Here is a 72,089-nt window from a genome sequence, read left to right as displayed (position 1 = left end):
TGTTCACACAGGTTATATACAGATGATCAGGTTTTTAAATACATCAGATAGGGATTGCATACATTAGTTAGGACTGCTCTGATAAGGGTATACCGTGAAGATTGGTAGAGCAGCTTAGTATACATTTTTTGCAAAAAACGTATCAACCAAATACCCTGTTTTTTACATCTTTTACTAGCACTTGCGGATTACTGCAACATTTTTTTCAAACTGAGTGTTTTTGGTTTTACTATTCTTTTTTGTGTCTTCAGGTTTCTTGGTGGTGTGTGAACATGATCATACAGACTTGTTCACTGTGCAAGTAGCCCATGTGTTCCTGTTCTCTGAGCATAGGCCTGAGCCTATGCAATGTGATAGGACTTTGACCAGAGCTGAACGGCAAGAACACAGATGTCGGAATGGGCTGTGTTTTTACTGTGGTGAATCCACTCATGCTATCTCCGATTGTCCTAAGCGCACTAAGCGGTTTGCTAGGTCTGCCACCATTGGTACGGTACAGTCTAAATTTCTTTTGTCCGTTACTCTGATTTGCTCTCTGTCGTCCTATTCTGTTATGGCATTTGTGGATTCAGGTGCTGCCCTGAATTTGATGGACTTGGAGTTTGCCAGGCGCTGTGGTTTTTTCTTGGAGCCCTTGCAGTATCCAATTCCATTGAGAGGAATTGATGCTACGCCTTTGGCCAAGAATAAGCCTCAGTACTGGACTCAATTGACCATGTGCATGGCTCCTGCACATCAGGAGGATATTCGCTTTTTGATGTTGCATAATCTGCATGATCTGGTCGTTTTGGGGTTGCCATGGCTACAGGTCCATAATCCAGTGTTGGATTGGAAATCTGTGTCTGTGTCCGGCTGGGGTTGTCAGGGGGTACATGGTGATGTTCCATTGTTGTCAATTTCGCCTTCCACTCCTTCTGAAGTCCCTGAGTTTTTATCAGATTACCGGGATGTATTTGAAGAGCCCAAATCCGGTGCCCTACCTCCTCATAGGGATTGCGATTGTGCTATTAATTTGATTCCTGGTAGTAAGTTTCCTAAGGGCCGACTGTTTAATTTATCTGTGCCAGAGCACGCCGCTATGCGGAGTTATATAAAGGAATCCTTGGAGAAGGGTTAAATTCGCCCGTCGTCGTCACCATTGGGAGCAGGGTTCTTTTTTGTGGCCAAGAAGGATGGCTCTTTGAGACCTTGTATTGATTACCGCCTTCTTAATAAGATCACAGTCAAATTTCAGTACCCTTTGCCGCTGCTGTCTGATTTGTTTGCTCGGATTAAGGGGGCTAGTTGGTTCACCAAGATAGATCTTCGAGGGGCGTATAATCTTGTGCGAATTAAACAGGGCGATGAATGGAAAACAGCATTTAATACGCCCGAGGGCCATTTTGAGTACCTGGTAATGCCATTCGGGCTTTCTAATGCTCCATGTGTGTTTCAGTCCTTTATGCATGACATCTTCCGAGAGTACCTGGATAGATTCATTATTGTATATTTGGATGACATTTTGGTCTTTTCGGATGATTGGGAGTCTCATGTGAAGCAGGTCAGAATGGTGTTCCAGGTCCTTCGTGCAAATTCCTTGTTTGTGAAGGGGTCAAAGTGTCTCTTTGGAGTTCAGAAGGTTTCATTTTTGGGTTTCATTTTTTCCCCTTCTACTATCGAGATGGACCCTGTTAAAGTTCAGGCCATTTATGATTGGACTCAGCCGACATCTGTGAAGAGCCTGCAGAAGTTCCTGGGCTTTGCTAATTTGTACCGTCGCTTCATCGCTAATTTTTCTAGTATTGCTAAACCGTTGACTGATTTGACCAAGAAAGGTGCTGATGTGGTCAATTGGTCCTCTGCGGCTGTGGAGGCTTTTCAGGAGTTGAAGCGTCGTTTTTCTTCTGCCCCTGTGTTGTGCCAGCCAGATGTTTCACTTCTGTTTCAGGTCGAGGTTGATGCTTCTGAGATTGGAGCAGGGGCTGTTTTGTCGCAAAGAAGTTCTGATGGCTCGGTGATGAAACCATGTGCCTTCTTTTCTAGAAAATTCTCGCCTGCTGAGCGCAATTATGATGTTGGCAATCGAGAGTTGTTGGCCATGAAGTGGGCATTCGAGGAGTGGCGACATTGGCTTGAAGGAGCTAAACATCGCGTGGTGGTCTTGACGGATCACAAGAATTTGACTTATCTCGAGTCTGCCAAACGGTTGAATCCTAGACAGGCTCGATGGTCGCTCTTTTTCTCCCGTTTTGATTTTGTGGTTTCATACCTTCCGGGATCTAAGAATGTGAAGGCTGATGCCCTGTCAAGGAGTTTTGTGCCTGACTCTCCGGGTGTTCCGGAGCCGGCGGGTATTCTCAAAGAGGGGGTAATTTTGTCTGCCATCTCCCCTGATTTGCGGCGCGTGCTGCAGAAGTTTCAGGCTGATAGACCTGACCGTTGTCCAGCGGAGAAACTGTTTGTCCCTGATAGATGGACTAGTAGAGTTATCTCTGAGGTTCATTGTTCGGTGTTGGCGGGTCATCCTGGAATCTTTGGTACCAGAGATTTGGTGGCTAGATCCTTTTGGTGGCCTTCTTTGTCACGGGATGTGCGTTCTTTTGTGCAGTCCTGTGGGACTTGTGCTCGGGCTAAGCTCTGCTGTTCGCGTGCCAGTGGGTTGCTTTTGCCCTTGCCGGTCCCGAAGAGGCCCTGGACGCATATTTCCATGGATTTCATTTCTGATCTCCCTGTCTCTCAAAGGATGTTGGTCATTTGGGTGGTTTGTGATCGCTTCTCTAAGATGGTCCATTTGGTACCCTTGTCTAAATTGCCTTCCTCCTCTGATTTGGTGCCATTGTTTTTCCAGCATGTGGTTCGTTTGCATGGCATTACGGAGAACATCGTCTCGGACAGAGGTTCCCAGTTTGTTTCGAGGTTTTCGCGGTCCTTTTGTGCTAAGATGGGCATTGATTTGTCTTTTTCTTCGGCTTTCCATCCTCAGACTAATGGCCAAACCGAACGAACTAATCAGACTTTGGAAACATATCTGATATGCTTTGTTTCTGCTGATCAGGATGATTGGGTGTCCTTCTTGCCTTTGGCTGAGTTCGCCCTTAATAATCGGGCCAGCTCGGCTACTTTGGTTTCTCCTATTTTCTGTAATTCTGGTTTCCATCCTCGTTTCTCTTCAGGGCAGGTTGAGCCTTCGGACTGTCCTGGTGTGGATACTGTGGTGGACAGGTTGCAGCAGATTTGGACTCATGTGGTGGACAATTTGACATTGTCCCAGGAGAGGGCTCAACGTTTCGCTAACCGCCGGCGTTGTGTTGGTCCCCGACTTCGTGTTGGGGATTTGGTTTGGTTGCCGTCTCGTTATGTTCCTATGAAGGTTTCCTCTCCTAAGTTTAAGCCTCGTTTCATTGGTCCATATAAGATTTCTGAAGCTCTCAATCCTGTGTCATTTCGTTTGGCCCTTCCAGCTTCTTTTGCCATCCATAATGTGTTCCATAGGTCGTTATTGCGGAGATACGTGGCGCCTATGGTTCCCTCCGTTGATCCTCCTGCCCCGGTGTTGGTCGAGGGGGAGTTGGAGTATGTGGTGGAGAAGATTTTGGATTCTCGTGTTTCGAGACGGAAACTCCAGTACCTGGTCAAGTGGAAGGGTTATGGTCAGGAAGATAATTCCTGGGTTTTTGCCTCTGATGTTCATGCTGCCAATCTAGTTCATGCCTTTCATTTGGCTCATCCTGATCGGCCTGGGGGCTCTGGTGAGGGTTTGGTGACCCCTCCTCAAGGGGGGGTACTGTTGTGAATTCTGTTATCGAACTCCCTCCTGTGGTCATGAATGGTACTTCTGCGAGTTCTGTCCATGGACTCCCTCTGGTGGCTGTGAGTGGAGCTGCTGCTTCTGAGGTTCCTTCCACAGGTGACATGGTTTATCCTTTGGCTGGCTGCTCTATTTAACTCCACTCAGATCGTTGCTCCATGCCAGCTGTCAATGTTCCTGCATTGGTTCAGTTCGCTCTTGGATCTTTCTGGTGACCTGTCTACTCCAGCAGAAGCTAAGTCCCTGCTGGTTATTATTTGTTAATTGTTTCCTTGTCCAGCTGGATTTCATGATTTTGCCTTGCTAGCTGGAAGCTCAGGGATGCAGAGTGGCCTCTCCGCACCGTTAGTCGGTGCGGAGGTCTTTTTGCACACTCTGCGTGGTCTTTTGTAGTTTTTTGTGCTGACCGCAAAGATACCTTTCCTATCCTCTGTCTGTTTAGTAAGTCTGGCCTCCCTTTGCTGGAACCTGTTTCATTTCTGCGTTTGTGACTTTCATCTTTACTCACAGTCAATATCTGTGGGGGGCTGCCTTTTCCTTTGGGGAATTTCTCTGAGGCAAGGTAGGCTTTATTTTCTATCTCTAGGGCTAGTTAGCTCTTAGGCTGTGAAGAGGCATCTAGGGAGTGTCAGGAACGCTCCATGGCTATTTCTAGTTGTTGTGATAGGATTAGGGGTTGCGGTCAGCAGAGCTCCCACATCTCAGAGCTTGTCCTGTGTGAATTTAACTATCAGGTCGTTCCGGGTGCTCCTAACCACCAGGTCATAACAAAGGTAGTCATAATCCGGTTTCGGTTAATCATCAGTTTCAAATCTAAAAATTTAACCGAAATGGTGGAAAAACAAGATGTTAACTTAATGTTCCAGTCGTTATTGATGAGCCTTTCAATAAAAGTTTGTAACTTTTCAGGGGTTCCTGACCAGACTATGATGATGTCGTCAATACATCTTAGCCATTTGACCACGTGAGTGGAGAAGTCCTTGAGTTTTTGTACGTGGGTCTCCTCCCACCACCCCATGAAAAGATTCGCATATGAGGGCGCACATTTTGCCCCCATAGCTGTACCTGAGATTTGTTTGTAGAAACTCCTATCGAACACAAAATAGTTCTTCTCCAATACAAATTTAAGCAATTCTAGAACAAATGTGTCATGGGCCCTGTCTCCTGTAGATTGTTTGTTTAGGAAGTAAGATGTTGTTACCATACCTAATTCATGTCCAATATTTGTGTACAGGGCCTCCACATCCAGAGTCGCTAGAATTGCATTATTCGGGATTTCCAAAGTCTCGCAGATTTCTATAAGATATGAAGAGTCTCGCACATAGGAATCTAGGGATTTCACGAGCGGCTGTAAAAAATAATCAACATATGAGCATATGGGTGATGTCTATAGCTACCCAGGAATCTCTTTAAGAAGTATGTGACTTTATAATTTACAGGGTACCATACATCCATATGGTTTTTTCCATCAGGATATGTATGCCCAGTGGAACGAGATCTATAATGTGCTGTTCTAGAAATACGTCTGGGACGGAAATATTGGGGATCATGACCCCCTTTTTTTGTGATGTCCTATGGGCATGGGGAGGTTATATTTATGGTATTTTTTGGCACTTCTCCCATGGAATAACCTATTCCTTGGAGACCATTTGTCCTTCACATATTCCAAAATGTGTGGTAACGTGCGGATAAAACTTTACATTTAGCCTGAAGCCTGCTATATTGGATTGAGTCCATGATTTTCAATATGCCAGCAGATGACAATATAAGACCTAATAGTCTAGAGGTGCAGGCATATATGAACAAGACCCATCGCACCATCCAAATCACGTATGCAGATAGTATTGGACTCCGCACAGGCGCAAAAGGGGACAATGATTCTGCACCCTCAATGTGGGTTAGAAATTGTGCTTTTTACTTTCTGTTTATTCTCCTTTTGGTGTAATTTCTGTTGTTCTGCTTTACATATAGTGCAGTCATTCTTTAAATGTCTCTTTTTCTTACATCTGAAACATTCTTTGTCTTTGTATTATGGGGCGTCTTGTCTGTAACTTTAAGAGAATTTTCACTATCCATTTCAGTGGAATCGTTTGTTTGCTCTTTCCTTCTATGATATTCATCTTTAAGTCTGGTCTTTACAAACTCTAGTGTAATGTCTGCTTCAGGTCTTGTCTGTAGTGCATTTATCAAAGCAGTGTATGAATCTGGTAAACTGCCCAATAATATTGCTACTGTATGGCTTTCCTTAATGTCTTCACTGACTGATCTCAGCTGTGTTACCACCTCCATCATGGAGTTTATATGCTCCTGCATGTCTTACCTTGCACTTAATCTCATTTTGTAAAGTTTTCTTGGCGGAATAGTTTGTGTTTTTAGCTTTCTCAAAGCTTCCTACATTCCCTTTGCTGTATTCTCATTCTTTTTGTGGATTAACTGATTATCCTCCACTAATAAGCTGATAGTAGCTCTTACTTGTCAGTTTTCCATATCCCATGTCTGAATATTAGCATTGGGTTTGTCTGTAGTGATTACCTCCAATAAATCATCTTTAGACAATAACAGCTCCACTTTGAACTGCCATAACTGAAAGTTCTCATTGTTCAGCTTAGCTACTGTGAGTCTCAGTTCTGAGCTGCTGCTCATCTTTAACTTATTTGTCTTCCTTGTTTGGAGAGAATTGCTCTGAAGTATTCTTTTGCATTCACCAATTCTTTTTTTGTCTTCTATGTTGGGCCCATAACCTGTTGTATAGCTTGGTCGCAGAAGAAACTTGTGAGAGTACATTATATGGGATAATTCAACTTTTATCTACACAGAACATGAGGTACAGGAAATCTAAACGACCTTTTACTACAGAGAAAGTGAAACCAAAGTACAACAAGTATAAGCATTACATTCAACTAAGCATATAACAGTAACAACATCGTCATCTACTGTCATAAAAGTGTAAACTCCTCCAACAAACAAATAAGTTTGTATCTGTTGCATATCTGCCAACAAAATGTTCACGGAACATAGGTACACAATACAATAATAGGCCAAAAAAATGAAAAGCAAAGTCCCAGTTGATATGTACATAGCCAAAATAGTATGTACAAAAAGGATTGTAGAAAGAATATAGGGTTAAGATTACGAATTTTTTTTTTAAAGAATATACATGTACAAAAACTGAAAAAAGGCTGTAGCTAAAGCAGAGGTAGTTAGGTGGTGAATGTTGATGACCTGCAAGTATGGACTCAAGGATAGAGATAGAGATATAAGATAGGAGGAGACAATGTATAGGATAGTGTTTATTTGTTTGTTGCTTGATTGGGTTAGTGCTATGGTTAGTTGGAGGTAATCCCTAGTTCAAACTGGTACAAATAGATTGCTGTGAAGAGAGGGTGAGTTAGAAGTTTAACAATACAAAATAGCATAGCTGTCAACTCTAGGTAGTGGGTATGAGGTGAAGTTGGAATAAAGAGAGTGGTCAGAAAGTATGTCAGCTGTGGTATATTTAGAAGGTAGCATAGGGCACAACTGATGTACCTTTAAGTGGCGAATGCGGCGGTGCTCCTGCGCCTTGTTGCTGCTGCTAGAGTGGTAATGGGGAGCAGTGGGGGACCTAATACATTGGCGCATATTGCTGAACTGGAAGCCCATCACTGGAAGTGATGCGGTGTCTGGATGTTTGCACCTGCCTTGTTGTCATAGTAGCAATGATGCTTCTGAATAGCGATGGGTGCAGATAGGTGTACTAAAATGTTGCAGTACCAACATATTAAAAAAAATTCCATCTGAAAACGCTGGCGGCAGAGGTCACAGTTCTTTGGACAACCAAGGAGTACAGGTGAGAGAGACACAACTCCAATCTAGCAGGGGCAGGGGAACACTGGCAAAGTTCTGGGAAAGTTTTCTCAGACCCTTCCATCACCCTGGCCCAGAGGTGTGGGGTACTCTCAAAAGGAGTGCAAAGTTTGGGAAGATGCTGAGGGAGTACTTTACGGACTGTACCAATGTCCTATGTAATTCCTCTGTGCCTTTTAATTGTTGAATATCCAAGCTGGACATGTGGCATGAACTGGCTCTCTACGCCTTGGAGGTCCTGGCCTGCCCTGCCGCTAGCGTTTTGTCAGAGCGGGTTTTTAGTGCCGCTGATGGAATTATAACTGATAAGCGCATCTGCCTGTCAACTGAAAATGCTGACAGGCTGACTCTAATAAAAATGAACAAGGGCTGGATTGGGCCAGACTTCTCTATACCACCGAATGACGACAGTGAAACATAACCTCCAATACAGTGTCTTTTTTGGGGAGGTGTATTCCCATGCAGCTCTTCACACCCATACATTGGCACAAGCTTCCTGATTTTGGCTATTTGGTGTTATCCTCCTCCTTCTCCTCATCCTTATCATCCACAACCACTAGATCACCATGGTGACCATGGGCCATAATGCAACAGCCAACTTATTGTGTAAGAGGGTGTTTTTGATGCCCTTTAACAAAATGTTTATACAGTAGGTTGATGTGTACCCCCCAAGGGAAAATATTTGTCAGCCCATACACTTAGTGTATGGACATTACAACTATAGGAGACCTGCTCCTTTAAATTGGGAAAAGATTTATAGGAGAACATCCTTCGTGTCTCTTCAGACACCACCACTAGAACATGAGGGTGAACGTTTTCCATGATGCAACAGCCAAGTCATTTTTTTCAAGGATGTTTATGATGCCCATTCAAAAAATGTTTACACAGTATCTTGAGGTGTACCTCCCCAGGGGAAAATGTTTGGCAGCCCATACAGTTAGTGTATAGTCATTACAAATATAGGAGACTCGATCTTTTAAACTGGGAAAACATTTTTCAGAGGCCATCCTCCACGTCTCTTCCAACACCACCACTAGACCACCAGGGTGAACTTGTTCCGTGATGCAATAGCCAAGTAATTTTTTTCAAGGGTGTTTAGGATGCCCGTTCAAAAAATGTTTACATAGTATGCTGAGGTGTAACTCCCCAGGGGGAAATGTTTGGCAGCCCATACACTTAGTGTATGGGCATTACAAGTATAGGAGACCTACTCCTTTAAACTGGGAAAACATTTTTCGGAGGCCATCCTCCACATTTCTTCCTGGGGGGAATGGATTGGCCATGCAGTACGTGTGTTCAAAGTCTTATTAGGGTGCGTGTAACTTTGGTGCAGGGCAGGCCTTGCATTCAATGCATAAGCAAACGGAATAGGAGTACCAAATGAATATTGTTAACTTGGTTTTCCTGTGGCGATCTAGTACGTTGGTTCAAAGGCTTATTGGGGTGCATGTAACTTTGTTGCAGGGCAGGCCTTGTATTCAATGCATAAGCAGACAGTATGGGAGTACTAAATGAATAATATGCGCATGGTTTTCATGTGGCCATCCAGTAGGTGGGTACAAAGGCTTATTGGGGTGCATGTAACTTTCGTGCAGGGCAGGCCTTGTATTCAATGCATAAGCAAACAGTATGGGAGTACCAAATTAATAATGTGAACTTGGCTTTCATGTGGCCATCCAGTACTAGGTTCAAAGGCTTATTGGGGTGTATGTAACTTTGGTGCAGAGCAGGCCTTGCATTCAATGCATAAGCAAACAGTATGGGGGTACTAAATGGTATAATGTGAACTTGGTTTTCATGTGGCCATCCAGTTCATGGGTTCAAAGGCTTATTGGGGTGCATGTAACTTTGTTGCAGGGCAGGCCTTACATTCAATGCATAAGCAAACAGTATGGAAGTTCAACCAGGGATTCAAGCTTCAGGAGGCTAATTTGCACATTCCAGGTGCCTTCTGGGAGAAGCGAAGTCTCCCTAAGCTAGAAGATCGTTGGGTACAGCCGGGACCAGCTGCTTCGAAAGCATCACCAAACCAGGGATTCAAGCTTCAGGAGGCTAATTTGCATATTCCAGGTGCCTTCTGGGAGAAGCGAAGTCTCCCTAAGCTAGAAGATCGTTGGGTACAGCCGGGACCAGCTGCTTTGAAAGCATCACCAAACCAGGGATTCAAGCTTCAGGAGGCTAATTTGCATATTCCAGGTGCCTTCTGGGAGAAGCGAAGTCTCCCTAAGCTAGAAGATCGTTGGGTACAGCCGGGACCAGCTGCTTTGAAAGCATCACCAAACCAGGGATTCAAGCTTCAGGAGGCTAATTTGCATATTCCAGGTGCCTTCTGGGAGAAGCGAAGTCTCCCTAAGCTAGAAGATCGTTGGGTACAGCCGGGACCAGCTGCTTCGAAAGCATCACCAAACCAGGGATTCAAGCTTCAGGAGGCTAATTTGCATATTCCAGGTGCCTTCTGGGAGAAGCGAAGTCTCCCTAAGCTAGAAGATCGTTGGGTACAGCCGGGACCAGCTGCTTCGAAAGCATCACCAAACCAGGGATTCAAGCTTCAGGAGGCTAATTTACATATTCCAGGTGCCTTCTGGGAGAAGCGAAGTCTCCCTAAGCTAGAAGATCGTTGGGTACAGCCGGGACCAGCTGCTTCGAAAGCATCACCAAACCAGGGATTCAAGCTTCAGGAGGCTAATTTGCATATTCCAGGTGCCTTCTGGGAGAAGCGAAGTCTCCCTAAGCTAGAAGATCGTTGGGTACAGCCGGGACCAGCTGCTTCGAAAGCATCACCAAACCAGGGATTCAAGCTTCAGGAGGCTAATTTGCACATTCCAGGTGCCTTCTGGGAGAAGCGAAGTCTCCCTAAGCTAGAAGATCGTTGGGTACAGCCGGGACCAGCTGCTTCGAAAGCATCACCAAACCAGGGATTCAAGCTTCAGGAGGCTAATTTGCATATTCCAGGTGCCTTCTGGGAGAAGCGAAGTCTCCCTAAGCTAGAAGATCGTTGGGTACAGTCGGGACCAGCTGCTTCGAAAGCATCACCAAACCAGGGATTCAAGCTTCAGGAGGCTAATTTGCACATTCCAGGTGCCTTCTGGGAGAAGCGAAGTCTCCCTAAGCTAGAAGATCGTTGGGTACAGCCGGGACCAGCTGCTTCGAAAGCATCACCAAACCAGGGATTCAAGCTTCAGGAGGCTAATTTGCATATTCCAGGTGCCTTCTGGGAGAAGCGAAGTCTCCCTAAGCTAGAAGATCGTTGGGTACAGCCGGGACCAGCTGCTTCGAAAGCATCACCAAACCAGGGATTCAAGCTTCAGGAGGCTAATTTGCACATTCCAGGTGCCTTCTGGGAGAAGCGAAGTCTCCCTAAGCTAGAAGATCGTTGGGTACAGCCGGGACCAGCTGCTTCGAAAGCATCACCAAACCAGGGATTCAAGCTTCAGGAGGCTAATTTGCATATTCCAGGTGCCTTCTGGGAGAAGCGAAGTCTCCCTAAGCTAGAAGATCGTTGGGTACAGCCGGGACCAGCTGCTTCGAAAGCATCACCAAACCAGGGATTCAAGCTTCAGGAGGCTAATTAGCATATTCCAGGTGCCTTCCGGGAGAAGCGAAGTCTCCCTAAGCTAGAAGATCGTTGGGTACAGCCGGGACCAGCTGCTTCGAAAGCATCACCAAACCAGGGATTCAAGCTTCAGGAGGCTAATTTGCATATTCCAGGTGCCTTCTGGGAGAAGCGAAGTCTCCCTAAGCTAGAAGATCGTTGGGTACAGCCGGTACCAGCTGCTTCGAAAGCATCACCAAACCAGGGATTCAAGCTTCAGGAGGCTAATTTGCACATTCCAGGTGCCTTCTGGGAGAAGCGAAGTCTCCCTAAGCTAGAAGATCGTTGGGTACAGCCGGGACCAGCTGCTTCGAAAGCATCACCAAACCAGGGATTCAAGCTTCAGGAGGCTAATTTGCATATTCCAGGTGCCTTCTGGGAGAAGCGAAGTCTCCCTAAGCTAGAAGATCGTTGGGTACAGCCGGGACCAGCTGCTTCGAAAGCATCACCAAACCAGGGATTCAAGCTTCAGGAGGCTAATTTACATATTCCAGGTGCCTTCTGGGAGAAGCGAAGTCTCCCTAAGCTAGAAGATCGTTGGGTACAGCCGGGACCAGCTGCTTCGAAAGCATCACCAAACCAGGGATTCAAGCTTCAGGAGGCTAATTTGCATATTCCAGGTGCCTTCTGGGAGAAGCGAAGTCTCCCTAAGCTAGAAGATCGTTGGGTACAGCCGGGACCAGCTGCTTCGAAAGCATCACCAAACCAGGGATTCAAGCTTCAGGAGGCTAATTTACGTATTCCAGGTGCCTTCTGGGAGAAGCGAAGTCTCCCTAAGCTAGAAGATCGTTGGGTACAGCCGGGACCAGCTGCTTCGAAAGCATCACCAAACCAGGGATTCAAGCTTCAGGAGGCTAATTTGCATATTCCAGGTGCCTTCTGGGAGAAGCGAAGTCTCCCTAAGCTAGAAGATCGTTGGGTACAGCCGGGACCAGCTGCTTCGAAAGCATCACCAAACCAGGGATTCAAGCTTCAGGAGGCTAATTTACATATTCCAGGTGCCTTCTGGGAGAAGCGAAGTCTCCCTAAGCTAGAAGATCGTTGGGTACAGCCGGGACCAGCTGCTTCGAAAGCATCACCAAACCAGGGATTCAAGCTTCAGGAGGCTAATTTGCATATTCCAGGTGCCTTCTGGGAGAAGCGAAGTCTCCCTAAGCTAGAAGATCGTTGGGTACAGCCGGGACCAGCTGCTTCGAAAGCATCACCAAACCAGGGATTCAAGCTTCAGGAGGCTAATTTACATATTCCAGATGCCTTCTGGGAGAAGCGAAGTCTCCCTAAGCTAGAAGATCGTTGGGTACAGCCGGGACCAGCTGCTTCGAAAGCATCACCAAACCAGGGATTCAAGCTTCAGGAGGCTAATTTGCATATTCCAGGTGCCTTCTGGGAGAAGCGAAGTCTCCCTAAGCTAGAAGATCGTTGGGTACAGCCGGCACCAGCTGCTTCGAAAGCATCACCAAACCAGGGATTCAAGCTTCAGGAGGCTAATTTACATATTCCAGGTGCCTTCTGGGAGAAGCGAAGTCTCCCTAAGCTAGAAGATCGTTGGGTACAGCCGGGACCAGCTGCTTCGAAAGCATCACCAAACCAGGGATTCAAGCTTCAGGAGGCTAATTTGCATATTCCAGGTGCCTTCTGGGAGAAGCGAAGTCTCCCTAAGCTAGAAGATCGTTGGGTACAGCCGGGACCAGCTGCTTCGAAAGCATCACCAAACCAGGGATTCAAGCTTCAGGAGGCTAATTTACATATTCCAGGTGCCTTCTGGGAGAAGCGAAGTCTCCCTAAGCTAGAAGATCGTTGGGTACAGCCGGGACCAGCTGCTTCGAAAGCATCACCAAACCAGGGATTCAAGCTTCAGGAGGCTAATTTGCATATTCCAGGTGCCTTCTGGGAGAAGCGAAGTCTCCCTAAGCTAGAAGATCGTTGGGTACAGCCGGGACCAGCTGCTTCGAAAGCATCACCAAACCGCGCGCCGTTAGGACATTATTGCAAGAGAGCTTGGCTGAGTAGATTACACAAGAAGGAAAACACACAGCAAGTCAGCAGGATCTAGGAGCAACATGGCAGATGTGACAACCTACATGGTGAGCTGCAGCATGTGCTACATGTTCACAGATCGACCAGAAGAAGAATCCAATTTCACCTGTCAGAAGTGTAGACTAGTGGCCCTTTTAGAAGAAAAGGTGCGGGGTCTGGAAGAAAGAATAGCAACTTTGAAACTCATCAAAGAGAATGAAGACTTTCTAGACAGAACAGAAGCATCTCTACTGGTCACAGAAGGTGCAAAAAGTGTCAGAGAACCTCCAAAAGCAGATGAGTGGAAGCATGTGACCAAAAGAAGCAAGAAGACCATGGAGAAATCACCAACCACACAACTGAAGAACCGATATCAAATCTTTGTAGAGGATGAAGATGGCACACCTAAGAATGAAGCAATACCAGCAAGCAAAAAAGAAAAGGGCACACAGCAACAAGTGACAGCAAAAAGTACAGCCAAGAAGCAACGAAGAGTGGTGGTGGTGGGAGACTCACTACTGAGAGGCACAGAAGCAGCCATCTGCAGACCGGACATAACTGCAAGAGAAGTATGCTGCCTTCCAGGTGCGATGATCAAGGATGTGACCGATAGGATACCAAAGCTCTTCAGCTCCAAGGACGTCCACCCATTTCTTCTGATACATGTTGGCACCAATGACATGGCAAGGAAGGACCTACCGACAATCTGCAAGGACTTTGAAGAGTTGGGGAAGAAAGTAAAGGAACTGGATGCACAGGTAGTTTTTTCTTCTATCCTTCCAGTAGATGGGCATGGCACCAGGAGATGGAACAGGATCCTTGATGCAAACAACTGGCTAAGACGATGGTGCAGACAACAAGGATTTGGATTCCTGGACCACGGTGTGAATTACTGGTATGATGGACTCCTCGCCAGAGACGGACTACACCTCAACAAACCTGGGAAACACACATTCGCCAGAAGACTCGCTACACTCATCAGGAGGGCGTTAAACTAGAAGAAGAGGGGACGGGAAGAAAAACATTAGACTCGTACAAAGACGACCCAGGAAAACATACTCAGAAGGGAGGTAAGAACATTTCTAAAACAATCCACAGTGAGGAGATTGGAACAAAACAAAATCCTCTAAACTGCATGCTCGCAAACGCCAGAAGCCTGACAAACAAGATGGAAGAACTAGAAGCAGAAATATCTACAGGTAACTTTGACATAGTGGGAATAACCGAGACATGGTTAGATGAAAGCTATGACTGGGCAATTAACTTACAGGGTTACAGTCTGTTTAGAAAGGATCGTAAAAATCGGAGAGGAGGAGGGGTTTGTCTCTATGTAAAGTCTTGTCTAAAGTCCACTTTAAGGGAGGATATTAGCGAAGGGAATGAAGATGTCGAGTCCATATGGGTTGAAATTCATGGAGGGAAAAATGGTAACAAAATTCTCATTGGGGTCTGTTACAAACCCCCAAATATAACAGAAAGCATGGAAAGTCTACTTCTAAAGCAGATAGATGAAGCTGCAACCCATAATGAGGTCCTGGTTATGGGGGACTTTAACTACCCGGATATTAACTGGGAAACAGAAACCTGTGAAACCCATAAAGGCAACAGGTTTCTGCTAATAACCAAGAAAAATTATCTTTCACAATTGGTGCAGAATCCAACCAGAGGAGCAGCACTTTTAGACCTAATACTATCTAATAGACCTGACAGAATAACAAATCTGCAGGTGGTTGGGCATTTAGGAAATAGCGACCACAATATTGTGCAGTTTCACCTGTCTTTCACTAGGGGGACTTGTCAGGGAGTCACAAAAACATTGAACTTTAGGAAGGCAAAGTTTGAACAGCTTAGAGATGCCCTTAATCTGGTAGACTGGGACAATATCCTCAGAAATAAGAATACAGATAATAAATGGGAAATGTTTAAGAACATCCTAAATAGGCAGTGTAAGCGGTTTATACCTTGTGGGAATAAAAGGACTAGAAATAGGAAAAACCCAATGTGGCTAAACAAAGAAGTAAGACAGGCAATTAACAGTAAAAAGAAAGCATTTGCACTACTAAAGCAGGATGGCACCATTGAAGCTCTAAAAAACTATAGGGAGAAAAATACTTTATCTAAAAAACTAATTAAAGCTGCCAAAAAGGAAACAGAGAAGCACATTGCTAAGGAGAGTAAAACTAATCCCAAACTGTTCTTCAACTATATCAATAGTAAAAGAATAAAAACTGAAAATGTAGGCCCCTTAAAAAATAGTGAGGAAAGAATGGTTGTAGATGACGAGGAAAAAGCTAACATATTAAACACCTTCTTCTCCACGGTATTCACGGTGGAAAATGAAATGCTAGGTGAAATCCCAAGAAACAATGAAAACCCTATATTAAGGGTCACCAATCTAACCCAAGAAGAGGTGCGAAACCGGCTAAATAAGATTAAAATAGATAAATCTCCGGCTCCGGATGGCATACACCCACGAGTACTAAGAGAACTAAGTAATGTAATAGATAAACCATTATTTCTTATTTTTAGTGACTCTATAGCGACAGGGTCTGTTCCGCAGGACTGGCGCATAGCAAATGTGGTGCCAATATTCAAAAAGGGCTCTAAAAGTGAACCTGGAAATTATAGGCCAGTAAGTCTAACCTCTATTGTTGGTAAAATATTTGAAGGGTTTCTGAGGGATGTTATTCTGGATTATCTCAATGAGAATAACTGTTTAACTCCATATCAGCATGGGTTTATGAGAAATCGCTCCTGTCAAACCAATCTAATCAGTTTTTATGAAGAGGTAAGCTATAGACTGGACCACGGTGAGTCATTGGACGTGGTATATCTCGATTTTTCCAAAGCGTTTGATACCGTGCCGCACAAGAGGTTGGTACACAAAATGAGAATGCTTGGTCTGGGGGAAAATGTGTGTAAATGGGTTAGTAACTGGCTTAGTGATAGAAAGCAGAGGGTGGTTATAAATGGTATAGTCTCTAACTGGGTCGCTGTGACCAGTGGGGTACCGCAGGGGTCAGTATTGGGACCTGTTCTCTTCAACATATTCATTAATGATCTGGTAGAAGGTTTACACAGTAAAATATTGATATTTGCAGATGATACAAAACTATGTAAAGCAGTTAATACAAGAGAAGATAGTATTCTGCTACAGATGGATCTGGATAAGTTGGAAACTTGGGCTGAAAGGTGGCAGATGAGGTTTAACAATGATAAATGTAAGGTTATACACATGGGAAGAGGGAATCAATATCACCATTACACACTGAACGGGAAACCACTGGGTAAATCTGACAGGGAGAAGGACTTGGGGATCCTAGTTAATGATAAACTTACCTGGAGCAGCCAGTGCCAGGCAGCAGCTGCCAAGGCAAACAGGATCATGGGGTGCATTAAAAGAGGTCTGGATACACATGATGAGAGCATTATACTGCCTCTGTACAAATCCCTAGTTAGACCGCACATGGAGTACTGTGTCCAGTTTTGGGCACCGGTGCTCAGGAAGGATATAATGGAACTAGAGAGAGTACAAAGGAGGGCAACAAAATTAATAAAGGGGATGGGAGAACTACAATACCCAGATAGATTAGCGAAATTAGGATTATTTAGTCTAGAAAAAAGACGACTGAGGGGCGATCTAATAACCATGTATAAGTATATAAGGGGACAATACAAATATCTCGCTGAGGATCTGTTTATACCAAGGAAGGTGACAGGCACAAGGGGGCATTCTTTGCGTCTGGAGGAGAGAAGGTTTTTCCACCAACATAGAAGAGGATTCTTTACTGTTAGGGCAGTGAGAATCTGGAATTGCTTGCCTGAGGAGGTGGTGATGGCGAACTCAGTCGAGGGGTTCAAGAGAGGCCTGGATGTCTTCCTGGAGCAGAACAATATTGTATCATACAATTATTAGGTTCTGTAAAAGGACGTAGATCTGGGGATTTATTATGACGGAATATAGGCTGAACTGGATGGACAAATGTCTTTTTTCGGCCTTACTAACTATGTTACTATGTTACTATGTTACTATGTAACATGAATACTGGTAACTTTGGTTGCATGTTGGTATCCATGACGTCTGTTGAATGGGTTGTTGGGGTGCGTCCAAATTTTGGACAGCCCTGCCACTCACTGCATACACAATAACAGTATAAGAGTCCCACTGTTTAATAATGGGAACAACATAGCATAACTGGCTGATGGCTCTCTAAGAATAGTGAAGGCTGACTGCTGGCCCTAAAAAATAGACTGTGACTTTCAGAGGCCCTCCTTCATAAATGAAGCAGGATGTGTCTGATGATGTGTTACACACCACATGGTCAAATGAGGTTGTAAAATATTGAAATGACATTTACCAGTGAAAGCATTTGTCTTGGTTGAAAGCAATGCTAAAGTTGAAAAACGCATCAAAAACGCTACATGTGAACATAGCCCAAGTGGTGGAGGAACATTTTTGTTTTGGGGTACTTATTTTGCCTTATATACAAATCATTACCCTGGAAAGGATGTCCCTTAACATATTTCCCAGGAAAATCCATTTTGGTTTTGTTTTTGTATGTTTTATTGTGCGCCTGTAAAAGTGGCGTAAGACTCAGACAACATTGTTCACAGGTGTGAACTGGGAGTCAGAAATGCTTCCAGGGGTATTCCCCATGATGTTCCCATGTCATTTGAGCACTGTTTTCCTCAATTTCAGACATTTTAGACCCTAAAAGGACCCCGGGGTGGTCACGGCATAGACTTACATTGGGCTCGTTGCTCAGGTCGAGTACCCGAGCATTTGCTTGACACGAGCAATGAGCACTCAAGCATTTCAGTGCTCGCCTGTCACTATTTATTACCAATTGTATAGCAGATATTATTTGTTTTTCTTCTTTTTTTTCATTTGTCATACATGTTTATTCAATTTCTTTTCATAGATAAAATAGCATATATGCAAACCTAGAGATTAATCAATGAGATATCCCGAAAGAACTATAAAACTGAAAACAATTTGTTTCCTGGTTAGATCATAAATAAGACGCAAGGCGAAACGCGATGATCGCTTATTGTTCCCTTTTTGTGTGCGATAGTGCTGGATGCAATATGTTGGCTTTATTTTACCTACATGGAATAAAAGCTGTTGTGCGTGTGTGTGTATTCTGCACACGTCTCAATGGGAGTACTGTGCCAAAAAGCCGCTTTGTGTACTCTGCACCCATACCTGCAGGAGTACTGTGCCAAAAAGTCACTGTGTGTACTCTGCACCTAATTCTGTGGTGGTACTGTGCCATGAAGCCTCTGTGTGTTCTCTTCACCCCCACCTGTGGGAGTCCTGTACCAAAAAGTCTTTATGTGTACTCTGCACCCCCGAATGTGGGAGTACTGTGCCAAAAGCTGCTGCGTATACTCTGCACCCATATCTGTGGGAGTACTGTTCCAAAAAGCTGCTGTGTGTTCTCTGCAGCCATATCCATGGGAGTACTGTGCCAAAAAGCTGCTGTGGGTACTCTGCACATCTGCCTGTGGGAGTACTGTGCCAAGAAATACACCTATATTTGTCAGAGTATTGTGCCAATATAACTACTTTTGGTACTTTGCACCCTGCCTGTGGGAGTACGGGCCCAAAAAGCCACTGTGTACTTTGCAGCCCTGCCTGTGGGAGTACTGTGCCTTTCAAGCTTCTATGTGTACTCTGCACCCCTGCCTGTGAGAGTACTGATCCAAAAAGCCTCTGTGTACTCTGCAGCTGTGTCTTTACAAGTAGTGGGACTAAAAATATAATTAGACTCTACAGCTGTGTCTGTACAAGTTGTGACCGGACCAAAAAATAATTTTCCTCTACCGTTTTGTTTTTCTGAGTTTTTTCTTGGCCTAAAAATAATTTTGTCACTAGAGTGCCTAAAAATTAATTCTACTCTACCGCTGTGTCTGTACCAGATGTGGGCTTAAAAAAAATCACACTCTGCCGCCATCTCTGTTTAAGTAGTGCGCCTAAAAACCACTTCCAAAAATGAAGATACAGTAGCATCAAATAGGGGACATGGACATGGCTGTGGTAGTGGTGGTGTAGCTGCTGCAGGGAAAGGATGAGGTCATTATGTGCCTCCTATGTGCCGAAATGAAACAACTACCTTTGGTACAATGAAGCGACAGGAAGTTCTGAGTCATTTTGTAGGGCCGAGTACTATTACATGATTGGCGAGGCCAGAATATGAGGAGGTGATGGTAGATTGGATGGCTGAGAGGGCAATGAACGCTTAACCTCAGTATGGTTGCTTTTAGAGATGAATGAATACATTACAGTGGAATTAAAAAAAATTAATTTTATACAAATCTGCGTTTGTCAAAATCCAAATGTTTTATAATTGCCTTCCACTCAGATTCAGCAACTGCCATTTTTCTGAATCATAAAAGGCCATAAAATGTAAAAAAAATTCCTTACACTCACCTCACCAGCCCACTGCCACCTGTTTGGTTCCCATTGCATAATATGTTTGTTATGCTCTGAGGTCTAAAGAGACCCCTGAGCATAATATGAGACATTAAATTTGCAGAAAATATCAAATTTCTAAGAACAAAAACATGCGACTTTTAATTTGCCTGATCTGCTCATATCATAGTTAATAATAATATTCTTTATTTTTAATAATCTTTATTTTTTATATAAAGCGACCTATTCCGCAGCGCTTTACACGCATTATCATCACTGTCCCCATTGGGGCTCACAATCAAAACTCCTTATCAGTATGTCTTTGGAATGTGGGAGGAAACCCACGCAAACACAGGGAGAACTCAAAAACTCCTTGCAGATGTTATCCTTGGTGGGATTTGAACCCAGGACTCCAGCACTGCAAGGCTGCAGTGCTATCCACTGAGCCACCGTGCTGCCGAAGAAAAACTATGAGCAAAACTTTGATAGCATGTTAACACTTTTCTCGCAAGAGCCTGTTTTCCTCTTCCTAATAAGGCCAATTTTTTCATTTCGGACCACTGTCTCTTTTTGTGTTAATAACACTGGAACGTTTTAATGTATCAAAGTGATTTGAAAATAGTTTTTTCATGATATATTGTACTACATGATAGTTGTACATTTATGTTGCTATTTTTTGCTTTTATTTGTGAAAATATCAGAATTTTGGCTAAAACTTTGAACATTTCGAAATTTTCAAACTTTTAAATTTTACGCCCTAAATCCAAATAGCTATTTCACACAAAATAGTTGATGTTAGGGCTGGCGGAACGCACCAAGTAAATATAGAGATAGTATAGGTGCGTTCGCAGCCCGGGGTCCAGCGTGCAGGAGTGGAACCTGCTGCTAGTAAATGTCGGCACGATATGGTGGTACTATGCCTGAATAGACACGGGTTCCGTCACCCGGTCTGTATAGGAGCGAACTCTGTTGTTTCACAGAGTCGCCGGGGTTAAACGTAACGCTGTGCTCTGTTAACCTCACAGAGGATCAAAGCTCACTAACGGAGCAGGTAGCATACAGTGGTCATATGGTCAGCAACAGCACACAAAACAACCTCTCCGGAGGTGCCAGAATTCTACAGGCTAATCGTCAGCCCTAAATTCACACAAAAAAACTCCTCTCCAGAGGTGCTGGAATTCTAGTGGCTATACGCCAGCCCTAAATTCACACAAACAAACTCCTCTCCAGAGGTGCCGGAATTCTAGTGGCTTACAGCTGACCCCAAGCACATGCTGACACAGACTACAAAGTGGCTAAGCTCATACACTCTTGAGCATAAGTTGATACTAGCACATGGCTGTGCGGCCATGCAAACCTTTTATAGAGAAAGCTCTCCAGGACCTTCCTAGTGGTCCAATAGGAACTGCTTCAGGACCTGAGCATGTGACCACCAACCTCCAATGAGAGGTCGTCTCTTGGGCATGCTCAGTAGAAGAAAAGCAGGACTTAATCCCAGGAACGTCTGTTCGCCGCTGAACAGTGCTGGTTACAATGGCTGAGCCTGGAAGATCAGCAGTAACCAAGCGCACAGTTTCTGACTAAGCCAGACGCTGGGACCAACGTCTCTGCTGAGCAGGCTCCACTGCAGCTGAAAAAGAATTGGAGACCGCAGTGGAGGTGGCTCAAGATTCCCCCTTTTCAGTGGCGGGAACTCGACGCCTAACATTACCCCCCCTCCTTGAGCCTCGCTACGATCGAAGGCAGCAATGAGTTGCGGAGCCCAAATGTTATCAGCAGGCTCCCAGGACCTGTCCTCAGGGCCATAGTCCTTCAAATCCACCCAAAAAAATTTTTGCCACGTACCACCTTACACCCCAAGATAGTGTTCACCTCAAAATCATCCATAGAAGAACCCGATATCCAGGCAGATGACTCATGAAACCGGGACATGTGAACGGGCTTAAGAAAAGACACATGAAAGGTGTTGGTGATACCTAGGCGTGGAGGAAGGGCCAGATGGTAGACTATAGGGTTAACCTGTTCCAGGACCTTGAAGGGACCCAAGTAGCGATGTGCAAACTTAGTGGACTCAATTCGCAGCCTGATGTTATGGGTGGAGAGCCATGTTATGGTGGGGCGCCAATGTGCATCGGCAGAGACCCTGATTCTCTCCTTGGAGGCCCGGATAGCATCCTGTGTGTGGTCCCAAATGTCACGTGCCTCCACCGCCCAGTCTACCATCCTGGAGTCAGCGGAAGACACCGGCATGGGCACAGGAACCCACGGATACCTACTGTAGTTAAGGAGAAATGGGGTCTGTCCAGTGGTGTCGGCTACAGCGTTCTTTAGCGCAAACTCTGCCCACGGTAGCAATGATGCCCAGTCATCCTGCTTAGCAGAAACAAAATGTCGCAGATTTGAGACCAAGGTCTAGTTGGCCCTCTCTACCAACCCATTCATCTCGGGATGGTATGCTGAAGAGAGATTCAGCTCGATGCTGAGTAGACTACAGAGCTCTCTCTAGACACAAACTGGGGACTCCAGTCACTGACAATATTGTCCAGCATACCGTGTAGGTGGAAAATGTGTTTAATAAACAACACTGCTAAGGCCCGTGCAGAAGGTAGCCGTGGAAGAGGCACCAAGTGCACCATTTTAGAAAAATGGTCGAAGATTACCCAAATAATGGTGTAGCCACGGGACTTGGGTAAGCTCACCACAAAGTCCATCCCAACCATCTCCCAGGACCTGTCTGCCACTGGTAGGGGGTAAAGTGACCCAGTTGGCCGTTGTTGAGGAGACTTATTCTTGGCGCAGGAGACACACACCTGAATATAGAACCAGAAACACATGGGCTACTTGCACATTGAACAAGTCTGTAAGAACATGTTCACACCCGAATATAGTCTCCAACGTCACGTGCCATAGGCGGCCACCAGTACGTCCTTGCCAGAAGCTCAGATATCTTTTTGGTCCCAAAGTGTCCACCCACCCTGGACAAGTGAGCCCAAGAGAGAACCTCCGGTTGCAAATTCAATGGCCCAAAAGTCTTGCCTCGGGGCACAGACTCTAGCAAAACTGGAGCCACGGTCTCTCAGAAGAGACAATAAGCCGAGGTTCCTCCTCCGCTGATGACACTACGGAGCGGGAGAGAGCGTTGACATGAATGTTCTTCTCCCCTGAGAGAAAATGGAGGGTGAAATGGAACCGAGAGAAGAACAGGGACCATCTGGCCTGGCGAGAATTTAGCCGCTGGGCAGTCTGTATATAGACCAAATTCTTGGGGTCGGTGTAAACTTGGAAGGGAAAGCGAGCACCCTCAAGAAGGTGTCTCCCTCCGAGAAAGCCAACTTCATGGCTTCCAACTCCCTGTCCCCGATGGACTAATTCCTCTCCGCTGGTGTGAACGTCTTGGAGAAGAAGAAGCAAGGATGCTTCCGACCTTGAGCATCCTTCTGGAAGAGGACTGCTCCAGCACTGATGGAAGAGGCATCCACAATTAAAGGCCAAACCCATATGTGGCAGTATAACACTGCTTAGACCCACACGATGAGACTCTATAGAATAAACTTTGATAGAATAGTTTGTGGACTCTATATAAAGTGCCCAAAGCAGAATCTTCATTTTGAAAACTGCACCCCTTCGTTAATTTATCTACAGGTTTATTAACAAATTTTCTAGTAACAAGCAGCAATTAATGCTGTTTAGTGAAAATTAAAAATCTGCCATTTTAGTGCTCAGTATGATGTAGTTCCCAGTATGATGTAGAGCTCATACATTGTACCCACTTCTTACTTCTGGAGACATGCATCCAATAATTTAAGCAGGCTCTCATCACCACTGAAATGCCAAACATGTGGATGCTAAATTGAGTTTAGTTGCTGAGAAGGTATGGTAGCATTTGTATGTGGGAGCTTAAAATTTGCTGGATTTTATTTATTTTTTTGGGGGGTGGTGTTGGGAGGGAAGTCATAGCACTTTTCCAAAGCCTTTGTGCTATCAACAACACTCATTTCGCTACTTTTTTAATATATTTTTTTAACGATGCTGAGTGAAGGGGTTAACTAGTTTGATAGTTTTATAAATCAGATCATTTTGTACATGGCAATACCATATACCATTTTTTGCTTGTTTTTGTTTCTACATATATATATATATATATATATATATAGGTTTAATATTTTTTTCATTTTTTTGTTTTTATTTAGTAATTTATTTTAATTAGTTGAACAAAACCTTTTTTGTCTTAGTTTTTACTAAGTCTCTGTATGGAAGTTCAACTTTTATTTATCTAATTGCTTGTTTCATGCATTGCAATACATACTGTGGTGCAGTGACCCATGTTACAGCCAGGGGGCGCTGTGTGTGCGCTTCAGGATGCGCTTGGAGGCATAATTATGATGCATTATTGTGAATGGCCGATATGTGTGTCGCAGAGGAAGTTACTCTGTGCTGTCAGCTTAAAGCAATGTTGTTGTTCTGGGACCTGTATTCCGACAAATGTAGTTGTTGATATAATTATGAAGGGAGGCTGGCAGGGCTAATTATGAGAGATGGGCGGGTCAAACTAGCCATACACACCACCTATGGGAGTGGTTACAGCTTCATAATGTGACCATGGTGTTGGTCACATGTTGGAGATTGGTTGGATCTATATGGTCCATGTGCAAGGACCTGAAATAGGTCAGGTCTGTGTTGGAAGCTCCTGTGAGTGGAGGCTTCCTGGAAGCACCTAGAAAGACCGTAGACCTGGATGATCAGTGTTGGAGTCTCTTCTGAGTGGAGTCTTCCTGGAAGCACCAGGAGAGACCTTGTATCTACAGAGCCTGAGAGGGCATCTGTGTTGGCGAAGCCAGGACTAACAAGGAGTCAGCGTGAGGAGTGGAGCTCCTGAAAGGTAACCCCGGACAAGGGGACTGTAATATAAGTTTATCTGCTGCATGAACAGACTGATGGTCATGATAAGTTCATGGATGTAATGAAATGGACTTTGTTATGTGGTTTACGATATAAAATAAACCAAACAGACTGACTTAAGGGGAGAAACCATGCCTGAGTGCTTAAATCCCATGCCAAGCGAGTGTCCCCCAAAGGGCCAATACCGACCTAAAGAAACATTTTTTTACTGTGCGGACTGGTATCTGAGAGTATCATGGGGAGTCCACAGGGTGTAACCCAGGGAAGGGGTGGTGTCCCAAAAAAGGGGAGGTAACCCAAATGGGGATGGTTGCCAAAAAAGGGGCATAGTCCCAAAAGGGGGCGGTATCCCAAAAGGGAGTAGGTCCCCCAAAGGGGTGGAGTCCCTAAAGAGGTAGTGACCCTAAAGGGGGCGGTAACCCAAATAGGAGTGGTGGCAAAAAAAGAGGCGGCGGTGAATGCATCATTGAACTGTAGCCGGGAACAACGTAGTTCATGCTATGTAGGTCCATGCTGTGCGGTGGATTGCTTGACCAATAAGGAGTCCCGAGAAGTGGTAGAAACCCCAAAAGAGGCGGAGCCTCCCAAAGTTATAGGGGTACTACAGACGAATTGTTGCCAGGGACAATGGTACTATGCATGTCCAATCTGCCATAAGAACTACCCTCCTGACCAGAGGCTACGTGGGTGTGTTCTGGAGTTAAACGCAGAGGTAGAGAATGTATTTGGTCTGGTCAATTCGGAGAGCTTGGTGACCCTGGTAAAATCTGCAGAGCATCAATTTGTAAGGTCTGAAAAGATCGAGGTCACTTGCATCCATGGGGACACTAAGGTGTATTCAGTGGCCCGGGTGCACCTCGAGACGGTCAGGGGCTATACAAGTCTTGAGGCCGCCATTGTCCCAAACCTTCCCTGTCCGGTGACACTAGGCCAGGACTCTAAGTTATTTTCAGTCTTGTGGGAGGAGGGCATTCCTCTACAGCAGAATGATGGAAATCTCTCTACTGTTGCAGGGGCATACATTAAGACAGTAATACCTCACAAAATTGACAGGTCAGACATCGGGTTGACCAGTGGGAAGTGTACGTCTGCCCATCTGACATGATGTCACCTGACGTGTACCCGAGATGACTGCTAGTGACGTGATAAATAAAACCTGTGACACCCGGTTAGAAAGTAACTTGAGGGTTCACCATACTGTGGGGTGTGACACAGACTCCGGGGGTGACTGTGACAGGTCATTGCCAGTAGCAACTGCTAGAATCTGAGTAGGATGTTGTGCTGACAGAAACACTGCTCCACCAGGTGATGTCAGAATGGCGGGGGCAGCCATACCAGAAAATATGACATGTGTAAGTGGAGACTGCTGGTTCCAGGATGGCCAATCGGGTGGTGGTGACTCCCATTCAGACAGTAACAAAAACGTAAAAGAGTGCAGTAAAGCTGACTCGGGTACAAGTTGCAAGTCTTCCTCCCGTCGCCCGAGACGTAAAAGAGGCAAAAGGGCTGAACAAATTGCACCCTCTGAGAAGATTGATAAAGAGGAGTATTCGACCGCTGTCACCCGACAACTAGAGGAGGTATGTCAACAGCTGGCAAATGAGAGGGTGAAGGTGTCAAGTATGGAGGCCGCCACCTCGGCATAGTTGGATCAGGTGCATCACCTGGTGTCTGAGGTATTGGTAGTCAAAGCTCAGCTCGGAGAGAACGAAGCACAGGAGGACCAGAATCTCGCTAAAGGGTTGTCTTATGAGAAGCAAAAGGTGACAGATTTACAGGCCGAGTTAAGGCATCTGAGATAGGCAGCTGAGCACAGGGTGGATGAGCTGCAGAAGGAAGTCTCTGAGGTCAGACATCACCTGTCAACGTGGCAAAGTGTGAATAAGGCCTTAAGGTAAGATGTAGAAATGCTCAGAGAAACGTTAGGCTGCAAGAGAAGGAGATGGTGGTCGCAGAATCACAGCGGCAGTGCCAGATTGGTAACAAGGTGGAGCTGCCATTGTCCATCCTGGCCAGGGTCTGTAAAGCGGAGGAAGAATTGGTTCTAAAAGCAGAAAAAGACAGTTACCCTGTCAGGGCAGATATCTTGATGGAAAAGTGAAGAGAGTGAGAAATCGTTCTTCAAAACTGTGATAGATGTACCCGAAGAGGTGCAAGAAGCCTGTTCCAGTGAAGGTGTCCATGAGGTCTTTAAAAAAGCGATCGATGCGTGTAGGGTGCACTGGGCACCTGAGTCTCAGCAGTTGGTCGTACTGTCGACAAATGAAGTCACAGTGAAGAGGGTGGCTATCCTGAAGGATATGTACCTTCACGAAACAGATGATCCTGTTGACAAATAAGTAAGCCGCTCGATGTTTGGAGCATGCCAGGGTAGCTCAAAGTCGGCTGGGCTTTGAGGAAGACATTGCTCAAGTACCCAGAAATTTGGTGGGGAAAGTAGTTGGAAGATTTTCAAAAGTGATGCAGGACCTGGTGAATAGATCCAGTGTGGCAAGAGTGAGAATTCCGGATGATGATGAAGCACAGGTAGCTGGTGAAGATGGAATGGTTCCATTTGTCATTATTGGCTCAGTACAAAGCCTTAAAAACTTTTGAATGCTTCTTGAATATCAGGTGTCATACCTGCGAGAGATAGAGCAGCTAAGACTGGACCGGCTGAAGATTAATAAACAGCTGCAGAATATAAGATGGCGACCACGTTCAACCCAGGGTATGGAGATACGAAAATATGCCCTAAAGAATAGAAGAGATCAAAGGTAGTGACTCCTCTGTTAGCTCAGGGCTGAGTTACCCAGGCGGGAGAACCTGTAGCAGACATAATAATGAAGAGTCAGATTCAGACCAGACAGTAGGCTTGACTGGATGGTGGACCCATGACCGCAACAACACTAGGAGGCGGCCATGGAAAGAAAAGGTCACGTGAAGGGGTACACTTGGAAAGTGGATTGACTAAAAAGGATATGGTGACTTAAGGGTTGAAGCCCAAGGCCGACCAACTGACCGCTGGGGGTGGGGGAGGCCTAACAAAGGTGTAATTCTGAATGATGTCCAAAACTGATTGAGATGATTCTCTCAACAGGCAGGTGACTTGAGTACCTGGTCTCGAGACCCCTGGTTTATGTCATGTGTTCAACCCCATAAGTTTGAACAGAGGGACAGGGTATGTGGTGCAGTGACCCATGTTACAGCCAGGGGGCGCTGTGTGTGCTTCAGGATGCGCTTGGAGGCATAATTATGATGGCATTATTGTGAATAGCCGGTATGTGTGTCGCCGAGGAAGTTACTCTGTGCTGTCAGCTTAAAAGAAATGCTGTTGTTCTGGGACCTGTAGTTCCACAAGTGAAGTTGTTGGTATAATTATGAAGCGAGGCTGGCAGGGCTAGTTATGAGAGATGGGCGGGTCAAACTAGCCACACACACACCTCCCACCCATGGGAGTGCTTACAGCTTCATAATGTGACCAGGGTGTGGGTCGCATGGTGGAGAGTGGTTGAATCTATATGTTCCATGTGCAAGGTCCTGAAAGAGGTCTGGTCTGTGCGGGAAGCTCCTGTGAGTGGAGGCTTCCTGGAAGCACTTGGAGAGACCGTGGACCTGGACGATCGGTCTTGTAGACTCCTGTGAGTGGAGTCTTCCTGGAAGCACTTGAAGAGACCGTGTATCTACAGAGCCTGGGACGGCATCTGTGTTGGCGAAGCCAGGACTGACAAGGAGCCAGCGTGAGGAACGGATCTCCTGAAAGGTATCCACGGACAAGGGGACTGTAATATACGGCAGAGAAGTATATCTGCTGCATGAACAGACTGGTGGTCATGATAAGTTCATGGATGTAGTGAAATGGACATTATGTTGTTTAAGATATTTAATAAACCAAATAGACTGACTTAAGTGGAGAATCTGTGCCTGAGTGCTTAAATCCCAAGCCAAGTGACTGTCCCCCAACCCACTCAGGTAGCATTTCACCACAATACATTTTGCACTGCATTGTAACGGTCAGTTTTACACTAACAGAATGCCTGTTAGACGTTGCTGCTGGTTGAGTCTAAGAGGCTTCTAAATGACGTGATCGCTATTGATCATGGCATCTATAAAATAACATATGGTTAACATCATCGGTAGCTTAGCCAACCAGGTGTGGAATCGGCACGAGAAAAAAATAGCAGATCTGCTCTGCCGCAATAACACTGATCAGAGTGCAATACGAGATTTTCTCACAGTTCACTCCTCCATATTAGAGGCCAGTGTAAATGAGCCCTAATGAAGATAAATGTACTCTGTTCTGCCAATTGCAAGGGTTTCCAATAGTCTGATCATCACTGAACCAAGAGTTACCACCTATCCCATGGATAGTTGAAAAATATTTCCATCAAGAATATCTCTCTATTTGGAGTCTGTTGCCCAAACTGCCAGTATAAACTAAGTACTTAACCTTGCAGGTTTATAAAAAAAATGTAGGGTTCCAATTGCTGTTTCCATTTTGCAAAGTTTTAACAAATCTTCTTATTTGGATGCTTGGTGCAAATTGGATGTTCTCAAGAGGCTCAGTGCACGATTTCTCCTCTTCATTTTAATGCCTTCTTCTCCGTCTTTGGATATTGACTTCACTGGTCTGAAATTTCTCTGAAAACATTGCTCACTCCAAACAAGCCAGCGCTGACAATTACATGTGAGGAAGGCAGGTCATGTAAAACCAACAGAAAGGTGCACTAAATTTCTTGCCTACACTAAGGGTGCACCGAGCCACCTAATAATCATGTTTCATTAAGCAATAGTTTCTGCAAAACTGAGGCAGCTATTAGAACACTAAAAGTGTAATTTTTATAAGGGCTACATCCCCTAAAAGTCTGTGAATATTAGTTTATACTGTCAGATTAGGTTGACAGATTCCCTTCAGTGTACCACTTTATCTGTTCTATTGTGGAAGAATATTATAACTGACAATAATCACCTACATAATGAATAAAAGTGTAAATATATACCTATTATTTACATATTTTCATCCATCATCGGTTGGGCAATGGCTGGAGAATGACTTTCTGTACCACAGAGCTTTGGTTCTCAGCTGCCTATTCTCCTTATGCACACTTCTGCCAGATGAACACACATGGTCCAGCAGCATAAAGTGAGTAACTGAACTCTAAAAATAATTATATTTTTATTTATTTTGCCATAGGGTATAATTTCAGTACAATCCCCAATCCGATTCTGGTGAATAATAAAAAAAAAAAATCAGGTTTGATGCTGTTAATTATTAAACTTAAATAGGGGAATGTAGAACACAAGGAATGATAGATAACACTCAAACAGGAGGCCAAAGCAGGAAATAGATGCAACAAGTTAAAAGGGTTGTCCAGCCTTAGGGTACAAGTCTGCAGTCACTCCATGCCACAGCAGACTTGTGAGTCTTCACATCATGCACTCTGTGTGCTGTGAAAAACCCCTGTTGCTTGCGATGGGAAGGGGTGATCATGTATATAAGCGTTTTGCATACTTCCGCATACATACCGACTAGACGTGCCCGGTCTCAAATCTGCAAGGAAAAAAAAAGCAGCTGGTGCATGAGATTTCTGAAATCTTATTCACTTTCCTGGTACTATAAAATGCCACTTTTTTTTCTGAACCAAAACGAAGTGCATGAACAAGTCCTTAGTCAGTAATTTACATCCATATTTGTAAGGCAAAACCATTGGAAGGTACAAAAAAAACCTGTAGGTTCAACCCCTGATTTTGGCTTAAAAATACTGACCAAAACACACAAGTGTATATGGCCATGTTCACACGTTGAATTTATGGTGAGTCTTTTTTACCTCAGTATTTGTGAGCCAAAACCAGGAGTGGAACAATCAGAGGAAAAGTATAATAGAAACACGTTACCACTTCCAGATTTTTCACCCACTCTTTTGGCTTACAAATAAAGACGGAAAAACCTCACCAAATACGCAGCGTGAGAACAATGTCTAAGTGTCCTAATGCTCTTGTTGGAAACAATGCAAATGTTTAAATAAATACATACTTTTCAGACATTATTTTATTTTTTTAGGTCAGATTGATTCTTTTTTAGGCTCAGTATAGTGTCTATAATATCACACAACTAAAAGGCATGATGCAGATCTGGGATTTCCATCAACACATAGTAACAGAGTGTGCCCAAAGTTTCATTAAAACATTTTCCTCCCTGTAATCAGTCTGCCATGCTAGAAATCCCCCGGGGTGTCCAGAGTCTCAGAATGAAAAACAGAGCACAGATGCTTTTCTGGATTGTAGCTTCCAAACTCTCAATAGTCTGTGCCAAAATTTACACATGATGTAAACTGTGGCTATTTGGAGTCTTAGGTCTTATGTAAGAAATACTGCTAATATTATAGTGCTGGATTTGGATAATCATGTAATAATCCTCTCCTATAAAATGCAGGATTATCTCGTAGTTATCCAAAGTCAACTTTTTCAAGCAAGATGTTTAAGGTGTTTAACCACTTATTTGCTGAAAAAGCAGGAATTCTAGAGCAAAGCTTTTTCATTATTCCCAATTTTCAGCTGAATGGTTCAGTGACCTCTTAATCTTCTAAGTATTATAAGCCAAACATATGTTTTTTCTGATTTTTACAAATTTGATACGTTATGCATTTCTGCACACAAGTAAGATTATAATTTCTGAAGTTATGTTGTCTCTCTGTGGGGGGGACATACTGTATTTCTTACAATTTAAGCTGCATGCATTTCATTTTGTCAGCATGTAGCATTACAAAATGGGATCTTGATCCTCCTTAGAACAAAACGTAGACATTATGAGATGAGTAGATCTTTTGAAATTCAAATTCTCCAGCTTTGTCAAATTTTCAAAAAATATTTGATTTCTGGCCAATAAATTTGGGTGAATCTCAATACCGGAAAGCTTGTAATTGTTCAGAAAATGCATCTTTGGGAGAGGAGAGAGAATCCAGCTGACTATAGCTTTTACTTTATTCCACTGACCATAAGAACTTACATTCTACAGGGAAGAGGGACAGAAGACCATAACATCATATAATCTACAGGAGAGAAAGAGAGCATCCCACTGACCATAAGAGCTTACACTTAACAGAAGAGAAAGAATCCAACTTACAATTTATAGGAGAGAGAGAACCCTGCTGACCATAAAAGAGGACCCCCTGACCTTAAGAGCTTACACTCTACAGAAGAGAGGACTATGCTGAACATAAGAGCTTATACAGTACAGAGAAGAGGGACACAGGACCATACGAATTTACACACTTCAAGAAAGAGAGGACCCCACTGACCATAGGAGCTTACACTCCACAGGAGAGAGGACACTACTTGACATGAGAGAGGACCCTGCTGACCATAAGATCTTACACGGTACAGGGAAGAGGGACAGAGAGCCATAAGTGGGTGCACTCTACAGGAGAGAGAGAGAAGACCCCACTGACCACAAGAGCTTACACACTAAAGGAAAGAGAGGACCCAGCTAATCATAAGATCTTGTACTCTGTAGGAGAGAGTGAGTGAGGACCTCACTGGCCATAAGAACTTACACTCTGCAGGAGAAAGAGAGGACCTTTGCTGACCATAAGAACTTACACTCTACAGGAGAGAGAGGACCTCGCTGACCATAAGAGCTTACACTCTACAGGAGAGAGAGGACCTCACTGACCATAAGAGCTTGTGCTCTACGAAAGATAGGACATTGCTGACCATAGAAGCTTACACTCTACTGAAGAGAGAGAGGACCCCACTGACCGTAAGAGTTTGCACTCTACCGGAGAGAGTGTAATGGAGATGTGAAGCATATTCTGCTGTACAAACTGCTCCTCTTGGATCTGCTGATTTGATGGCCATGGTACTGACCACCACTGTACAATGCATGATAATCCCCTAGATGTCATAGCTGCAGGACATTACAGGAGGCCAAAACGGCTATGGAAAAATACATTAGCACTCAAATATTTCAGCAGTATGAGAAATTGTGCTAGCCAAGTTTTTTTTTTGCTAACCAAATCTTAAAGTTTTTGAACTCATATGAAACCCGATCCTCAGCGAATCGATCCACTCATCAGTACTAGCCATAAAAAGTACAATAAACAACCACAAAGAAAACCTCAGCTGAATATATATGAGAATATTGCCTGTTTAACAGTTTTAATAATAAATCATGTTAATTTTCATTATCTGCAATGGAAATAAACATTCTAGCAAAGTAACCTACGGTAATTTGTTTTTCCGTTTTTCCTTTCGGCTAAACTGGAACATAATTTGCCGGAACTTGCAGCTCTATCATATTGAAAAATCCACAGGTTTTAAACGTTAACTGAAATTCATTCTCCCATGTGCCACTAGGGGGCGCTGTAGTCTTCTTAATGGCGCATTCCTAACCTGGAAAACGGAGAATACTTTTTGTTTCTGGACTGGTGTCATTCCCTATTTAATGGCTGTCAGTGAGCAGGAGAGACAACGTAGCGACTAATTAAAACCAAATTGCAGGCAGGAGATGACTGCACATGAATGATATTGTCATTAATACTGATTTATCATGCACCTGGGTAAGGTGAGGAAGGGCGGGAGAAAAAATTTTCCAACCCTATTTAACCATTTCTCAGACAAAGACTTTTTGTTTTGGACGTACGTGAGCTAAACAGTTCTACGGTAATGAGTAATGATTGCAAAAAAAACAATAATAATAATAATTATTATTATTATTAATAATTATAATGGAAATGTATCTCCATTATTATTATTATTTGAATTTCAATGCATGCACCTTATTGGAGTCCATACACAATGGTTCAATAGCTTTTTTATATGATTAATGTTTCATGGAAACATTTTTCAATCTATGCATTGACCTAAAACAAAACAAAGAAAGTGGAGAATACATTGATGGAACCAGAATGCTTTCTTTCACATAAAAAGCTTCTGTGTCTTGTGCGGCATATTTTTATTTGATACTTTGCTTTATTCAGTTACCAGTTTACAGTTTCTATTTTTTCTGACCATAGAATATAGTAGAAAACAACATTAAAAATGCATAGTTGAAAGCTGTATTTTCTTTCCAGCTCAGCACCCGTGTACACTATAGATATTTAGGAAGAGGTTAGGCAGCAATAAGTAATAAGGAAATAAGTATTTTGATCCCTTGTTGATTTTGTAAGTTTGCCCACTGACAAAGGCATGAACAGTTTATAATTTTAAGGGTCACAATACAAAATCAGTAATTCTTTATAGGTGAAATAAGAAATCCAGTGACAATCACAAGATTTCCATCTTATTGGATCATGTACAAGGCCATATGGGGGCACATATTGTACCTCTGTGCGTCTCCTAATTTAAAGGGGTTTTTTGTGCTAAAAAAAATTTCAGCATGCTTTTTAATCCATGTTTTCTGTCCGGGTCTGCAGTGTGCATGAGACCTTAGAATAGGGTTACATGATTACGTGTCACTGGAAATGAACATCGGCAACATTGCATTGCATCTAATTATTGTCAATGGGGTCAAGTTACTACCCATTACTTACTGCAACTGAGATACAACCTTTGCCAAAAATGTAAACCAGTTGGATTTATGCTCATAGTTTGCGAGACACATGTCATTTTGTGAATTTAGGAATCATTGTAAGCCACTTGCGACTGCAACATGTCTGCTGTTTGGAGATTTTTTTACAGCCAGGCTGGAGTTCTAAAATAACTGTGGGACAGAAGTTGTGCAACTTATCAGACTCTTATTTTCATGCCTCCCATATCACTTTGTAGCCCTGATCTAATATGGTAGCCAAACAGCGCAGACATTGTGGTTGAGAATCACTGCCATATTGGCTACAGCTATATAATGTTCCTAACACCTTGCAGTATGTGCACATCACTAAGGCTGCCATCACACCATCAGTATTTGGTCAGTATTTTACATCAGTATTTTTAAGCCAAAACCAGGAGTGGAACAATTAGAGGAAAAGTATAATAGAAACATATGCACCACTTCTGCATTTATCACCCACTGCTGGTTTTGGCTTACAAATCCTGAGGTAAAATACTGACCAAATACTGATCGTGTGACGGCTGCCTAGGGCTGCGTTCCTACAATGAGTATTTAGTGTGTTTTTGATGTTGCAGATTTTCGACAGCACCTATTAGCTAAATTAGGCCACGTGCACACGTTTGGTGAGTATTTTACGTCAGCGTTTGTAAGCCAAAATTAGGAGTGAAACAATCAGAGGAAAAGTAAAATAGAAACACGTCACCACCTGAGGTAATAAACTCACGAAATACACAACGTGCGCACGTGGCCTTAGGTTATGTGCGTTTTTTTTTTCATTGTGTTTTTGAGTGTGTTTTCTACATAAGTTTTTTGCTTCTTTGGCCATTTTTCCCACAATGAGTTTTTGGTGAGGATTTGTTGTTGCAAATTTTCATTCCGTAAAACACACAGCATCTTACAGATCCATGCAAGTGGGTTGGGTGGGATTTAAACATGTCACAAGCCCACTGTGTGTGCTTTTTCTTTTTGCTGTGTAAGCTGATCTGAAGTGATTTTTTTTTACATCTGCAACATATCAATTTCTCTGAGTTTTAAGTGCAGATTTTCTCCATAAAATTGCATTAGGTGCAGAAAATTCACAAGTAATAAAGGCATATGCGATTTTTAGTGTATTTCCAATGTGAAACTTTAATCTAAATAACCTAATTTGTATATTTGCAATTAGAGATGAGCTGATCGATTTTCAAGACTTCAGTCTAGTGGCAAAGTCAGTGGTACCTGGCGACTGAACGGTAGACCAACCAATCTCTTAAATCTTATCGTTGTCTCTGGTGTGTTTTTGATTAGCCAGAGCTGGCAGTATCATCTGTGCCAGCCCTGACAAATCAAATGGCTTGCCAGGGACTCTGAAAGGCAAGAGATTCACAGGCCTCTGGTGTAGTCACCAAGTAACACTAGCCTGGCTGCTAATTGATCGACTCATTTCTGTTTGCAACTAAAAGGTCCACTTACCTTGGCAAATGCTCTAAATGTCTGAAAGAGAGGGAAGAAAAATATTAACTATTTATAAATAAAAAGCACTAAAGAGTGAAAATGACCAATGTGTAGTAATTTCATTGACATTTCAGAGAGACAATATTAATGTGAGTTTATATTTGTCACTTATGGCAGGTGTACTGGGGCTCCTCTCAGTGTTATGTCCATTTCCGAGCTAACAAATGATATCTGGATTGTTTTTGGCTTTCCTATAGTTATACTGAAAAGTCTAGTTTTTACACTTTACATAGAATATAGATAACTTTTTTATGTTTTATACCTAATGAAAATATCCCTCAATCTCAACTATGTGCAACTAAAACAAGTTAAAGTGTGAGAGCCTTCATACAGGCTAATTTTCCAGTGTTATTGGTAATAATTACATTTTTAAAAACGAGTGTATTTTATATGACAAGCATAATACTAAAAAGATGCCGCGCTATTGGATTGTTACATGCGGATAGTGTAACACAAAGCCACAATGGAAATATAGTGTATTACCTAGTTGGCACAGATTCCACCCTTCTGGTGTTGTTAAAGTTAATTTACACAAGGATTCCCATGGGTTAATGTGTAACAGCAGGGGAAGGAGGAGAGGAATGGGGGGTTACGCCTGCAGTTCACACTGTCCCCTGCAGGAATATATGTGAGTAACAGACGCAGCTGACAGCTTACCTGTAACTCCAGCATGCGATATCCCTAAGAAGGTGCTGTAATGACTGGGTGTGAAGCCTGTTGCTTGGAGCAGACACCAGGGGAATCTGGTGCCGCGTGTGTCCGATGTTGAGGCGCTTATGTAGAGCCAGGGACTCCCCGGCCGAAGGTGTCCCTGGATACAGCACAGGATAGGAAAGAAAATTATCGCTAAGCTCCGCCTACCTGTGACATCACACTAAGGAAGGAGCGCTGTAGTGCTCAAAGGAATGTGAATAGACCAACCGACGCATTTCAAAGAGCTGCGCTCTTCTTCATCAGGGTTACGGTCCCTCAAACTCCCCGTCCTTCATATATGTTCTGTGCAGGCGAAGCCTCGCCCCCAATCTCACCCCAGATATCAAGCAAGGATATAAGCCCTCAGTTACCCATACTAGGAGCAGATTAACCCTATAGTATTAAACCCAAACGCAACAGCTAATTTCAAAGGAGTGGAAGGCTGGGTGAAAATTTTATATCTATTCAAAATGCAAAGTTTGTTTAATTCATTAAATTTATTAAATATATTAAAACTAGATTGTGGCCCGATTCTAACGCATCGGGTATTCTAGAATATGCATGTCCCCGTAGTATATGGACAATGATGATTCCAGAATTCGCGGCAGACTGTGCCCGTCGCTGATTGGTCGAGGCAACCTTTATGACATCATCATCGCCATGGCAACCATTATGTCATCTACGTCGATACTGTGCCCGTCGCTGAATCAGAAACGTGAGATGTCTACGTCCTTTATGACATCATCGTCGCTGTGCCCGTTGCTGATTGGTCGAGGCCTGGCGGCCTCGACCAATCAGACGCGGGATTTCTACGTCCTTTATGACATCATCGTCGCTGTGCCCGTTGCTGATTGGTCGAGGCCTGGCGGACTCGACCAATCAGAGACGCGGGATTTCTACGTCGATGCTGTGCCGGTCTCTGATTGGTCGAGGCCTGGCGGCCTAGACCAATCAGAGAGCCGGGATTTCCAGGACAGACAGACAGATAGACAGAAAGACAGACAGACAGACGGAAAAACCCTTAGACAATTATATATATAGATTAGAGATAAAATTAGGACCCTCCTGGAAATTCTCCCCAACTGGGCGTTGTATGGTCCCTAATAGAGAAAATGTTTAAAATTGTATTTAGAAATGTGCAAAAATGTGCATAATGATATAAATAAAAGCCTAAGAGTTTTGCATATGACAAACTCATGTGGCTGGTGTTCCGAATAAAATGTATGGCTGTGAAACATAAAAACAACTAATACTGTGGCCCCCAACACCTTCTACTTGCCCCATAGACGGGTGTTCAAATATTATTATTCAGTCTAGAATGCAAATAATTCCAGTTCTTGGTTTACACCTTTTGGGGCTAAAGTGTCCAGGGTGAAGATCCACTGTGTTTCTACCCTGGACATGTTTTTAATAAAATCGCCCCCTCTTGGACTTTGATGGACCTTTTGAATGCCAGTAAACAAAATCCCTTTGGTTGACCTACTGTGTCTTTCCATGAAGTGATGCGAAAGCGAGTGGCCAGTGTACCCTTTTTGGATGTTTTTTTGGTGTTCCTTAATACGCATCATCAGACACCGTTTCGTGCATCCAACATACAATTTCCGGCAGGGGCATTGAATTAGGTAAATAACTCCCGTCGAAAAGCATGAGATATTTTCCTTTATCTTGTATTCCCTTGTTCCACTTGAATTCTTGAACGCAGACTGCTGGATTTTCTTAAAATTAGTATTAATGCAGCCATAATAACTGCCACTTGGCGTGAAATGAACTGGTCACACTAGATGAATACAACATAACACCATCCCAGAAAGAGGCTGGCGATTCAGTAGAATTCTCGGTGTACGCCGAATCCAACTCAACACAATATACACCAGTCTTGACCCGCCAAGGAAGTATCCTCCCAAATATTGATTCTTCAAACTTGATGAGTCCCAACAATACGTTTGATAATTCTTTGGATTTTAACACACCAATACATAGTGGATTTAGTCCACGGGCAGGACCTAGTGGCTATTCTAATTTTTCTATTACTACTATCAATAGGTTTTTACCCCTCTCACCACATGACAAAAGAGATGAGGGACCAGAACCTACTGGACTATTGACCTTTAAAGAAAAGGACCAATAGCATCTAATCAGAGGATACCAACTGGAAGGGAGAATCCCATTAACAACAGGGAACCCTCAACAAATGACCATACTAAATCTTGTCCCCACCCAGTCATAACTACAGGAAGACCGGCATCATCTAAAACCATGGTAACCAGATTACCCAATAAACCTCTGAATAAATCTAGAATTATTATTATTATTATACATTTTTATAGCGCCATTTATTCCATGGCGCTTTACATGTGAATACGGGGCAAATATAGACAAATACATTAAACATGAGCAGATAACAAGGCACACGAGTACATAAGGAGGGAGGACCCTGCCCGCAAGGGCTCACAGTCTGCAGGGGGTGGGTGAGGATACACTAGGAGAGGGAAAAATAGAATAGAATAGCTGTAACCTGTCCCCCTATTAATCGGGATTTTTTTGGGGTCAGAAGCATAAAACAAAAAGAGGCAGGAGGGGGGGGGGAAACACTCCAAAATTAAAATAGAGACCCTCCCAGCCAGCAATTTCTCAAAAAATATTTAATTTGAGCATGTATCAACTATCTACAAGTGAGAGTTCGCTTTTTACAAAGAGGCCTCAAATTTGCACCTACATCCTCTGCAAATCCATTTAATTTATATATTTGCATGAAGAAGTACCTACGAAACTTGGCCCTGAAAAAATACTTTCTAAAGAGGGAAAATCCCATTTTAAAGAATTCCAAACAGATATCAAATGAGTACAACTATACTACATTAACTAATCCTTCAAAATTCAATCCTGTACAGGATTATTCAAATGCATTCCATACGTTCGACACATTAGTCACACTCACTGCAGATATTAGGAGAATACATAAAAAGAAATCAATATTTAAACCCCATAATTTGACCCAACAGGAGAGAAGAGCACTAAAAGACCTACAGGTCAATAACGAGATCATAGTACAACCAGCAGATAAAGGCGGAGGAATTGTTGTACTCAATCGCTCCATGTATCAGGAGGAATCAGTTTGACTCCTCAGTGACATAATCACATACAAAAAATTAAAAAGTGACCCTACTACATATTTTATAAAGAAACTAAATATCCTATGTTCTAAAGGAAAGACTATGGGTATCTTAAACAAAAAAGAATTTGAGTTTGTAATGAACCGCACACCAAGCCTAGTGGTTTTTTACCACATTCCAAAATTACACAAAGACCCATACGCCCTCCTGGGTGACCTATTATATCAGGTATTAACAGCCTTACAGCGAATCTATCTAGTTATGTGGATATCCATTTACAAAAGTGCATGGCCTTAATTCTGGCATACCTCAAAGATGTATTAAAAAATGTATTAGAAATTTTAGAGACGGTCTCTTGGAAACCCGGGTACATCATGGGAACATTGGATATCAAATCCCTATACACTGTGATAGAGCAGACTAAAGGCTGCCAAGCAGCAAGATACTATCTTGAACTATTGGGCACTTATAAACCAACACAGGTTGAGTTCATACAGGAATGCATACAATTCATTCTGCAACATAATTATTTTGTTTATGAGGATCAATTTTTGGTGCAAATGTGGGGTACAGCCATGGGAACTCGATTTGCCCCAAGCTACGCTAATTTGTAGGTAGCCAAATGGAAGGAGTCTCACGTGTATCAAACAAAGCAACTACATATGGGCTTGGTTTTTTGGCGTCGGTTCATAGATGAAGTCTTATTTATTTGGGAAGGTACACAGAATGATCTTGATGGCTTTTATCAAATCTAAATATTAATGATTATGGCCTTGAATTCACCCCAACAATCAACACCACAAGTATCAATTTCCTAGATCTCAACATCTATGTAGAAGGTAACCAGAAACAAACGAAATGCTACCGCAAAGAAGTTGATGCAAATAGTTTTATTCACATATAGTGTTGAGCGATACCTTCCGATATCGGAAAGTATCGGTATCGGTTGGGATCGGCCGATATTCAAAAAATATCGGATATCGCCGATACCGATACCCGATCCCAATGCAAGTCAATGGGACCAAAATATCGGAATTAAAATAAACCCTTTCTTTCCTTGTAGGTTCATTCTACATCAAGGAAAACAACTAAGAATAATGTAGGATGTATTGTGGGAGGTGGCGGAGACATTAAAGGCAATGAGGTTTTGCCCAATCAAATAGAATAGTATGTTTTTTTTTTTTTTAAAGACGTTCGGAGTGAAAAAGATATTGAGTATGTAAATTTTTTTTTATTTTGTCAGATATTGATGTTTCACTATTCCACGCCCTTCCCCTTCTTTTTTTTCTTTTTTTTTTTTACTTTTCCCACACTTTCATCTTCATCATCATCAGCATCTTTGACATCAACTTCTTCTTCACCTTATTCATCTTCTTCTTCATCTTCTACCTATTTTTTTTTATTACATTCTTCATATTCATTTTATTCAACTATTATTATTCTTCCTATTCTACATATTCTTTTTATTCCACTGTTATTATTCTTCCTATTCTACTTCTTCATCATATTCTCATTTGTGACAGGCATTCCCGTAGTTGTTATCTATAAAAGTTGGAAGATTACACCTTCCGTTCTGCCAGTCACAAAAGTTACATTTGTCCGCGTTCAGTTTGGCCTGCAGCATCAGGCTTTATCCAGGGGCACCACGAGGAGGAACGGACTCACCCCCATACACTGCTTAGTCTTCTTCTGCATATAATTTAGATAATATCTTTTGCTCTGATATTAAGTCTTATGCTTAATGTTCTTCTGCTCTTTGTTCTGCAGCCTCTTGTTCTTCTGCTTCTCGGTCTTCCATGTCATCGTCTCCAGGGTCGTCGTCTCCAGTGTCGTCATCTCCGCCGTCGTCGTCTCAGCCGTCGTCGTCTCCGCCGTCGTCGTCTCCGCCGTCGTCATCGGGGTGGTCTTCCGGGTCGTCGTCGTCGTCATCGGGGTGGTCTTCCGGGTCGTCGTCATCGGGGTGGTCTTCCGGGTCGTCGACTTTAGGGTCTTAAACTTGGAAATGTAGCAGAAGGTACAAGAAGGCTGAGAAAATGCCAAGAACCAGCTGATGGAACTGGAACTCGGATGGCTACCCGAAGGTTCAAGAGCCTATGGAACTACCGAGGACCAGCTGACGTTACTGGAACCCGGTTACTAAGCAGGAGGTACCCGTGCTAAAAAGCACTACCAAGGACCGCCTGGCGTTGGCGGAACTCGGATACCCAGAAGGAGGCACCTAAGCCAAAGGCTCTGCCCGGAACCAGCTGACGTTACTGGAACCAGGATGGGGAGCAGAAGGTACAAGAGCAAAAGACACTGCCGAGAACCAGCTGACGGTACTGGAACCCGGATGGGTAGCCGAAGGTCCAAGAGCCAATGGAACTACCGAGGACCAGCTGACGTTACTGGAACCCGGTTACTAAGCAGGAGGTACCCGTGCCTGAAAGCACTACCAAGGACCACCTGACGTTGGTGGAACTTGGATACCCAGAAGGAGGCACCTAAGCCAAAGGCTCTGCCCGGAACCAGCTGACGGTACTGGAACCAGGATGGGGAGCAGAAGGTACAAGAGCAAAAGACACTGCCGAGAACCAGCTGACGGTGCTGGAACCAGGTGGTGGACCCGAAGGCCCACAGGAGAGGAGAGAACAGCTAGGCCGCGAGGCAGCCGCAGTTACCGAACCCCAACAGTCCTACAGGGGGAGCTGGGCCTACTGGCACTACAGAACCAGCCTTGACTACCAGTTCACGCAGCCCACATAGGAAGCTCCTAAACTGGAGGCACCCTGGAGTTGGCTAACCCGACTGCAACACGACGGGGCAAACATAGGCGTCTCAGCGAGTTTGACACACCCCGGAAACAGCTGATGGTGCTGAAACCAGGTTTGGCACGAGGGAGTACCTGTGACAAAAACACTGCCGAGAACCAGCTGGCGGTGCTGGAACCCAGATGCGTTGCCCCAGTGTGCAAGAGCCAATGGCACGACCGAGGACCAGCTGGCGGTGCTGGAACACGGTTACTAAGCTGTAGGTGCCCGCGCTTAAAAGCACTACCAAGGACCGCCTGACGTTGGCGGAACTCGGATACCCAGGAGGAGGCACCTAAGCCAAAGGCTCGGCCCGGAACCAGCTGACGGTTTTGGAACCAGGTGGTGGACCCCAAGGCCCACAGGAGAGGAGAGAACAGCTAGGCCGCGAGGCAGCCGCAGTTACCGAACCCCAACAGTCCTACAGGGGGAGCTGGGCCTACTGGCACTACAGAAGCAGCCTTGACTACCAGTTCACGCAGCCCACATAGGAAGCTCCTAAACTGGAGGCACCCTGGAGTTGGCTAACCCGACTGCAACACGACGGGGCAAACATAGGCGTCTCAGCGAGTTTGACACACCCCGGAAACAGCTGACGGTGCTGAAACCAGGTTTGGCACGAGGGAGTACCTGTGACAAAAACACTGCCGAGAACCAGCTGGCGGTGCTGGAACCCAGATGCGTTGCCCCAGTGTGCAAGAGCCAATGGCACGACCGAGGACCAGCTGGCGGTGCTGGAACACGGTTACTAAGCTGTAGGTGCCCGCGCTTAAAAGCACTACCAAGGACCGCCTGACGTTGGCGGAACTCGGATACCCAGGAGGAGGCACCTAAGCCAAAGGCTCGGCCCGGAACCAGCTGACGGTGCTGGAACCAGGTGGTGGACCCCAAGGCTCACAGGAGAGGAGAGAACAGCTAGGCCGCGAGGCAGCCGCAGTTACCGAACCCCAACAGTCCTACAGGGGGAGCTGGGCCTACTGGCACTACAGAACCAGCCTTGACTACCAGTTCACGCAGCCCACATAGGAAGCTCCTAAACTGGAGGCACCCTGGAGTTGGCTAACCCGACTGTAACACGACGGGGCAAACATAGGCGTCTCAGCGAGCTTGACACAACCCGGAAACAGCTGACGGTGCTGAAACCAGGCTTGGCACGAGGGAATACCTGTGACAAGAACACTGCCGAGAACCAGCTGGCGGTGCTGGAACCCAGATGCGTTGCCCCAGTGTGCAAGAGCCAATGGCTCGACCGAGGACCAGCTGGCGGTGCTGGAACCCAATTACTAAGCTGTAGGTGCCCACGCTTAAAAGCACTACCAAGGACCGCCTGACGTTGGCGGAACTCGGATACCCAGGAGGAGGCACCTAAGCCAAAGGCTCGGCCCGGAACCAGCTGACGGTGCTGGAACCAGGTGGTGGACCCCAAGGCCCACAGGAGAGGAGAGAACAGCTAGGCCGCGAGGCAGCCGCAGTTACCGAACCCCAACAGTCCTACAGGGGGAGCTGGGCCTACTGGCACTACAGAACCAGCCTTGACTACCAGTTCACGCAGCCCACATAGGAAGCTCCTAAACTGGAGGCACCCTGGAGTTGGCTAACCCGACCGCACCACGACGGGGCAAGCATAGGCGTCTCAGTGAGCTTGACACAACCCGGAAACAGCTGACGGTGCTGAAACCAGGCTTGGCATGAGGGAGTACCTGTGACAAGAACACTGCCGAGAACCAGCTGGCGGTGCTGGAACCCAGATGCGTTGCCCCAGTGTGCAAGAGCCAATGGCACGACCGAGGACCAGCTGGCGGTGCTGGAACCCAGTTACTAAGCTGTAGGTGCCCGCGCTTAAAAGCACTACCAAGGACCGCCTGACGTTGGCGGAACTCGGATACCCAGGAGGAGGCACCTAAGCCAAAGGCTCGGCCTGGAACCAGCTGACGGTGCTGGAACCAGGTGGTGGACCCCAAGGCCCACAGGAGAGGAGAGAACAGCTAGGCCGCGAGGCAGCCGCAGTTACCGAACCCCAACAGTCCTACAGGGGGAGCTGGGCCTACTGGCACTACAGAACCAGCCTTGACTACCAGTTCACGCAGCCCACATAGGAAGCTCCTAAACTGGAGGCACCCTGGAGTTGGCTAACCCGACTGCAACACGATGGGGCAAACATAGGCGTCTCAGCGAGTTTGACACACCCCGGAAACAGCTGACGGTGCTGAAACCAGGTTTGGCACGAGGGAGTAGCTGTGACAAAAACACTGCCGAGAACCAGCTGGCGGTGCTGGAACCCAGATGCGTTGCCCCAGTGTGCAAGAGCCAATGGCACGACCGAGGACCAGCTGGCGGTGCTGGAACACGGTTACTAAGCTGTAGGTGCCCGCGCTTAAAAGCACTACCAAGGACCGCCTGACGTTGGCGGAACTCGGATACCCAGGAGGAGGCACCTAAGCCAAAGGCTCGGCCCGGAACCAGCTGACGGTGCTGGAACCAGGTGGTGGACCCCAAGGCCCACAGGAGAGGAGAGAACAGCTAGGCCGCGAGGCAGCCGCAGTTACCGAACCCCAACAGTCCTACAGGGGGAGCTGGGCCTACTGGCACTACAGAACCAGCCTTGACTACCAGTTCACGCAGCCCACATAGGAAGCTCCTAAACTGGAGGCACCCTGGAGTTGGCTAACCCGACTGCAACACGACGGGGCAAACATAGGCGTCTCAGCGAGTTTGACACACCCCGGAAACAGCTGACGGTGTTGAAACCAGGTTTGGCACGAGGGAGTACCTGTGACAAAAACACTGCCGAGAACCAGCTGGCGGTGCTGGAACCCAGATGCGTTGCCCCAGTGTGCAAGAGCCAATGGCACGACCGAGGACCAGCTGGCGGTGCTGGAACACGGTTACTAAGCTGTAGGTGCCCGCGCTTAAAAGCACTACCAAGGACCGCCTGACGTTGGCGGAACTCGGATACCCAGGAGGAGGCACCTAAGCCAAAGGCTCGGCCCGGAACCAGCTGACGGTGCTGGAACCAGGTGGTGGACCCCAAGGCCCACAGGAGAGGAGAGAACAGCTAGGCCGCGAGGCAGCCGCAGTTACCGAACCCCAACAGTCCTACAGGGGGAGCTGGGCCTACTGGCACTACAGAAGCAGCCTTGACTACCAGTTCACGCAGCCCACATAGGAAGCTCCGAAACTGGAGGCACCCTGGAGTTGGCTAACCCGACCGCACCACGACGGGGCAAGCATAGGCGTCTCAGTGAGCTTGACACAACCCGGAAACAGCTGACGGTGCTGAAACCAGGCTTGGCACGAGGGAGTACCTGTGACAAGAACACTGCCGAGAACCAGCTGGCGGTGCTGGAACCCAGATGCGTTGCCTATTAAAGATTGTCTTCCTAGAGCCCCAACTAGCGGTGTTGGAGCTAAGGGTAAGCAGGGGGAGCAGAGTGTAGGCCGAAGCCTGCACTGGACGCAGCTTTGTGTCTGCGTTGCGTTTGCAGGACACTTTGCCGGCTACACAGTGGGGGAACAGCTGGCGTTGCTGAACCCCACTAACACAATGGCGTGTGTTTTTCTCTGTGCAGCTAGCACTTGCGGTCAAAAACTAGCGATGTTAGAGCCCGTGTTGAAGCAGGAGGAGGAGGAGAGGAGCAGAGTGTAGGCCGAAGCCTATTTGAACCAATTTCAAAGGAAACCTTTAACCCCCCCTCAGGTGTTACAAAGTACAAGAGACACACCTTGTGCAGTATTAATGCTGCACAAGTGAAAGGTTGCTCTATTAATTTGTCTACTTGCACACGCTGAATGAAAGACGTACACAATTTAGCCCATTCTACAGTCAAACTGTAGTGGATGCGTGACTTGGCTTTTTAAGGAGACGCAGCACAGGTGTCCCAAATAACGCCTTGGTGCTTGGCGCAGCTTCCTGAGCGTTGTTATTTGCTGTACAGGAGTCTGCGCTCTTGTGCTATCCCTTGGCAATGCCCTGTTAGAGCTGCCCGTCTTATGACCTCATTTCATGTTGGCCGGTGCGGTTAACGATGGCCATAAATCCCAGACCCACAGTGCCTTTTCATAAAGTCACACTGCGGTGCTGTGATTCGTGGCCTTGAGCAGTAAATATTTTGCCGCTCACACATGTCCTTACACCTGCTTCAGACTGGGCGGCCTCTGCTGATCCCTTCTCGCATGCCGCGGCCATGAGGCTGCACAGTCTGAAGAAGGCGGAAGGAGATGAGTTAAGACAGGTGAAGATATGCACTGCTCGTGCCCATCAATCACACCCTCGCAGTCAAAATAAGACAACGAGGAGCATTGTTTCAGGCAGGGCGGACGCACAGGCGCAACAAACCAACCAATGATGTCAGAAGACGGGAAGCGCTACCAAGGGGGGTGCTGCGTATCATTAGAAAGGAAAGTCACACCTCAGGGACAGTGGAATGGTCTCAATGAGACACATTTTGTACGTTTTGAGTTCCACGTGGGCAAGGACAAAAAGTCAGCCACCTTGTACAAATGCAGCAGTACTGCTGTACAAGGGGGCTGTTATACATAGAAACACCTGGGGGTGGGGGGCAGGCTCCCTTCAATTTCAGTTCATGTGCCTGCGTGGCGTTTGCAGGACACGTTGCCAGCTACACAGCAGGGGAACAGCTGGCGGTGCTGAACCCCACTAACACATTGGCTGGTGTTTTTCTCTGTGCAGCTAGCATGTCCGGGCAGAAACTGGCGTTGTTTGAGCCCAGGGTCAGCAGGAGGAGGAGAGGAGCAAAGTGTAGGCCGAAGCCTGCACTGGTGGCAGCTTTTGGTCAGTTGTGCCAGCGTGGCTTGTGCTGGACACGTTGCCGACTACACAGCAGGGGAACAGCTGGCGTTGCTGAACCCCACTAACACATTGACTGGTGTTTTTCTCTGTGCAGCTAGCAGTTCCGGGCAAAAACTAGCGGTGTTTGAGCCCAGGGTCAGCAGGAGGAGTAGAGGAACAGAGTGTAGGCCGAAGCCTAGTTGAACCATTTTCAAAGGTTACCTTTAACCCCCCCCTCAGGTGTTGCAAGGTACAAGAGCCACACCTTGAACAGCATTAATGATGCACAAGTCAAAGGTTGCTCTATTTAATTTTGCTCCTTGCACACGCTGAATTAAACACGTACACTATTTAGCCCATTATACTGTCAAACAGTAGTGGAGGCGTGACTACTAGTCTTTTTAAGGAGACGCAGCACATGTGTACAAATTTACACCTAGGTGCTGTGCGCAGATTCCTTACCGTTGTTATTTACAGTACAGGAAACTGCGCTCTTGTGTTATCCCTTGGCAATACCCTGTTAGTGCAGGCCGTCTCATGACCTCATTTCATGTTGGCCGGTGCGGTTAACGATGGCCATAAATCCCAGACCCACAGTGGCTTTTCCTAAAGTCACACTGCGGTGCTTGGATTCGTGGCCTTGTGCAGTAAATATGTTCGCCGCTCACACATGTCCTTACACCTGCTTCAGACTGGGCGGCCTCAGCTGATCCCTTATCGCATGCCGCGGCCATGAGGCCGCACAGTCAGAAGAAGGCGGAAGGAGGGGAGTGAAGACAGGGGAACATATGCACTGCTCGTGCCCATCAATCACACCCTCGCAGTCAAAATATATGAGACAACGGGGGGCGTTGTGTCGGGCAGGGGGGACGCACAGGCACAGCCAGCCAACCAATGATGTCAGGAGACGGGCAGCGCTAACAATGGGGGTGCTGCGTGTCATTAAAAAGGAAAGTCACACCTCAGGGACATTGTAATAGTCTGTAATGAGACACATTTTGTACTTGTTGAGTTCCACGTGTGCAAGGAGAAAAAGTCAGCCACCTTGTACAAATGCAGCAGTACTGTTGTACAAGGTGGCTGTTATACATAGAAACACCTGGGGGGGTGGGGGGCAGGCTCCCTTCAATTTCAGTTCATGTGCCTGCGTGGCATTTGCAGGACACGTTGCCAGCTACACAGCAGGGGAACAGCTGGCGGTGCTGAACCCCACTAACACATTGGCTGGTGTTTTTCTCTGTGCAGCTAGCATGTCCGGGCAGAAACTGGCGTTGTTTGAGCCCAGGGTCAGCAGGAGGAGGAGAGGAGCAAAGTGTAGGCCGAAGCCTGCACTGGTGGCAGCTTTTGGTCAGTTGTGCCAGCGTGGCTTGTGCTGGACACGATGCCGACTACACAGCAGTGGAACAGCTGGCGGTGCTGAACCCCACTAACACATTGGCTGGTGTTTCTCTCTGTGCAGCTAGCATGTCCGGGCAGAAACTGGCGGTGTTTGAGCCCGGGGTCAGCAGGAGGAGGAGAGGAGCAGAGTGTAGGCCGAAGCCTGCACTGGTGGCAGCTTTTGGTCGGTTGTGCCAGCGTGGCTTGTGCAGGTCACGTTGCAAGCTACACAGCAGGGGAACAGCTGGCGGTGCTGAACCCCACTGACACATTGACTGGTGTTTTTCTCTGTGCAGCTCGCATGTCCGGGCAAAAACTGGCGGTGTTAGAGCCCAGGGTCAGCAGGAGGAGGAGAGGAGCAATGTGTAGGCCGAAGCCTGCACTGGTGGCAGCTTTTGGTCAGTTGTGCCAGCGTGGCTTGTGCTGGACACGATGCCGGCTACACAGCGGGGGAACAGCTGGCGGTGCTGAACCCCACTAACACATTGGCTGGTGTTTTTCTCTGTGCAGCTAGCACTTCTGGGCAGAAACTGGTGGTGTTTGAGCCCAGGGTCAGCAGGAGGAGGAGAGGAGCAGAGTGTAGGCCGAAGCCTGCACTGGTGGCAGCTTTTGGTCAGTTGTGCCAATGTGGCTTGTGCTGGACACGATGCCGACTACACAGCAGGGGAACAGCTGGCGGTGCTGAACCTCACTAACACATTGACTGGTGTTTTTCTCTGTGCAGCTAGCAGTTCCGGGCAAAAACTAGCGGTGTTTGAGCCCAGGGTCAGCAGGAGAGGAGCAGAGTGTAGGCCGAAGCCTAGTTGAACCAATTTCAAAGGTTACCTTTAACCCCCCTCAGGTGTTGCAAGGTACAAGAGCCACACCTTGTGCAGCATTAATGCTGCACAAGTAAAAGGTTGCTCTATTTGTTTTGCTCCTTGCACACGCTGACTAAAACACGTACACTATTTAGCCCATTATACTGTCAAACAGTTGTGGAGGCGTGACTTGTCTTTTTAAGGAGACGCAGCACAGGTGTCAAAATTTGCACCTAGGTACTGGGCGCAGATTCCTGAGCGTTGTTATTTGCTGTACATGAGTCTGCGCTATTGTGATCCCTTGGCCATGCGCTGTGAGCGCTTCCTGTCTTCTGACCTCATTTCATTTCGGCCGTTGCGGTTAGCGATGGACATGAATCCCAGACCCACAGTGTGTTTTTAAAAAATCACACTGCGTGGCTGGGATTCGTGGCCTTGTGCAGTAAATAGGTTTGCCGCTTACACATGTCCTTACACCTGCTCCAGACTGGGCGGCCTCAGCTGATCCCTTATCGCCTACCACGGCCAGGAGGCCGCACAGTCTGAAGAAGGCGGAAGGAGATGAGTTAAGACAGGCGAACATATGCACTGCTCGTGCCCATAAACCACACCCTCGCTGACAAAATAAATATGACAACGAGGGGCGTTGTTTCTAGCAGGGCGGATGCACAGGCGCAGCCAGCTAACCATGATGACAAAAGACGGGAAACGCTACCAAGGGGGGTGCTGCGTATCATTAGAAAGGAAAGTCACACCTCAGGGACAGTGGAATGGTCTCAATGAGACACATTTTGTACGTGTTGAGTTCCACGTGGGCAAGGAGAAAAAGTCAGCCACCTTGTACAAATGCAGCAGTACTGCTGTACTAGGTGGCTGTTATACATAGAAACACCTGGGGGGGTGGGGCCAGGTTCCCTTTAATTTCAGTTCATGTGCCTGCCTGGCGTTTGCCGGTCACGTTGCCGGCTACACAGCAGGGGAACAGCTGGCGTTGCTGAACCCCACTAACACATTGGCTGGTGTTTTTCTCTGTGCAGCTAGCACTTCCGGGCAAAAACTAGCGGTGTTTGAGCCCAGGGTCAGCAGGAGGAGGAGAGGAGCAGAGTGTAGGCCGAAGCCTGCACTGGTGGCAGCTTTTGTTCTGTTGTGGCAGCGTGGCTTGTGCTGGACACGTTGCCGACTACACAGCAGGGGAACAGCTGGCGGTGCTGAACCCCACTGACACATCACCTAGTGTTTTTTCTGTGTAGACAACACTTCCAGGTGGCAACTGACAGTGTTGAAACCCAGGGAATCAAAGAGGAGCAGAGTGTAGGCCGAAGCCTGTAGTGGAGCAAGTTGAAAGGGAACCTTTAACCCCCCCCCCAGGGATTTGTTGCTGAAAGAGCCATCTTGTACAGCAGTAATACTGCACATGGAAAATGGTGGCTTTGAAAATTATGCTCCTTGCAAACGCTGAAGTACACACTCATATAATGTGTCCCCTCACACCGTCAAACCATCCCGGAAGTGGGACTTTCCTTTGTAATGTGACACAGCACAGCCGTCATTCCAACCCCCTTGGTGCCGGGCGCCACCTCCTAAACGTTGTTTGGTTCTGTCACGGAGCCTGTAATGTTATCCCTTGGCCATGCACAGTTAGCGGTGCCCGTCTTCTGACATCATGTAGGTGTCAGGCTGGCAGTGCCTGTGCGTCCAAGCTGCCCGAGATCCAACCTTGCAGTGTCATCTAATGTAGTCCCACTGCGGGCCAGGGATCCATGGGCATGCGCAGTGCATATCATCGCCTCTCACTCACCTCCTTCCTGCTTCTTCAGACTGTGCGGCGTCACGGCCGTGGCATGCTATTAGGGATCAGCTGACGCCGCCTAGTCTGAAGAAGCGTGAAGAAGGGGAGTGAGAGGCTAGTATATGCACTGCGCATGGCCATGGATACCAGGCCCACTGTGGGATCACATTAGACGACACTGCGAGGTGTGATTTCGGGCAGCGTGGACGCACAGGCGCAGCCAGGACGACAACAAATGATGTCAGAGGACGGGCAGCGCAAACTGTGCATGGCCAAGGGATAACATAACAGCGCAGGGTCCATGACGGAATCAAACAACGCTAAGGAGGCAGCGCACGGTGCCAAGGGGGTAGCAATGACGGCTGTGCTGCGTCACATTACAAAGGAAAGTCCCACCTCCGGGACGGTTGGACGGTGTGAGGGGACACATTACATGAGTGTGTAGTTCAGCGTTTGCAAGGAGCATAATTTCAAGAGCGACCTTTCCCTTGTGCAGTATTAGTGCTGCACATGGTGGCTCTTTCAGTAACAAACGCCTAGGGGGGGGGGGACAGGTCCCCTTACATTTTAGTTGTGCCAGCGTGGCGGTCGCATGACACGTTGCCGGATACACAGCTGGGGATCAGCTGACGTTACTGAACCCCAATAACAGAGGAGCGACTGTTGACTGTGCACACAGCACTTCCAGGCACCAACTGGCGGTGTTAGAGCCCAGGGACAGCAGGAGGAGCAGATTGGAGGTATTGCCGCACACACAGCTGGGGATCAGCTGACGTTATTGAACCCCAATAACAGAGGAGCGACTGTTGACTGTGCACACAGCACTTCCAGGCACCAACTGGCGGTGTTAGAGCCCAGGGACAGCAGGAGGAGCAGATTGGAGGTATTGCCGCACACACAGCTGGGGATCAGCTGACGTTACTGAACCCCAATAACAGAGGAGCGACTGTTGACTGTGCACACAGCACTTCCAGGCACCAACTGGCGGTGTTAGAGCCCAGGGACAGCAGGAGGAGCAGAGGAACAGAGTGTAGGCCGAAGCCTGATTGGAGCAAGTTGAAAGGAAACCTTTAACCCCCCCCAAGACGTTTGTAGCTGAAAGAGCCATCTTGTGCAGCACTAAGGATGCAAAAGGAAAAGGTTGCTCTTTTAATTATGCTCCTTGCAAACACCGAAGTAAACACTAAAAATGTGTCCCTTTATACCGTTAAACCGTTCCGGAGGTGCGAATTTCCTTCGTAATGGGACACAGCACAGCTGTCATTCCTATCCCCTTGATGCCGTGCGCTGCCTCCTCAGCGTTGTTTTAAGCTGTCACGGAGCCTGCGCTGTTCTGTTAGCCCTTGGCCATGCCCAATTAGCGCTGCCTGTCTTCTGACATAATTTGGTGTCAGGCTGTCAGTGCCTGTGCGTCCACGCTGCTCCAGATCCCACCTCGCAGTCTCGTCTAACGTAATCCCACTGCGGGCCTTGGAACCATGGGCATGCACAGTGCATAACCTCGACTCTCACTCCCCTCCTTCCCTCTTCTTCAGACTGTGCGGTGTCACGGCCGTGGCATGCTAGGGATCAGCTGACGGCGCACAGTCTAAAGAAGGCGGAGGGAAATGAGCGAGAGCCCGAGGGGAAGATATGCACTGCGCATGCCCATGGATCCCAGGCCCGCAGTGTGACTCAACCAGAAGACACTGCGAGGCGGGATCTCGGGCAGCGCGGCCGCACAGGCGCAGCCAGCCTGACACCAAATTATGTCAGAAGACAGGCAGCGCAAATAGGGCATGCCCAAGGGATAACAGAACAGCGCAGGCTCCGTGACAGCTTAAAACAACGCTGAGGAGGCAGCGCATGGCACCAAGGGGGTAGGAATGACGGCTGTGCTGCGTCACATTACGAAGGAAAGTCCCAGCTCCGGGACGGTATAACGGTATCAGTGAACACATTTTATAAGTGTTAAGTTCTGCGTGTGCAAAGAGCTAAAAAAAAAGAGCTACCTTTTCCTTGTGCAGCATTACTGCTGCACAAGATGGCTCTTTCAGTAACAAACGACGGGGGGGGGGACAGGTTCCCTTACATTTAGGTTGTTGTGCCAGCGTGGCGGTCGCAGGACACATTGCCGGCTACACAGCTGGGGATCAGCTGACGTTACTGAAACCCAATAACACTGGGTCGTATGTTTTTACTGTGCAGCCTGCACTTCTGAGCCGCAACTGGCGGTGTTGGAGCCCAGGAATAGCAGTTCAGGTGGTAGAAAGATGAACACAGCAGGAGACCTGGATGACACCCAATTACTTAATTAGGCAGAGGAGTGGCAAATTCCTGCGAGATCCAGGCCTGGTTCATTTTCAGGAAAGTAAGCCGGTCAACGTTATCGGAGGATAGTCGCATGCGACGGTCTGTTAGTACACTACCTGCGGCACTAAAGACACATTCCGATAAGACACTAGCCGCAGGGCAAGCCAGCACCTCCAATGCATACTGGCTTAGCTCTGGCCATGTATCCAGCTTAGAGACCCAAAACTTGAACGGGGAAGAGCCGTCTGGGAGTACAGTAAGAGGGCAAGCCATGTAGTCTGTCACCATCTGACGGAACCGTTGCCTCCTGCTGACTGGAGCCGCCGGTGATGGTGTAGACATTTGGGGCGGGCACACAAAAGTGTGCCAGAGTTGTGCCATACTGGGCTTGCCTTGGGCAGAGGCACTGCTTCTGCTCCCTCTTTGGGCAGAGCCTCCCCCACTGCCTCGACGCACTGAGCTGCTTTGTAAAGCACTAGCAGCACTCCTCTCAGTTGGACAGGAGAAGATGATGGAATTCACCAGTGTGTCGTGGTACTCCCGCAATTTACGCTCCCGGGTCAACGCAGGGATGAGGTTTTGGACGTTGTCCCGGTAGCGAGGATCGAGGAGGGTGAACACCCAATAATCAGGCATGTTGAGAATGTGGTCGATGCGGCGGTCGTTTCTCAGGCACTGCAGCATGAAATCCACCATGTGCTGCAGAGTGCCAACTGGCCCAGAAACGCTGTCCCCTGCTTGAGACATGATCTCTGCCCGCTCGTCATCACCCCACCCTCGCTGTACACACTGACCACTGGACAATTGTGTCGCTCCCTCCTCTGGACGGAGCTCTTCCTCCTCCATTGACTCCTCCTCATCCTCCTCACAAATTGGCCCCTGCGTACCCCTTTGTGAGGAACCACGTGGCGCTGACTCTCCAGAAGCTGATGGAAAAGGTGACTCCTCATCCTCCACCTCTTCCACCACATCATCCCTTAACCCTTGCAAAGTTTGCTGAAGCAGGCAGATAAGGGGGACAGTCATGCTGACTAGTGCATCATCTGCACTTGCCATCCGCGTGGAATAATCAAAAGGACGCAAAACCTGGCAGACGTCCTTCATAGTGGCCCACTCTGTGGTTGTGAAGTCTGATCGGCGCTGACTGCGACTTCTTTGCGCCTGATGCAGCTGGTACTCCATAACTGCTTGCTGCTGCTCACACAACCGCTCCAACATATGTAACGTGGAATTCCACCGGGTAGGTAGGTCACATATGATGCGGTGTTCCGGAAGGCGGAATCGGCGCTGCAGAGCAGCAATGCGGGATCTGGCCAAGCTGGAACGCCGCAAGTGAGCACTCTCTAGGCGGACCTTGTGCAGCAGGGCATCAAGATCCGGATAGTCCCTCAGAAAACTCTGCACAACCAAATTGAGCACATGTGCCATACATGGGATGTGAGTGAGGTTGCCAAGGGCCAAAGCTGCCACCAGATTTCGGCTATTGTCACACACTACCATGCCTGGCTGGAGATTCGCTGGCAGTAACCACACATCGCTCTCCTGCTTGATGGCATTCCAGAGCTCCTGCGCTGTGTGGCTTCGATGCCCCAATGAAACTAGTTTCAAGACGGCCTGCTGACGTTTGGCCACGGCTGTGCTCATGTCGGTCATAGGTAAACGTTCACGGGTCCATGTGGAGGTGGACTGTGACGGATCCTGCAGAGAGGAATCAGAGGAACTGGTGTAAGAGGAGGAGTCGATGCATACAGACTGGATTCCTGCAATCCTTGGAGTGGGCAGGACACGTCCTGCGCCACTCGCACGATCTGTACCTGGCTCAACAACATTAACCCAATGGGCAGTGAGGGAAACATATCGCCCCTGTCCATGCTGACTGGTCCACGCATCGGTGGTGAGGTGGACCTTGCTACTGACGGCGTTCAGTAGCGCATGTTTTATGTTTGCCTCAACATGCCTGTGCAGGGCAGGGACAGCCTGCCTGCTGAAGTAAACGCGGCTGGGCACCTTGTACTGTGGGACTGCCAATGCCATCAAGTCACGGAAGCTGTCAGTCTCCACCAGCCTGAACGAGAGCATTTCCAGGGACAACAGTTTGGCAATGCCTGCATTCAGAGCCTGTGCTCGGGGGTGGTTGGCCGAGAATGCCCGCCTTTTCTCCCATGCCTGTACTACCGATGGCTGTAGAGTAGACTGGGAGTGTGAGGATGACTGGGAAGGTGGTGCTGTGGGTGGAATTACACTAGGTCTCTGGACAACAGTGGAGGAAGAGGCAACACGAGATGAAGAGGTGGTAGCTGCCGCTGTTGGTTGGCCTACGTCTTCATTGTGTTTCTGTAACTCCACCGCGTGCCTGTTCCGCACATGTTTCCACATATTTGTGGTATTGAGGTTGCTGACACTTTTACCTCTTTTTACTTTCTGATGACACAGCTTGCATTTGACAAAACAAATGTCATCTGCAACTGTGTCAAAAAAGGACCAGGCACTGCAAGTCTTGGGAGCGCCCTTTTTGGCTTTGGAAAGAGACAGTCTCCTAACGGGTGCCAAAGTGGAGGCTACAGGCTCCGCAGTCTTCCCCCTCCCTCTCCCTCTTTGGCCCGTAAGGGGAAGCTCTTCCTCAGAGCTGCTCCCACCACCTTCCTGTTCCTCACGCCACGATGGGTCAAGGACCTCATCATCTCCACTACCCTCTGCCACCAACTGCTCCTCCTGGGTAGTCTCGGCAGCACAGTACGCATCAGAAAGCGGCACCTGAGTTTCATCATCAGATGCGTACTGCGCTGGTCACCGGAGGCACTGGCCCACCTGCCTCTTCAGAGTCAGAGAGATAAAGCTTTTGGGCATCACTGCACACTGCCTCTTCTTCCATTTCTCCAATGCTGCTTGGCTGGCCCCCTGTTTCCAAGCCAAGAGATTCAGAGAACAGAAGTAGAGACGGCTCCTGTCCTGGGCTCTCTGACTGCCTGGCCAATTTGGCAGGTGGTGAAGAGACAAATGGCTGCTCTCCAGTGCTCTGTGCCTGAGAGAATGTGGCACTAACTGAAGTCGATGCCGAGGCGTTAGCTGCCATCCACCCGACAACGGCTTCAATTTGGTCTTCACGTAGCAGCGGTGCACGGCGCTCTCCGACAAAGCTGCGCATGAAGGACTGTTCCCTGCTGAAACTGAGTGACGATGAGTCACCGGCGCCCGCAGCAGGCACAGAATCACCACGTCCTCTCCCTGCTCCTCTCCCTGCTCCGCGCCCACGCCCACGTGCCTTACTCCCTGCCCTCTTCATCTTGGTTGACAGATAAAGATAAGCAGAAAAGTACTAAGGCCTTAGTGTGCTTATTCCTGAAATGCTCCTCCTAACAGGTGTAAGAAACACTAATGTTGTAAATTGTGGACTAAACTTTATTATTTTTCAAATGTGGCCTACACAAGTGTTAAGTTGTGTTTGGTGAACTTAACTTTTTTTTTGGTGCAGATCGGGCTACAGAGCTAGTTTAAATCACACGGAGACCGTGCAGACAGCCGTAAACGGCGCTGCAAGGCCAAAAAACCCTCCTCTCGGTTATCCTATATAGTGTTTTTCCACTATTTAGCTGGATACGAGTGGAAAGACACTAATAGGAATTTTTTTTTTCAAATTTTAAACAGGCTGCACTATTTGAAAAAAAGTAAAATATTTCTCAAGGTATGAGGCAGTAACGAACCCTGAGCTGAATCCAACCGGCTATGGCTGCACACAGACTACAGGGCGAGCTGGGCTCACACGGAGACCGTGCAGACAGCCGTAAACGGCGCTGCAAGGCCAAAAAAACCTCCTCTAGGTTATCCTATATAGTGTTTTTCCACTATTTAGCTGGATACATAGTAACATAGTAACATAGTAACATAGTTAGTAAGGCCGAAAAAAGACATTTGTCCATCCAGTTCAGCCTATATTCCATCATAATAAATACCCAGATCTACGTCCTTCTACAGAACCTAATAATTGTATGATACAATATTGTTCTGCTCCAGGAAGACATCCAGGCCTCTCTTGAACCCCTCGACTGAGTTCGCCATCACCACCTCCTCAGGCAAGCAATTCCAGATTCTCACTGCCCTAACAGTAAAGAATCCTCTTCTATGTTGGTGGAAAAACCTTCTCTCCTCCAGACGCAAAGAATGCCCCCTTGTGCCCGTCACCTTCCTTGGTATAAACAGATCCTCAGCGAGATATTTGTATTGTCCCCTTATATACTTATACATGGTTATTAGATCGCCCCTCAGTCGTCTTTTTTCTAGACTAAATAATCCTAATTTCGCTAATCTATCTGGGTATTGTAGTTCTCCCATCCCCTTTATTAATTTTGTTGCCCTCCTTTGTACTCTCTCTAGTTCCATTATATCCTTCCTGAGCACCGGTGCCCAAAACTGGACACAGTACTCCATGTGCGGTCTAACTAGGGATTTGTACAGAGGCAGTATAATGCTCTCATCATGTGTATCCAGACCTCTTTTAATGCACCCCATGATCCTGTTTGCCTTGGCAGCTGCTGCCTGGCACTGGCTGCTCCAGGTAAGTTTATCATTAACTAGGATCCCCAAGTCCTTCTCCCTGTCAGATTTACCCAGTGGTTTCCCGTTCAGTGTGTAATGGTGATATTGATTCCCTCTTCCCATGTGTATAACCTTACATTTATCATTGTTAAACCTCATCTGCCACCTTTCAGCCCAAGTTTCCAACTTATCCAGATCCATCTGTAGCAGAATACTATCTTCTCTTGTATTAACTGCTTTACATAGTTTTGTATCATCTGCAAATATCGATATTTTACTGTGTAAACCTTCTACCAGATCATTAATGAATATGTTGAAGAGAACAGGTCCCAATACTGACCCCTGCGGTACCCCACTGGTCACAGCGACCCAGTTAGAGACTATACCATTTATAACCACCCTCTGCTTTCTATCACTAAGCCAGTTACTAACCCATTTACACACATTTTCCCCCAGACCAAGCATTCTCATTTTGTGTACCAACCTCTTGTGCGGCACGGTATCAAACGCTTTGGAAAAATCGAGATATACCACATCCAATGACTCACCGTGGTCCAGTCTATAGCTTACCTCTTCATAAAAACTGATTAGATTGGTTTGACAGGAGCGATTTCTCATAAACCCATGCTGATATGGAGTTAAACAGTTATTCTCATTGAGATAATCCAGAATAACATCCCTCAGAAACCCTTCAAATATTTTACCAACAATAGAGGTTAGACTTACTGGCCTATAATTTCCAGGTTCACTTTTAGAGCCCTTTTTGAATATTGGCACCACATTTGCTATGCGCCAGTCCTGCGGAACAGATCCTGTCGCTATAGAGTCACTAAAAATAAGAAATAATGGTTTATCTATTACATTACTTAGTTCTCTTAGTACTCGTGGGTGTATGCCATCCGGACCCGGAGATTTATCTATTTTAATCTTATTTAGCCGGTTTCGCACCTCTTCTTGGGTTAGATTGGTGACCCTTAATATAGGGTTTTCATTGTTTCTTGGGATTTCACCTAGCATTTCATTTTCCACCGTGAATACCGTGGAGAAGAAGGTGTTTAATATGTTAGCTTTTTCCTCGTCATCTACAACCATTCTTTCCTCACTATTTTTTAAGGGGCCTACATTTTCAGTTTTTATTCTTTTACTATTGATATAGTTGAAGAACAGTTTGGGATTAGTTTTACTCTCCTTAGCAATGTGCTTCTCTGTTTCCTTTTTGGCAGCTTTAATTAGTTTTTTAGATAAAGTATTTTTCTCCCTATAGTTTTTTAGAGCTTCAATGGTGCCATCCTGCTTTAGTAGTGCAAATGCTTTCTTTTTACTGTTAATTGCCTGTCTTACTTCTTTGTTTAGCCACATTGGGTTTTTCCTATTTCTAGTCCTTTTATTCCCACAAGGTATAAACCGCTTACACTGCCTATTTAGGATGTTCTTAAACATTTCCCATTTATTATCTGTATTCTCATTTCTGAGGATATTGTCCCAGTCTACCAGATTAAGGGCATCTCTAAGCTGTTCAAACTTTGCCTTCCTAAAGTTCAATGTTTTTGTGACTCCCTGACAAGTCCCCCTAGTGAAAGACAGGTGAAACTGCACAATATTGTGGTCGCTATTTCCTAAATGCCCAACCACCTGCAGATTTGTTATTCTGTCAGGTCTATTAGATAGTATTAGGTCTAAAAGTGCTGCTCCTCTGGTTGGATTCTGCACCAATTGTGAAAGATAATTTTTCTTGGTTATTAGCAGAAACCTGTTGCCTTTATGGGTTTCACAGGTTTCTGTTTCCCAGTTAATATCCGGGTAGTTAAAGTCCCCCATAACCAGGACCTCATTATGGGTTGCAGCTTCATCTATCTGCTTTAGAAGTAGACTTTCCATGGTTTCTGTTATATTTGGGGGTTTGTAACAGACCCCAATGAGAATTTTGTTACCATTTTTCCCTCCATGAATTTCGACCCATATGGACTCGACATCCTCATTCCCTTCGCTAATATCCTCCCTTAAAGTGGACTTTAGACAAGACTTTACATAGAGACAAACCCCTCCTCCTCTCCGATTCTTACGATCCTTTCTAAACAGACTGTAACCCTGTAAGTTAACTGCCCAGTCATAGCTTTCATCTAACCATGTCTCGGTTATTCCCACTATGTCAAAGTTACCTGTAGATATTTCTGCTTCTAGTTCTTCCATCTTGTTTGTCAGGCTTCTGGCGTTTGCGAGCATGCAGTTTAGAGGATTTTGTTTTGTTCCAATCTCCTCGCTGTGGATTGTTTTAGAAATGTTCTTACCTCCCTTCTGAGTATGTTTTCCTGGGTCTTCTTTGTTCCAGTCTAATGTTTTTCTTCCCGTCCCCTCTTCTTCTAGTTTAACGCCCTCCTGATGAGTGTAGCGAGTCTTCTGGCGAATGTGTGTTTCCCAGGAAGTGGAAAGACACTAATAGGAATTTTTTTTTTCAAATTTTAAACTGGCTGCACTATTTGAAAAAAAGGAAATTGTTTTCAAGGTATGAGGCAGTAACGCACCCTGAGCTGAATCCAATCGGCTATGGCTGCACACAGACTACAGGGCGAGCTGCGCTCACACAGAGACCGTGCAGACAGCCGTAAACGGCGCTGCAAGGCCAAAAAACCCTCCTCTAGGTTATCCTATATAGTGTTTTTCCACTATTTAGCTGGATACAAGTGGAAAGACACTAATAGGAATTTTTGTTTTTCAAATTTTAAACAGGCTGCACTATTTGAAAAAAAGTAAAATTTTTCTCTAGGTATGAGGCAGTAACGAACCCTGAGCTGAATCCAACCGGCTATGGCTGCACACAGACTACAGGGCGAGCTGGGCTCACACGGAGACCGTGCAGACAGCCGTAAACGGCGCTGCAAGGCCAAAAAACCCTCCTCTAGGTTATCCTATATAGTGTTTTTCCACTATTTAGCTGGATACGAGTGGAAGGACACTAATAGGAATTTTTTTTTTTCAAATTTTAAACAGGCTGCACTATTTGAAAAAAAGTAAAATTTTTCTCAAGGTATGAGGCAGTAACGAACCCTGAGCTGAATCCAACCGGCTATGGCTGCACACAGACTACAGGGCGAGCTGGGCTCACACGGAGACCGTGCAGACAGCCGTAAACGGCGCTGCAAGGCCAAAAAACCCTCCTCTAGGTTATCCTATATAGTGTTTTTCCACTATTTAGCTGGATACGAGTGGAAAGACACTAATAGGAATTTTTTTTTTTCAAATTTTAAACAGGCTGCACTATTTGAAAAAAAGTAAAATTTTTCTCAAGGTATGAGGCAGTAACGAACCCTGAGCTGAATCCAACCGGCTATGGCTGCACACAGACTACAGGGCGAGCTGGGCTCACACGGAGACCGTGCAGACAGCCGTAAACGGCGCTGCAAGGCCAAAAAACCCTCCTCTAGGTTATCCTATATAGTGTTTTTCCACTATTTAGCTGGATACGAGTGGAAAGACACTAATAGGAATTTTTTTTTTTCAAATTTTAAACAGGCTGCACTATTTGAAAAAAAGTAAAATTTTTCTCAAGGTATGAGGCAGTAACGAACCCTGAGCTGAATCCAACCGGCTATGGCTGCACACAGACTACAGGGCGAGCTGGGCTCACACGGAGACCGTGCAGACAGCCGTAAACGGCGCTGCAAGGCCCAAAAACCCCCCTCTAGGTTATCCTATGTAGTGTTTTTCCACAATAGAGCTGGAGACTGGTGGAAAAACACTAATAGGAAATTTGAGAAAAAATGTGCAGCAGGCTGCACTAAGAGCAAAAAAGGACAACTGTGTGAGGCAGTGTGAACCCCCCCTGAGCTGAATACAACCGGGTATATGGCTGCACACAGACTACAGAGTGAGCTGCACACACACACACACAGAGACCTTGCAGAACGCTGTTAAAACAGCGCTGCAAGGCAAGAGCAAGGTGAACAGTGAAGAACACACAGCGTTTTGCTAAATTAGCCTTTGGAAAGGAAAATAAAGCAATTAGCTAGCTCGACTGGCCCTCAGTTAGAACACAGCGTCCTGTCCCTAACTGAAATCACAGCAGAGTGAGCGCAAAATGGCGGCAGCGTTTTTTATAGTGCAGAGTGACATCATTTCAGCAGCCAATCCCAGCCTTGCCAGTACTTACATGCCCACCATGCTAAACAGGATGTGCCCACACTTCCAATCATTCCTCATTGGCTGCTGCGTTCAGTTTGAATTCTGGGAACTTCCGATTCCGGTATCCGATACGCGGGAAGTATCGGAATTCGGTATTGGAATTCCGATACCGCAAATATCGGCCGATACCCGATACTTGCGGTATCGGAATGCTCAACACTATTCACATAACAAGCTGCCATCTCCCTGTATGGCTTACTAACATACCAAAGAGCCAGTTCACGCAAATAAGACGCAACTGCACGAAAATTGACGACTACTATATAGAATCAGACTACCTAGCAGAACAGTTTATAGATAAAGGCTACCCAAGAATCTTATTGGATAAAGCAAAATTTGAAATGAGGGTCGTACCAAGAAACACATTAGTACATAGCAATAAGCCGATAACTGTAAAATCACCCAATATTAAAGAACAGATAGGCCAACTACCATTTATTACTCAGTTTCATGCAGGCCATAAACAGTTTAGATGGATTATTAGTAAACACTGGATGACCTTATGTCGGGATAAAATAGTTGGGGAACAGTTGCCAAGAGCCCCTAGATTCGTTTACAAAAAGGCCCAATCTTTAGGCCACATTATAGCCCCCACTACTAAATGGGCTATTAGTGACAGGGCCAGAACGACCAGAATGTCCACACAATTCAATGCGAGTTTCACGCCATGTGGCAGTTGTTATAGCTGCATTAATATTAATTTTAAAAAAATCCAGCAGTTTGCGTTCAAGAATTCAAGTGGAGCAAGGGAATTCAAGATAAAGGAAAATATCTCATGCTTTTCGACGGGAGTTATTTATCTAATTCAATGCCCCTGCCGGAAATTGTATGACGCACAAAACGGTGTCTGATGGTGCGTATTAAGGAACACCTAAAAAACATCCAAAAAGGGTACACTGGCCACCCGCTTTCGCGTCACTTCATGGAAAGACACAATAGGTCAACTAAAGGGATTTAATTTACTGGCATTCAAAAGGTCCATCAAAGTCCAAGAGGGGGCAATTTTATTAAAAGCATGTCCAGGGTAGAAACACAGTCGATCTTCACCCTGGACACTTTAGCGCCAAAAGGTTTAAACCAAAAACTGAAATTATTTGCATTCTAGACTGAATAATAATATTTGAACACCCGTCTATGGGGCAAGTAGAAGGTGTTGGGGGCCACAGTATTAGTTGTTTTTATGTTTCAGAGCCATACATTTTATTTTGCACATTTTTAAATACAATTTTAAAAATTTTCTCTATTAGGGACCATACAACGCCCAGTTGGGGAGAATTTCCAGGAGGGTCCTAATTTTAACTCTAATTTTATTATATATTTAATAAATGTAATGAATTAAACAAACTTTGCTTTTTGAATAGATATAAAATTTTCACCAAGTCTTCCACTCCTTAGAAATTAGCTGTTGCCTTTGGGTTTAATACTATAGGGTTAATCAGCTCCTAGTATGGGTAACTGAGGGCTTATATCCTTGCTTGGCATCTGGGGTGAGATTGGGGGTGAGGCTTTGCCTGCACAGAACATATATGAAGGACAGGGAGTTTGAGGGACCGTAACCCTGATGAAGAAGAGCGCAGCTCTTTGAAACGCGTCGGTTGGTCTATTCACATTCCTTTGAGCACTACAGCGCTCCTTCCTTAGTGTGATGTCACAGGTAGGCGGAGCCTAGCGACCATTTTCTTTCCTATCCCGCGCTGTATCCAGGGATGCCTTCGGCTGGGGAGTCCCTGACTCTACATAAGTGCCTCACACGTGGCACCGGATTCCCCTGGTGTCTGCTCCAAGCAAGAGGCTCCACACCCAGTCATTACAGCACCTTCTTAGGGATATCGCATGCTGGAGTTACAGGTAAGCTGTCAGCTGCGTCTGTTACTCACATATATTCATGCAGGTGACAGTGGGAACTGCAGGGGTAACCCCCCTTCCTCTCCCCCTTCCTCCTGCTGTTACACATTAACCCGTGGGAATCATTGTGTAAATTAACTCTAACAACACCAGAAGGGTGGAATCTGTGCCAACTAGGTAATACACTATATTCCCATTGTGGCTTTGTGTTACACTATCCGCATGTAACAATCCTATAGCGCGGCATCTTTTTAGTATTATGTGTTGAACCTTTATATGGACCGATTTTAGCACAGGCTCTGTCTTGATTCCAGCAGCTTAGGATCTGTTGTTTCTTTCTGGGTGAGCGCCAGTGTTATTGTTTTTATTTATATGACAAGCAATTTATGGCATTAGTGGTGTTTTTGGTGCACTTTTTTATTTAGTGTAATTTTATACATATTTTGCAATGGCAAAAACGAAGCTGACCTACCATAATAACAAAGCAAAAATGAAGACCCGTTGTATGTATAGATTTATTTCATTTTCACCATATACCTCAATGTAACATTTGAAAGCACAAAAAAGACACCCTTAAACTATGATGTGTGTATGCAGTCTACCACTGTAGTTCCTGTGACCCTTAAATAGGTCATCAATAACAAATTGCTGGGGGTTCGACAGCCGTCACCCCTACAAATCAGCTGTTATTAGCTTCTGCTGTGCCCGAATGTAAACATTAAATGGAGCAGAGGAGGACAGCCTTATATAATGTGACATACAGTGACAAGTATGGCACAGGAGCTCCTCTATTGCCAGAGCTACTGACAGCTAACCATGGGGATGCAAGTTTTCATGCATCAATCAATATAATATTGGTAATCTATCATAACAAGAGATCTAATGGATACAAAAGAGATATTTAAGTTGAAAAAAATAAGTTTTAAGGATTTTTTTAAAATCAAACCAATAGTATATCCAGCAGTGAAAATAAATCTTAGGGCACTTGCATGCGCTGAGTATTTTGGTCAGTATTTACATCAGTATTTGTAAGCCAAAATCAGGAGTGGAACAATCAGAGGAAAAGTATAATAGAAACATATGCACCACTTCTGTATTTATCACCCACTCCTGGTTTTGGCTTTCAAATACTGATGTAAAAAACTCACCAAATACTCAGCATGTGCATGTGGCCTTATATTTCCCATTCCTTTTGTACCTTTTGCTTTGAATTTTGCATCTCACAAACTGTATTCGTGTTTACTGCCTCAGTTTGGTTTCACACTGTTTTGCTCTTCAGACTTTACATCCAGCTTTGGTGCCAAATTGCTCAATTTTTAAGTCTACAACTAGGTCTAAATGACAGACAACAGGGCACATTTATTAAAATAGATGCACTTGTTTTCTACTTTAGATTTGGGCAACAGATGTTTGAACGATGCTCGAGCAGATTATACAAAGTTGAATATTTTGTGACATTAATTAAGTTGATAATGACCAAATGGCATCATTGCCAATATTTTACTGTACTTGGTCCTGGGCTTAAACCCAATAAATTAGTGACTCACGGTTAAAACTCCTGCTCCTACAATCTAGTCTGTGCAAGTCTACTTCCTGACAGCCATGGATCCTGGTGAGAAGATATAAGTGGTTTATTACTAGTGATGAGCGAATATACTCGTTACTCGAGATTTCTCTAGCATGTTCGGGGGTCCTCCGAGTATTTTTTAGTGCTCGGAGATTTAGTTTTCCTCACCTCAGCTGAATGATTTACATCTTTTAGCCAGCATAAGTACATGGGATTCCCTAGCAACCAGGCAACCCCCACATGTACTTATGCTGGCTAACAGATGTAAATCATTCAGCTGCGGCAGGAAAAACTAAATCTCCGAGCACTAAAAAATACTCGGAGGACCACCGAGCATGCTCGAGAAATCTCGAGTAATGAGTATATTCGCTCATCACTATTTATTACTGCTTCTGTCTAGGGTTGAGCGAAACGGGTCGTTCATTTTCAAAAGTCGCCGACTTTTGGCAAAGTCGGGTTTCATGAAACCCGATCCGACCCCTGTGCGGGGTCGGCCATGCGGTACGCGACTTTCGCGCCAAAGTCGCGTTTCAATTACGCGAAAAGCGCCATTTCTCAGCCAATGAAGGTAAACGCAGAGTGTGGGCAGCGTGATGACATAGGTCCTGGTCCCCACCATCTTAGAGAAGGGCATTGCAGTGATTGGCTTGCTGTCTGCGGCGTCACAGGGGCTATAAAGGGGAGTTCCCGCCGACCGCCATGTTACTGCTGCTGATCTGAGCTTAGGGAGAGGTTGCTGCCACTTCGTCAGAAGCAGGGATAGCGTTAGGCAGGGTCCATTAACCACCAAACCGCTTGTGCTGTAGCGATTTCCACTGCCCAACACCACCTTCGGTGTGCAGGGACAGTGGAAGCTACATTTTTTTTTTTTCCCCCTCAGCGCTGTAGCTCATTGGGCTGCCCTAGAAGGCTCCCTGATAGCTGCATTGCTGTGTGTACGCCGCTGTGCAAACCAACTGCTTTTTTCAAAGCACAAATCCTCTTGTTCCTTCCTTTCTGCACAGCTATCTATTTGGTTTGTACACACTTTTTATTTAATTTGTGCATCAGTCCACTCCTTATTGCTGCCTGCCATACCTGGCTGAGATTACTGCAGGGAGATAGTAATTGAAGGACACTCCCTGTTTTTTTTTTTTTTTTTGTGGGAGATTAAGATTGACATTTCTGCTAGAGTGCCATCCCTGTCTGTGTCATCTCTCACTCAGTGGGCCATAGAAAGCCTATTTATTTTTTTGCTTGATTTGGGTTATAAAATCTACCTGAAAAAATCACTACATCAATCAGTGGGAGAAAAATATTGGCCTCAGGGCTTGTGTGCCACTCTTGACTCCTGTGTGCATCATCACTCACTCAGTGGGCCATAGAAAGCCTATTTATTTTTTTGCTTGATTTTGGTTCTAAAATCTACCTGAAAAAATCACTACATCAATCGGTGGGAGAAAAATATTGGCCTCAGGGCTTGTGTGCCACTCCTGACTCCTGTGTGCATCATCACTCACTCAGTGGGCCATAGAAAGCCCATTTTTTTTTTTTTTTGCTTTATTTGGGTTCTAAATTCTACCTGAAAAAATCAATAAATCAATCAGTGGGAGATTAATATTGGCCTTTGGGCTTGTGTGCCAGTCCTAAGCGTGCCATCTCTCTCTCTCAGATAGTGGGCCATAGAAAGCCTATTTATTTTTTTATTTTTTTTTGGGTTTATAAATTTTCCCTGGAAAAAAAAAAAAAGTGGGAGATTAATATTGGCCTCTGGGCTTGTGTGCCAGTCCTGAGCGTGCCATCTCTCTCACAAATAGTGGGCCATAGAAAGCCTATTTATTTTTTTTTTTTTGGTTTTACAAATTCTCCCTTACAAAAAAAAAGGGAGATTAATATCGGCCTTTGGGCTTGTGTGCCAGTCCTAAGCGTGCCATCTCTCTCTGTCTCTCAGATAGTGGACCATAGAAAGCCTATTTATTATTTTTTTTATTGGGTTTATAAATTTTCCCTGGAACAAAAAAAAAAAAGTGGGAGATAAATATTGGCCTCTGGGCTTGTGTGCCACTCCTGACTCCTGTGTGCGTCATCTCTCACTCAGTGGGCCATAGAAAGCCTTTTTTTGTTTTATTTGTTTTCTAAATTCTCCCTGAAAAAATCATTTTATTTTATTTGGTTTCTAAATTCTTCCTGAAAAAATCATTTTATTCTATTTTTTTTTCCTAAAGTCTCCCTGAAAAAAAAACAAAAAAACAAATCAGTGGGAGATTAATATTGCCCTTTCTGCTTGTGTGCCAGTCTTGACTCCTGGGTGTGCCATCTCTCTCTCTCTCTCTCCAATTGTGGGCCATAGAAAGCCTATAATTTTTTTAGCTTGATTTGGGTTCCAAAATCTACCTGAAAAAATCACTACATCAATCAGTGGGAGATAAATATTGGCCTCTGGGCTTGTGTGCCACTCCTGACTCCTGTGTGCGTCATCTCTCACTCAGTGGGCCATAGAAAGCCTTTTTTTTGTTTTATTTGTTTTCTAAATTCTCCCTGAAAAAATCATTTTATTTTATTTGGTTTCTAAATTCTTCCTGAAAAAATCATTTTATTCTATTTTTTTTTCCTAAAGTCTCCTTGAAAAAAAACAAAAAAAAAAACAAATCAGTGGGAGATTAATATTGCCCTTTCTGCTTGTGTGCCAGTCTTGACTCCTGGGTGTGCCATCTCTCTCTCTGTCTCCAATTGTGGGCCATAGAAAGCCTATTATTTTTTTAGCTTGATTTGGGTTCCAAAATCTACCTGAAAAAATCACTACATCAATCAGTGGGAGATAAATATTGGCCTCTGGGCTTGTGTGCCACTCCTGACTCCTGTGTGCGTCATCTCTCACTCAGTGGGCCATAGAAAGCCTTTTTTTGTTGTATTTGTTTTCTAAATTCTCCCTGAAAAAATCATTTTATTTTATTTGGTTTCTAAATTCTTCCTGAAAAAATCATTTTATTCTATTTTTTTTTTCCTAAAGTCTCCCTGAAAAAAACAAAAAAAAAACAGTGGGAGATTAATATTGCCCTTTCTGCTTGTGTGCCAGTCTTGACTCCTGGGTGTGCCATCTCTCTCTCTCTCTCCAATTGTGGGCCATAGAAAGCCTATTATTTTTTTAGCTTGATTTGGGTTCCAAAATCTACCTGAAAAAATCACTACATCAATCAGTGGGAGATAAATATTGGCCTCTGGGCTTGTGTGCCACTCCTGACTCCTGTGTGCGTCATCTCTCACTCAGTGGGCCATAGAAAGCCTTTTTTTGTTTTATTTGTTTTCTAAAATCTCCCTGAAAAAATCATTTTATTTTATTTGGTTTCTAAATTCTTCCTGAAAAAATCATTTTATTCTATTTTTTTTTCCTAAAGTCTCCCTGAAAAAAAACAAAAAAAAAACAAATCAGTGGGAGATTAATATTGCCCTTTCTGCTTGTGTGCCAGTCTTGACTCCTGGGTGTGCCATCTCTCTCTCTGTCTCCAATTGTGGGCCATAGAAAGCCTATTATTTTTTTAGCTTGATTTGGGTTCCAAAATCTACCTGAAAAAATCACTACATCAATCAGTGGGAGATAAATATTGGCCTCTGGGCTTGTGTGCCACTCCTGACTCCTGTGTGCGTCATCTCTCACTCAGTGGGCCATAGAAAGCCTTTTTTTGTTTTATTTGTTTTCTAAATTCTCCCTGAAAAAATAATTTTATTTTATTTGGTTTCTAAATTCTTCCTGAAAAAATCATTTTATTCTATTTTTTTTTTCCTAAAGTCTCCCTGAAAAAAACAAAAACAAAAACAAATCAGTGGGAGATTAATATTGCCCTTTCTGCTTGTGTGCCAGTCTTGACTCCTGGGTGTGCCATCTCTCTCTCTCTCTCCAATTGTGGGCCATAGAAAGCCTATAATTTTTTTAGCTTGATTTGGGTTCCAAAATCTACCTGAAAAAATCACTACATCAATCAGTGGGAGATAAATATTGGCCTCTGGGCTTGTGTGCCACTCCTGACTCCTGTGTGCGTCATCTCTCACTCAGTGGGCCATAGAAAGCCTTTTATTGTTTTATTTGTTTTCTAAATTCTCCCTGAAAAAATCATTTTATTTTATTTGGTTTCTAAATTATTCCTGAAAAAATCATTTTATTCTATTTTTTTTTCCTAAAGTCTCCCTGAAAAAAACAAAAAAAAAAAAACAAATCAGTGGGAGATTAATATTGCCCTTTCTGCTTGTGTGCCAGTCTTGACTCCTGGGTGTGCCATCTCTCTCTCTCTCTCCAATTGTGGGCCATAGAAAGCCTATTATTTTTTTAGCTTGATTTGGGTTCCAAAATCTACCTGAAAAAATCACTACATCAATCAGTGGGAGATAAATATTGGCCTCTGGGCTTGTGTGCCACTCCTGACTCCTGTGTGCGTCATCTCTCACTCAGTGGGCCATAGAAAGCCTTTTTTTGTTTTATTTGTTTTCTAAATTCTCCCTGAAAAAAATCATTTTATTTTCTTTGGTTTCTAAATTCTTCCTGAAAAAATCATTTTATTCTATTTTTTTTTTTTCCTAAAGTCTCCCTGAAAAAAAAAAAAAAAATCAAATCAGTGGGAGATTAATATTTACATTTGTGCTTCAGTGACAGTCCTGCGTGTGTGGCATCTCTCTCATTTGTTGCCACCAACAACAGAGTGTGTAACATTGTGCCTGATTTTCGTTGTGGTCTCACTCACCTGTAAAGGGGTAGCTAAATCATACTGAAGTTATAGCTCACCGTGTAATTTGTGTGAAATACCGTTAGTTTGTTTACGTTTTTAAAACAATGAGGAAGTATGGTGGAAGAGGTCGTGGCCGGGGGCGTTCATTGTCAGCTGGTAATGAGGGTAGTGGTAGTGGTGGAGCATCAGCTGGTCGTGGGAAAAAAAATATTGCACCTAAGTCTGGAGCTGTGGAGCCAGGTTCGTCGTCTGGCTACACAAGGCCTCGAACGCTCCCTTTTCTGGGAGTAGGAAAACCGCTTTTAAAGCCGGAGCAGCAAGAGCAAGTTTTGGCTTATCTTGCTGACTCAGCCTCTAGCTCTTTTGCCTCCTCTCGTGAAACTGGTAAATGTCAAAGCAGCGCGTCGTTAGTGGATGTTCACGGTCAGGGACAAGTCGCTTCCTTGTCCTCTTCAGCAAAAACAACAACAGAGAAGAATGCAGCAAGCGACACAACGGGTTACTCCATGGAGCTCTTTACACATACCGTCCCTGGCTTAGAAAGTGAAGCAGTTAACAGTCCATGCCCATTACAAGTTGAATCTGACATGGAGTGCACTAATGCACAGCCACAGCCAGACTACTATGCTGGTCCTTTGACTCAGACCACAACATTGCCCTCGCAGGGTGCTGATCAAGAATCAGACCCTGATGAGACTATGTTGCCCCATCACGAACGCTATACCACCGACCGACTCGGTGACACAGACGAAGTTGCACACGAGCTACAAGAAGAGGTAATAGATGACCCAGTTCTTGACCCCGATTGGCAGCCATTGGGGGAACAGGGTGCAGGCGGCAGCAGTTCTGAAGCGGAGGAGGAGGGGCCGCAGCAGGCATCAACATCGCAACAGGTTCCATCTGCCGGGCCCGTATCTTGCCCAAAACGCGTGGCAAAGCTAAAACCTGTTGGAGGACAGCGTGGCCATCCGGTTAAAGCTCAGTCTGCAATGCCTGAAAAGGTATCCGATGCTAGAAAGAGTGCAGTCTGGCATTTTTTAAACACATCCAATTGATCAGCGCAAAGTCATCTGTCAAAAATGTTCAACTACCTTAAGCAGAGGACAGAATCTGAAAAGTCTCAATACAAGTTGCATGCATAGACATTTAACCACCATGCATTTGCAAGCCTGGACTAACTACCAAACGTCCCTTAAGGTTGTAGCACCCTCGGCCAATGAAGCTAGTCAGCAACGCAACATCCCTTCCGGCAGTGTAGGGCCACCATTTTCCGCACCACCTGCAGTATCTGTGCAGGTTTCTTTGCCAGGCAAAAGCCGTCAGGGTCAGGGAATCACCAGTTTCGTAGTAGGAAACACTGCATCTAGGGCACTGGTGGCAACAATACCATCTCCCACCGTCTCTCAGTCTGCCATGTCCACCGGCACCCCCGCTAGTTCCACGATCTCCAGCTCTCCAGTCCAGCTCACCCTACATGAGACTATGGTTAGAAAAAGGAAGTACTTAGCCTCGCATCCGCGTACACAGGGTTTGAACGCACACATAGCTAGACTAATCTCGTTAGAGATGATGCCCTACCGGTTAGTTGAAAGCGAAGCTTTCAAAGCCCTGATGGACTACGCTGTACCACGCTACGAGCTACCCAGTTGACACTTTTTTTCCAGAAAAGCCATCCCAGCCCTCCACCAGCATGTTAAAGAGCGCATCGTCCATGCACTCAGGCAATCTGTGAGCACAAAGGTGCACCTGACAACAGATGCATGGACCAGTAGGCATGGCCAGGGACGTTACGTGTCCATCACGGCACACTGGGTAAATGTGGTGGATGCAGGGTCCACAGGGGACAGCAAGTTTGGGACAGTTCTGCCTAGCCCACGGTCTAGGAAACAATTGGCTGTAGCCGTTCGCACCCCCTCCTCCTCCTCTTCGTCCTCCTGCAGAAGCGAGAGCTCGTCCACAGACCGCAGTCGCACAACCACTCCATCCGCAGCTGCCACTGTTGCACACCAGGTCTCCCATTATGGGGCAGCTACTGGCAAACGTCAGCAGGC

The sequence above is a fragment of the Ranitomeya imitator genome, chromosome 4 (assembly GCF_032444005.1).
Source record: "Ranitomeya imitator isolate aRanImi1 chromosome 4, aRanImi1.pri, whole genome shotgun sequence".
NCBI lineage: Eukaryota > Metazoa > Chordata > Amphibia > Anura > Dendrobatidae > Ranitomeya > Ranitomeya imitator.
The sequence above is the reverse complement of the archived record's forward strand: the minus strand, read 5'-3'. Positions refer to the sequence as shown.